The sequence below is a fragment of the Temnothorax americanus genome, unplaced genomic scaffold (genome assembly GCF_048541705.1).
Source record: "Temnothorax americanus isolate GAGA-0224 unplaced genomic scaffold, ASM4854170v1 Scaffold98, whole genome shotgun sequence".
NCBI lineage: Eukaryota > Metazoa > Arthropoda > Insecta > Hymenoptera > Formicidae > Temnothorax > Temnothorax americanus.
The window spans coordinates 44701-116568 of NW_027509821.1; the positions used below are offsets into that span (position 1 = coordinate 44701).

At 37.7% G+C, this 71868-nt stretch overlaps 5 protein-coding genes, 3 long non-coding RNA genes and 1 pseudogene across 29 annotated transcripts in view; 3 read left to right on the top strand and 6 right to left on the bottom strand.

Moving 5' to 3' along the window:
* Window positions 1-2977, bottom strand: part of LOC143908514 (deubiquitinase DESI2) — an 8196-nt gene extending 5219 nt beyond the window's left edge. Inside the window, exons 1-5 of one of the 10 annotated variants that reach the window (XM_077426199.1) lie at window positions 2304-2977; window positions 1770-1878; window positions 1078-1156; window positions 416-636; window positions 243-352 (exon numbers count right to left, since the gene is read on the bottom strand). The gene's annotated coding sequence lies outside the window, so the exon portion shown is untranslated. Of the gene's footprint in view, window positions 1-230; window positions 353-415; window positions 637-1077; window positions 1157-1769; window positions 1879-1962; window positions 2280-2303 lie in introns of those variants that run through there. The other 9 variants (XM_077426205.1, XM_077426200.1, XM_077426201.1 and 6 more) reach the window with 9 other exon arrangements.
* Window positions 2978-13377: 10400 nt separating this feature from the next.
* Nd-23 (NADH dehydrogenase (ubiquinone) 23 kDa subunit) lies at window positions 13378-17336 on the bottom strand. 2 transcript variants are annotated; one of them, XM_077426217.1, is made up of 5 exons: window positions 17128-17336; window positions 16070-16325; window positions 15533-15725; window positions 15260-15434; window positions 13378-14568 (listed from the first exon to the last, which is right to left on the bottom strand). In XM_077426217.1, the coding sequence occupies exons 1-4, from the start codon at window positions 17165-17167 to the stop codon at window positions 15303-15305; spliced, it is 621 nt and encodes a 206-aa protein (XP_077282343.1). In that variant the 5' UTR covers window positions 17168-17336; the 3' UTR covers window positions 13378-14568; window positions 15260-15302. The 2 variants fall into 2 exon arrangements, with proteins under 2 accessions (XP_077282343.1, XP_077282341.1); XM_077426215.1 differs by lacking the exon at window positions 13378-14568 and having other exon boundaries at window positions 15165-15434.
* A 327-nt stretch (window positions 17337-17663) lies between these two features.
* LOC143908520 (uncharacterized) lies at window positions 17664-22276 on the top strand. 2 transcript variants are annotated; one of them, XR_013260170.1, is made up of 6 exons: window positions 17664-18130; window positions 20664-20681; window positions 20825-20861; window positions 20959-21146; window positions 21410-21596; window positions 21826-22276. It is a non-coding gene; the product is annotated as an uncharacterized LOC143908520 (long non-coding RNA). The 2 variants fall into 2 exon arrangements; XR_013260171.1 differs by having other exon boundaries at window positions 17792-18130; window positions 20664-20861.
* A 2954-nt stretch (window positions 22277-25230) lies between these two features.
* On the bottom strand, window positions 25231-27618 carry LOC143908523 (uncharacterized; annotated as a pseudogene).
* Window positions 27619-29890: 2272 nt separating this feature from the next.
* Window positions 29891-32040, top strand: LOC143908524 (uncharacterized). 8 transcript variants are annotated; one of them, XR_013260177.1, is made up of 5 exons: window positions 29892-30186; window positions 30270-30467; window positions 30717-31014; window positions 31080-31185; window positions 31391-32040. It is a non-coding gene; the product is annotated as an uncharacterized LOC143908524 (long non-coding RNA). The 8 variants fall into 8 exon arrangements; XR_013260176.1 differs by having other exon boundaries at window positions 29892-30129; XR_013260180.1 differs by having other exon boundaries at window positions 29904-30467; window positions 31391-31725; window positions 31821-32040.
* Window positions 31398-32814, bottom strand: LOC143908525 (uncharacterized). 4 transcript variants are annotated; one of them, XR_013260182.1, is made up of 3 exons: window positions 32526-32813; window positions 32259-32442; window positions 31398-32122 (listed from the first exon to the last, which is right to left on the bottom strand). It is a non-coding gene; the product is annotated as an uncharacterized LOC143908525 (long non-coding RNA). The 4 variants fall into 4 exon arrangements; XR_013260183.1 differs by having other exon boundaries at window positions 32583-32810; XR_013260184.1 differs by having other exon boundaries at window positions 31398-31778; window positions 31832-32122; window positions 32259-32788.
* Window positions 32815-36797: 3983 nt separating this feature from the next.
* On the top strand, window positions 36798-46095 carry LOC143908537 (uncharacterized). Its single transcript, XM_077426231.1, has 2 exons — window positions 36798-37082; window positions 42772-46095. Exons 1-2 carry the CDS (start codon window positions 37063-37065, stop codon window positions 44462-44464), a joined length of 1713 nt encoding a protein of 570 aa, XP_077282357.1. The 5' UTR covers window positions 36798-37062; the 3' UTR covers window positions 44465-46095.
* A 659-nt stretch (window positions 46096-46754) lies between these two features.
* On the bottom strand, window positions 46755-51350 carry LOC143908538 (uncharacterized). Its single transcript, XM_077426232.1, has 4 exons — window positions 49262-51350; window positions 48740-49102; window positions 48327-48485; window positions 46755-48234 (listed from the first exon to the last, which is right to left on the bottom strand). The coding sequence occupies exons 3-4, from the start codon at window positions 48476-48478 to the stop codon at window positions 47688-47690; spliced, it is 699 nt and encodes a 232-aa protein (XP_077282358.1). The 5' UTR covers window positions 48479-48485; window positions 48740-49102; window positions 49262-51350; the 3' UTR covers window positions 46755-47687.
* A 16692-nt stretch (window positions 51351-68042) lies between these two features.
* Window positions 68043-71868, bottom strand: part of LOC143908521 (uncharacterized) — an 8831-nt gene continuing 5005 nt past the window's right edge. The window contains exons 11-17 of the mRNA XM_077426218.1: window positions 71659-71802; window positions 70418-71573; window positions 69524-69721; window positions 69140-69337; window positions 68756-68953; window positions 68372-68569; window positions 68043-68185 (exon numbers count right to left, since the gene is read on the bottom strand). Coding sequence (XP_077282344.1) covers window positions 71539-71573; window positions 71659-71802 — 179 coding nt within the window. The 3' untranslated portion in view covers window positions 68043-68185; window positions 68372-68569; window positions 68756-68953; ... (1 more) ...; window positions 69524-69721; window positions 70418-71538. The remainder of the gene's footprint in view (window positions 68186-68371; window positions 68570-68755; window positions 68954-69139; window positions 69338-69523; window positions 69722-70417; window positions 71574-71658; window positions 71803-71868) is intronic.

The following is a 71868-nucleotide window of genomic DNA, read 5'->3' on the forward strand; positions in this document are numbered from 1 at the left end:
ATAATGAAGAATCATAAACTTAATTACAACTAAATACAGCAAAAAAACTATACTAATTTTGTTTTTTACATATTGATTGGTTTAAGAATTGAGATAAATAAATATTAATTGAAAGTTGTAAAAAATTGATTTTTAGGCTCTCTAGTTGTGTCTTGAAAATAATGTAGGTATACACACAATATTTTCATAAGTATTAAAAATGTATATAAAGATAATACATGCGCACATACATATATACATACGCATACATAGACTACGTTTACACAGCAGCTTATAATCGAGTTCTATAACTACTGTTTATTATCCGTTCAAAGTTTTTCTTCTTTTTATCAATGATCATCTAAATATGAACCTAAATATAAATTTTATACTGAATCAAACATTTAAATTAAACTCTTTTAATATATATCTGTACCTTAGAAGTAAAGAATTGTATGTCCATTTTTTAACATTTTGAGAAAATAAGGTTTAAAGTTTTAAAAATAAGAAAATAATATAATATATATATAATATATTTTTAGATATCTCTCCATTAACTAGCTCATGTCCGAGATCGAACGTTATCTGCACACAGAGTGTTGTACACCCCACACACTTTGAACGTTGGGTACGGCGAAATGGAGACTCTTCAATAGGCTTGAAAAAAATCAAGTACATACATTAAACAATGGAAAATGATACCCATTAGCCTAAACTATGAAATTTTTAGTTTTTAGGCTTCAAAAAAATTCTGCACTTGGGGTGTTCAGCACCCCAGCAATTCTATACGTCTGATTCGAATTGTGTTTCGAAGAACACTGACGATTTTTGCCAGGTGGAACGTATTGGAATGTGTCATTGTTGACTTTTGGGGTGTTTGACACCCCGCGTGCTAGTTAAGGGATATAAAAGAAAAGTAGCAACTTGATTTATTAAGTTTTTAAAAAAGTAATTTAACCGACATATGTGTTTAATAGTGCAACTCCCAATAATACGCTGTACTTGGTTTAAAAATAAGGCACTATAAAAATTTTTAATACAATTTTTTCTAAACATTGTATCTCAGGAACTAGTAATAATAGACATAAGACACTTTACCATTATATAATTTAACTCCTGTTATATTGAAAACTGTATTAACTCCATTTTGCCAAAAACTGGAGATATGATCCTTTATCTGTAAAGTACAGATAATAAGTGTGATTCAAAAGGTTACTGCCAGACTTAAGGAGCATATAGAGGGGTCAAAATAGAACAACTTTTAATCACGAATCCATGTTCTTTGAAGTAATCCTGAGTCAGTACAGCCCTTTGAATATTTAAAACTATTATAAAATAATACCAATGAAATAATCGCAATTTACTGCTTTTCTGCTAGCTTTATTTTGTTTCTATTAAAGTTTTGTTAAAGATTACGTGAGATAGCTGGGATATTTGAGAGATCGCAAATTCAAACTTTTTGTGAATTCAGTTTGCACTAGTGTAATCCTTAACAAAACCTTAATAAAAACAAAATAAAGCTAGTGGAAAAGTACCAAATTACGATTATTTCATACGGTATATTATCCGAGTTTCATACATTCAAAAGCCTGTACTGACTCAGGATTACTTCAGAGAACATAGGTTCCTGATCGAAAGTTGTGAATTACTATTTTGATCCTTCTGTATGCTCCTTAAGTTTGGCAGTTTTTGAATCACCCTGTATATACAAGATATCCCATTTTAATGTTTCCATGCAATTATCTCCCAAATTATTTGTTGTTTGAAAAAATATTTCAAATAGAACTTACTCTGTTTCGAGGGAAACATCTTATTATGGACATAAATCTTGGTCTCTAAGTGGAGATACCTCCAAGATTTCAAGATAACTTTTGTGTTTTTAAATTGGACCCCCCAAGGCTAGAAATTGTAGTTTAAGTATCAAAAGCTCCTATTTAAGTTGCTTTGATCAAAAAAAGAAAAATTATAGATCGGATAACATACAATTTAACTCTAGCTCGCCACACTCCAGTCCAGTAAATCACCAAACGTTTTCCAGTTTTCTAGTTTTCACATTTCCTTATAATAAGTTCAGTTTAAACTTAAATTATTTTCTTGATGTTATCATAAACATCTTATTCAGACTCTGTATTTTTAATTCCTATATTACAAGCTCAAAAACATTAATTGAAATAAAAATGACAATGCACACAACAAAGTCAAGCGGTCTCACGAACCGGATTGTGGCAAATTAAGGACTTGAAAATAAGTGTGGCTAGTTAAGGTTAATATTTCATTAACAATGATAAGCACATACAGATAAATATTAAGCAAAAGACCAATACCTTTGTGGCGATATAATACAGGTTTGACACAAGCATATGTAATGCTTTGCATTTAGTTGCTGGATACGTACACCTCTTAAGATTACGTTTACTCGTGCGTTTTGATGTTCTGCTCCTATCTTGATTTCTTAATGTCGAACCAATTGGCTTTACGTTGACTGATTAAATATCGCAGCATGCAGCATGTCATTCCCATACAATTGTTTGTAATAACTGGAAGGATTTGTTCATCTTACGTTTACGGAAATCCCTCTTCAAATTACAAAGAACCACCTTTTAAAAATTATTAGATATCAAGCGTTTGTAGCGACCGTCTCTGCTTTAACGTGCTTTTTTAATACAAATCGCACATAAATAAGGAATACAATGTTATTCGCGAAGTGACATCCCGTTAAATTCCTCGAAGTAACGCACAGCACTTCTCAGGTTTGGGAGGCTTGCTACACGAGTAAATAATTTGTCTCTTGGTATGGGATTAATACCAGGCAGAGGCTGCTGGTTAAAAATTTGGCAAACTGTTCTCCAGCGATTATTCCTCTCCGAAATAGATAAGTGTCACTTCTCATTTGTAGTGCTTTTCTTGTGGTCTTTTTTCTTTTCTTGTGGTCTTTCTCATCTCATCTCAATGTGTTCATCACTGCGCGCCATCTATCGACGCGATTATAAAGGCCTAGTTCTTCTTCTTTCTTTCTTTCGTCCCCAATGGAGAGATTTCCGGCTCCTAACTCCTAAAGGCCTAGTTTATACCACCAGAAGCCAATTTCTAACCATGGCTGAGGGTGCCATTACATGGAGCGCGGAAACGCGGAAACGCGGAAGCGCGGAAGACAAAATTTACTAGATTTCCGTCGATCCGTTCCGTCTGTTTTGAATGCCTTAATATTACATGGAGCATATTTTGAGCGGAAAAGCGGAACGGAGAATTATAAAATATTAATTTTTAACGGTATTTATTGATTAAAATGCTTGTATTCAATAGATAAGCTGAAAAGATAAGCATATTAATAAAAATTGCAATGAATTAAGTGAACACAATTTTAAGAAATGAATACAAATGTCTATTTGTCACTATACTGTTCCGCTTTTCCGCGCAAATTGTGCTCCATGTAATATAAGGAGAAACAAACTCGCGGAACGAACGCGTCAAAATCCGTTGTCAACGCGGATACAGTATACTCCATCAAATTTCGGAGCTGTTTAAGGGGGTCATCCCGTGTGATGACCGTTTTTTTTAAGGTTTTTTCGCATTTTTTTGCGGCAAAATGAAAAAATACAGAGCTTCTAAATTTTTACTATATATCTATTACATCTAAAACTATATGTGTAAATTTTTTTATTTGAAAATATAGCGTCGATGGCGAGTTACATCACTGGAATGGCACCCATGTAAAAAAAAAGCAGACAAACGGTGTCCACGATTCCGGCAGACTGGTTTATCTAAAATAAAAAAGCCAAATTGCATTTTAATCTATAGATAAATGGCTATCGCGGGAACTAGGATTATTTGAAAATATTAAAAATTCAATTTTTTGCATGCTTTTAAAAATTATAACTCAAAATAACATGATTTTTTGCGACTATTTTTTTATGCGGACAGAAAACGGTTCAATATTTTTTAAAAATTCTAGTTCCCGCGATAGCCACACATGTGCTGAATCTACCATTCAAATTTTATTTAAATCCATTGAACCGTTTTCGAGAAATCATGGACACCAGTTTAAAAAATACAGTTTTGAGAAAAACGCGTTTGAAAGCGCCGAGCGCTCAACTGCGTGCTTAAACACCTTACCTTCTCACTGCTGTAACTTTTCAATGACTTCGAATTTCGGAAAATTACTTTGCCAGTATATTCTATGCATGCTCTAGATTAGATTTATGCAAAAAAAAAAAATCGATTTTTTGAAGCCGTCACACGGGATGACCCCCTTAATCACATTGAAAAAAAAGCTTTTACACATACTCTTCGATTACTTTATTATTTAATAAAAGTGGCAGTATAATATTATAGATCCAAACATCATGTTGATGGTTATTATGAAGTATATCTTATATGCAAGCCAGGGTACATACATAGGCTGCGTTAAGTACTGGCAGTGAATATCGAAACGCAGCCATATGTACATACATACATACACGATAATAGCGGATTCCGCTTTTCCGTTCAAACGTGCGGGACTCAACTCGCGGAAACGCGGAATCTAGTTACTATTCTGTTCCGCGCTTTCGCGTTTCCGCGTTTCCGCGCTCCATGTAATGGCACCCTGAGTTTCCACTGAGCGCGTCACGCGTCGCGTTGTCCGAGTTGAACCAATCAAAACATCCCATTTCGATCCTGTCACAAGGGGGTCAATTCTGTATCTTGGGACGAGGTAAAAATTACAAAAGTGAGGAAATTCACTAGAGAATCTACAATTTTATTTGTCAAAATCTAGTAAATCTGTTCATTTTTGTAATTTTCGCCTCGTCTCAAAATACAGAATCGACCTGCACAATATAATGAAATTCATCCGTCGTCCGAGTTGAACCAATAAAAACATCCCATTTTATTACATTCTTGTGACGGGATCGAAATAGGATGTTTTGATTGGTTCAACTCGGACAACGCGTCGCGTCATACATCGCAACCAATCAAAACATCTTATTTTATTAAGTCTTTCACACATAAAATCGCGTAAAGGCCTTCACACACAAATTGACGGAAGACGTAAGACGTAAATTGTAAGGAAATCCACCAATCAGAGTCGACTATTCCCCTCTTTAAAAGGGAAGAAGAGGGGAATAGTCGACTCTGATTAGTGGATTTCCTTACGATTTACGTCTTACGTCTTCCATCGATTCGTGTGTCCAGGCCTTAAGGTCTATCCAGACAAACTTGCATAGGTGCATAACCATATGCATAAAGAAACGGATTGGTCTATTTCCTTATGCACATGCATATGGACCAATCAATTCTCTTATGCTTATGTTTATGCGCTATGCAAGTTTGTCTGGATTGACCTTTAAGGATGTAAAACATAAACGTAAGAAAATCGACCAATCATAATCAAGTATTGTGCTGTCCGTAACCGCAAGTAAATATGTTATAAATGTCCATTTCTATCAACGTAGGTTAATTTTAGAGCCAATTTCACCAACCACGGTTAGCTTAACCGACGGTTAAAGTTATATAGCGGTATTGACCAATAGTATTGGTCAATACTGCTAACTTTAACCGTCGGTTAAGCTAAAGCTGTGATCAGACTACGGATTGGGATTGAGATTGAATTGAAATTTAATCAATTAGAATAAAGAAAACTAACTTCAAGTTTAGTGAACTTTGCTCTAATTGGTCAAATTTCAATCCAATCTCAATCCCAATCCGTAGTCTGGGGGTCGATTCTGTGTTTTGAGACGAGGTGAAAATTACAAAAGTGAACAGATTTACTAGATTTCGACAAATGAAATTGTAGATTCTCTAGTAAATTTCCTCACTTTTGTAATTTTTACCTCGTCCCAAGATGGCAATTTCACCAACCACGGTTAGCTTAACCGACGGTTAAAGTTAGCAAGATTGACCAATAGAAATGAATCCACCCTGCTTTCTATTGGTCAATCCTGCTAACTTTAACCGTCGGTTAAGCTAACCGTGGTTGGTGAAATTGAAAGTTAAAATCTACATTGATAGAAATGGGAAAAAAGCATGTTCATGATGTTATTATGCCCGGTGTCCACGATGCAAGAACTTGGTCCAAGTTTTGGTTTAAGCCAATCAACTTGCAGCTCTTACAGAAAAGCAGCAGTTTCATTGGCTTAAACCAAATTCTCGGACTAAGGAAAAGTTACTAAAACCAGCGGCACACGGAGCATGTCAGGTATGTACGTGTTCATGGTGTCGCTCGTCGCTTATATTGACCTAGTTTACATCGTCGAAACGTTGGTATGCGTATTAAATTTGGTGCGCATAAAAGCTTTAGTACGGGCGCGTTTACATCGGATGTACTAAGCATGTATGTACTAAGGGAAAAAAATAATACGAATTTAATTCATGTTGATTGCCTCCTACTGGTGGTATTGAGAATAGCAAATTAAGTTTATTTCGTAAGTGATGTAGCATTTAGTTGAATGAAAACAAGAAAATATGAATAATAATAGTGTGTCGAAGTGTATGGCCAGGTTTTTTATGTTTCAAAATTTACAATATACTCGAAGAAGACGCATGATGCTAATAATAAGAGCAAAACGGCGAGCCTTATTACAACGTCTACTAAGGTTATGTTTGGAACAAAAATTTAATTTAATTTTTATGTGGAAAGTAATAATAAACAATCCGATACCTTCACAACTAATTACACCCATCTCCACACACACTGCAAAGAATGTTACGAAAATATATTTTTAATTTATCTATAAAATAGAATGTCTGTATGTATGTCTGTTCTTTATACACTCTTAAACTATTCGACCAAATTTTTACCAAAAGTATATAAAATAGGGGTAGAATTTTCCGAGGAGTGCTATAGAGTGTATAGTTTTTCGTTACCGATCTTTTTGGGAATTGGTATTCGTACTGATAAAGGAATTTTTTTCGATTAAGGATATTGAAAAACAAATAAAGTCGTTTGAAGAAAAACGACTCCCGGGCGAAGCCCGGGTAACCAGTTAGTAGTTTATAAAATTATTGATTATAATTTTTATTTTTATTTAAATTTTAATTAATATCTAATATTTTTAATTTTAATTTGTAAAATTAATTTTGGTAATTATTTACAAAAAGACCCCACCTGCCGATGACCTTGATCTTGACATATGTTGTCAAGGTCACCCTCCTGAGTGACCTTCAGAAGTTTTTAGCCGGCGGTCGCTATTCGATAAAAAGTTATTAACAAAAAAAGTTTGGAAAATATAACAGCTATTTTGAGTATTGAAAGGCATAAACGACTAATATTACGCTTTTTTTAAAGCAGAGAATACTTTATTTTGCGAGAAAGTCGCTGCTTTACCAAAACACAACATTTAAAGCAGTAAATTGTTGATAAATTGAGGTCTTTTTGTTAAAGCAGAAAATGCTTTATTTTGCAAAAAAATCGCTGCTTTACCAAAACACAACATTTAAAGCAGTAAATCGTACCTATGTAGATTAGTGACGCGCTTTAAAAGTATTTAAGTGTTTAAAGCGCGTCAACTAACCTATATATGCACCTATATATGCTATATTTTCCAAACTTTTTTTGTTAATAACTTTTTAATAAATAGCGAGCGACGGCTAAAACCTTCTGAAGGTCACTCGGGGTCATGACCTTGACAACATATATCAAGGTCATTGAAATCGGTGCGATCGCCAAACTTTTTTTTGTTAATAACTTTTTAATAAAAAGCGACCGCCGGCTAAAAACTTCTGAAGGTCACTCAGAAGGGTGACCTTGACAAATATGTCAAGGTCAAGGTCATTGGCGAGTAGGGTCTTTTTGTAAATAATTACCTTAATTTTTATTTTATTATTAATTTCTTAAATTTTAATTTATTAATTTAATCAAGAAATATATATATTTTTCATATATCGATTGATATCTTTTGAGAGGTCGTATCTTACACAATTCGAGATCGATTTTACACAATTTTCGGTTTTTCTGCTTAAACGCTCAGTCAGGCAACCTCGAAGCTAAGTGTCTACATCCTATCTTGAAATAGATTACCAAAAATAAATTATAGTTGTCGAAATTTTCTCGTATTTTCTCGTATTTGTAGATACGACTTTGCACTTCAAAATTATAATTAAATGAACAAGATACAACATATTTATTTTTAAATAAATGTTATTTAAAATGAACAAGATACGACATATTTATTTTTAAATAAATGTTATTTAAAAATAAATATGTCGTATCTTGTTCATTTGATTACAATTTTGAAATGCGTCGTATCTATAAAAATTGCGTTTTTGCGTTTGTTTCCCACAAATAATATCAAATTAAACAATAAAGCTGTATTTTAATTGCAAATCATTATACTTTTGAACAGTAAAGCAAACTATTTTGTGTGTTGCTTATCAACAAAACAAAAATTTACGAATCCTGTACAGTGACAGTTTTTGAGATACGATCTCCCAAAAGATATCAGTCGATATACGATAGAAACAATAAAAAATATGAACAAGAAAAGATTTTGTCATCGTTGAAATGGAATTCGAACTTGTGAAGATCTATAAACGACAAAACATTTATGTTATTGAGTTATTGGTTATTTTTACTGCCCAATCTATTATTGTAAGTATATGCAAAAGTTAAGTAAAAAAGCAAAACAAATGTAATTCGTTAAACATATTTTAATGTACGTTGCTTTTTAGTATTATATTAAGTGTTATTTGCAATTGGGAACAAAGTTCTTTGGAAGTTTTAAACATTATCGCAGGTGATGACCATTACATGATTTATCGGAAAGATGACCCAAGCAGCAAAATAGGGCGAAATTACGTTTATTCTTTCTTACGTTTCTGATAGGTTTAAAAGTCTGTTCGACCAAGCCCAACTTACGTCGAATCGACGTCGAAAGAAGGTAAGTGGGGAATAAAGTTGAAGTAATTTTACGGTTGAAATTAGGTAATGCAAGGCATTTTGCCTTATAAGTCATAGTCTGATTCGGTGAAATGGACCTATCAGAAGGTCGAATATCGGTAATATTTTGGTAATTTTGACCAATTTGTGCCCTCTCTTCGACCTAACTTTTGTCTTTGAGACATCTAGTAGATGGCAGCGCTGCACATCACGAAAAAATATATATTCCATATTAGTTCTACCAAGACGGGTCTATGCTACAGTCATAGCATATGGTTCAAACCAGCCATGAAAACTCGGAGTAAAATATTAATAGAGTCCACCACTACGTCGGTTTTGAAACTGAATATCGTGTGACATGTAACAGAAATATAAGTGCGAAAGAAAATTTTCTGTACAGAATTTTATTTTACTTCGTCAAAAGCAACGCGATGTCAAAAATAAATAATTTAAGCAATTATTAATTAATCGTTAATTATTTAACAATAATATTTTTTGCATTTAGCACAATAAAAATATTTTAATCTTGCACCTAACGTGAAAAGTATCGCAAAATAGATTTTTTTTCAATTCTTAGTTACTCTGAGAGATATAATATAATTTATTTTATAATGCCTATAATTTTAGAAAGCGTTTTGATGTATCATGGCAGACATACTGGTTCTCATAATAATGGCTGATTTAACGTTTTCGTCTGAATTTCGACCTGTAAGTCGAATTTCCCTACTGTGAAAACCAAATACTAAATTTTGAGGGCAGATTTCCTTAATTAGGGCATTTTTACTTCAAAGTCGTTGACTTTAAAATCGTCTTGTCGATCAATAAGGCATTTTGACTAATAATTCTGATTTCCCTATTTATAAGTTAAATTGACTTCAAAGATCGACTTCGAGATACGGCGTGCTTCGAGATCTGTGGATCGATATATCGAGAAATGCCGGTCGGCTGTGCCGCGAACGTAAACATTGATCATGAGTTCACCGTGTGACGCGGTCGAGTGCGAACGTGTTTTGTTCTGTAACGACTCTTTCTCGCAAATTCGCTGTTGCTCGCGCGAATCGTCTCGATTATTCTATTTATTACAGTATAGAGAGTTTCTTCTGTACTTCGTAACTTCTTGAAAAATCTCATCCCCCCGGGTGACGAGCGCCGAATTAATTCCCGTGTGTTTGCGTTTCCTAGCATAACGATCGCAAGCCTTGTACAATGAGAAAAATACAGTAGGAAGATATTAGTGTGTGTCGGGCGTTAACCTCGATTTATTCATTTATCGATGAGGAACAATTTTATTTTCTTCGATAATGCTTCTTACAAAAGGTCTTACAAAATGGATAATTATTTATCAGCAAACAGGAATCGATACGTGCAATAATTATAGATAGGTTATGGTAACTTTCAATAATTTAAGGTCCAAGACCAATAACTAACTCTCAAGGCAATTTTGCTGGGCATTTCGACCTAAACTCGGACCAATTTCCCTTATAGGTCATTTTCCGTGGTAATCTCAACTTTGTAGTTAACTCGTAGTACGGCCGCCAGGTTTATTTCGCGCCTAAAATATTCCCTATTAGTCAAGTCAAACACACAAGACTTATATATGGTAAAAATTAGGTAATCCTGACCAATTAAGTCATATCGCCTACGAAATTGAAATTAGGTAATACAACCAGGTCACATTTCCTTCAAATGGGGGTCTAATTTTGACTTATAAGTTGAATCGACTTTGAAGGCATACCTTTGATCAAAATTTAGTCATTTACAACCTATTGTATAACTTTAAAGTCATTAAACTTTGAAGGCATTTTGTAGGTTTGAACTACGTAATTTTCAACCTGTACTTAAGACTTCAAACGCTATTTGATTTTTAAGACATTTTTTATGTCGAAAGTTGGTAATTCTTCACTTAATTAGGGCAATCTGATTTTGGTTTGGTTAAGATGCCCTGCTTTGCTGCTTGGGGAGTATAGGAAAATTTTTTAATTTTAAAATGTTTATTGTTATTTTATAATAAAACATTACATTTACATTCTCTCACTTTATGAGATTTTACATTATTTTATATCACGTTTCACTTTATTGATAATTGGATTTGCTACAAAGAACCCTGTCTATTTTAGAATCCTCGCGTCTAACAACGAGACTTTGCTAAAATAAAAAATTATTGTTAGAGGATCAGAATATTTTACAGACATAATCCTCTAAGTCGACATTGTTTAGAGATGATATATACACTCTCTGAAACATTAGAAAAATATATATATAGCATTCTTTCATCGATTTCTCGGCATCTAGGGACATTTCTCCGTGGTGATAGGCATTTGTTAAAATGCGTTCATATGCTTTGCATGAATCTGAATTTAAAAAAAAAAATCAAAAATTAAAAATTTAGGATCATTTTGAAGAAAAAGTTAAAGGTATCGTTTTTTTCAAAATGGTCCTGAATTTTTAATTTTTGATTTTTTTTTTAAATTCAGATTCATGCAAAGCATATGAACGCATTTTAACAAAAAAACTTTGGTTATTTATTTCAGTTAATTAGAGCACCTGAGCGCGTTGCACGACGTAAATCCGAGGAGCCAACTTCAAGCAGCTGCAGCGCCGCCATTTTGATTCGACATAACAAAAATTTTATAATATACCTTAAATCATGAATATTATGATGTACTTTGTTCCGATTTAATAAATCTTTCCATCTGTTTAAAAAAAAATTCGGGAAAAAACGGCCATTTACTTGACCCTCCCCCCTTAAATGCTCTAAAATAACGATAAAATATTGACAGATTATAACACTTATTTAAATATACCACTATATATTGAACACAGTACCGTCGCGGTCGACACAAACACTTAAAAAACTTGCTGCATGAATGTATTCGTTACTAAAATGATCGAAAACATATATTATTAAAATATTCCCAAATCTGAGTTTATTGCTAACTGTAAAAAACAATTACGATAATTAACTTAGACCAGCCATTGGCGCTGAATACTATAAGTTCCGTCACCTGATCGTCTACGAATTAGTTACTCGCATGATTAGTATTAAAATAATTCTCAGACATTGTATTTTAAAAGAATATCACGATTTGAATTTAGTGCTAGCTGCATAGCGTTGAAATTAATTAATTAATCAATGAAGCGCGCGCACATGCAGCGCTCTGTAATTCGTTACAAAATCGTCAAAAAATTAAATGCTCGCGTGATTATGGTGCCAAAATAATCCTAAGAGATTGTACTACACAAGTGTGTCTTTACTCATAAAAAAGCCGTGTAAGAGATTTTATTTTAACGCTGCGCACGCGCTTCATAAGTTAATAAATTAATTTTAACGCTATGCAGCTAGCACTAAATTCAAATCGTGATATTTTCTTAAAGTACAATGCCTCAGGATTATTTTGGGACCAAAAACACGCAAGCAGCTAATTCTTTGACGATGCAGTAACGAACTTTAGAGCGCGGTGCGCGCGCTTCGCGGATAAACTATAATTAATTTCAACGCTAGGCAACGTCAAAGAATTAAGGCCATTGCACGTAACAAAGTTTTAGTTATAATTGTAAAGTCGTAAGAAAATAGACCAATCACACTCGATTAGGTATTCTTCGAGCTCAAAGAGAATAATCGACTGTGATTGGCCTATTTTCTTACGGCCCTACGATTATAATTAAAATTTTATTACGTGCAATGGCCTTTAGGTGCTCGCGTGATTATGATCCCAAATAATCCTGAGACATTGTACTTTAAGAAAATATCACGATCCTAAATTTAGTGCTAGCTGCATCGCAGAATAATAAATTTCTTTCGGCAGTATATAGAATAACAATTAAAGTAATTTAAATCGACCTGACTGGCAATATAACGTCTTTCCGATATCAATATTGAAAAACTGTGAGCCAACTTTTGGTTTATCGGATTCACACAGCACTTTTTTCAGATCAATATCGAGACATCATTAATTTTGACCATGGTTTTGGTCAGTTGATGTAATTTCTAAATTAAATTAGCTAGCTGCATCGCGTTGAAATTAATTAATTAACTCATGGAGCACGCGCGCAGCGCTCTGCTGTGATTCGTTATAGAATCGTCAAAAAATTAGGTGCTTTGCGTGTTTTTGGTCCCAAAATAATCCTGAGGCATTTGTACTTTAAGAAAATATCACGATCCGAATTTAGTGCTAGCTGCATAGCGTTGAAATTAATTTATTAATTTATTAATTTTTTGACACGCAATATGATTAAGGCCGTTTGCTTCACAGCCTTCTAACACAATTTTTCTCGTCAATAAACGAATAATTATTTTTAAAGTTTTAATTGTTAACAACTATCTAATTAAATTTATAGTTTGATCACGCATACATTTCGACTATTTGTTAATCGGTTTTTTGGGCTTTCAACTTGATGTTTCGTGCTTTACAGAGACTTTTTCACTCAATCAAATAAATCTCTCTAATTAACTGTAATACATCATAATAATCCCGTTACATAAAAAATCCGTCGAGAAATGAAATAAATTAAAAGGAAGTTTAACATCATAAGATTAACATTAATTAATAATTATAGCATTTTTATTATGGAATTTATCCTTTCTATTGATTTAAATCATAGCGGTCGTTTTTATACTTTCTTAATATTAATAATTTTAGTATACAAATTACATGGAGTTATTAAGAATAAGCCACGTCCCAGTTATTTTGACGGAATATTAAACTATAATATTTAGAATCCTGTTGTTCGGTTATTGGCTTTTATTTTATCTAAGACATACGAGCTTTATCTACTTATATATTTTTTAATTTATACATATTAAAATTATTGCAACATTAAAAAAACAATTTTTTTACATTATCTCATGACGAAAGAGACCACCACCTTCTCGCGATTTCCGTTGAGCAACAATATGTACGTAATCTATTTGTAAAAGTGAAATACACAGAACTGTTACTACGTTTACGCGAGCGTTACTTCTGTAGTAACTTTTACGATATATCACTCGTTTACGCGTATCGTAAGTTACTACAAAATCCCGTTTACGCGAAGAAATTATCGTAAGTTACTACAGAAGTAACGCTCGCGTAAACGTAGTAATAGTAACTTGTGCCAATGTCAAATAATTAATGAAATAAAATTGCTTAAAGTTTCCGTGTGCGTAATCTATCGAGCCGGTAGAAGCAATTTTCTAATAGTAAACGTGAACGAGCGAGTAAGACGATCGGCTAGAATGCTGAAGGTCTCAAGTTCGAGTCCTGGTTTTTTCTAACTCTTTTTGCATTTTTATTTTTTTAGGCAAATGAGTTGTTATGTAATACATATAAACTAGGAAAATTATATTTGACAATCACATTAAAATTATTCGCATATTTTCTAAGAACTTTAAGAAAGTTAACGATTTGCTCATAAAAAAATAAGAAATTATTTTCAAATTACAAAATAAGTTTTTTTTATTATTATATAATAACAATAGTATTGTTTATTAATCCTCGGTCTCGGCTTCATATACATATATATATATATATATATATATATATATATATATAATCAATAAGTATCACAAGTAAATTAATAAGTACGACAAGACCTATATATGCGCGCGCGCGCGCGCGAGCGCGAGCGCCGAGCAAAGAAGCCTCTAGCACGATTCTCGCCGGCTCGCGGCTGACCGAGCATCGAGCATCTGACATAGCTGCGCTGAAATCTGGCATCACTGCAAATTTAGTCCGGATTCGCACCAGGGGCAAAGTCTGTAAGTAAAATCGGGTATATTTAGTCCGGACTCGCACCAAGGGCAAAGTCTGTAATGTGATTTAGCCCGGACTCAAACCTAGGGGCAAAGTCTGTCGGTAAGGGGCAAAGTGTGTTGGTAATCAAGGCACGGAAGTGCTGGTCTCGACTTTTGAGGGGCCATTGGCCATCTGTCTATTAATCTGTGATAATACGTAGAAAAAATAAAACTGTGTATACTTAGAGTTAATATCAAGAGACACGGTAGTGTTTCGCGCGGAGCGAGATGCACCGTGACTCATTTACGCGAACGCACGAGATGCGAGTACCCGAGATTTTGAAATCTCTTCATATAACAGGAATATTCCTCTATTTATACAGTCTAATATTTATTCTTATTCCTAATATGTGCTGTTATATACAGGATTTTAACTTCCAAAACCAGTGGAGAGACTCATAATAAATCTTCCAGATCTAGATTGACGTTAGGGAGGTTCAGTTTCATTCATCCTTTGAATACTCTATTATCTTAATTAAGTATCCTTTATTATAAAATAAATATTACTATTAAAATGTGTTAAAAAAATAATTATATAATATTAAAAAAGTATCCACATTTAACTATACATCCTTTTATTTAATCTATTTAAATATTTCATATATTATATACATATGTAGCGGTAGGAATCTTTAATATTCACTTCCTCATACCTTTTTACTTGATCATTAATTGCGACTACATTACACACAATGCTTAACGATACAAATGATCAGCATGGATATTACTAGCAATTTCAGATTCCCATTTATCTCCATTATTTAAAAGCTTTTCCTTGTTGTACAGCATCTCCTCGTGAGTTTCAGTTGAAAATTCAAAGTTGGGACCCTGCACGTGTAAAACAATTCATTTTTAATTTTATAAAATTCCCTTCTTGTGTGTCATTCTTCTATCATTTTAACTCTTTATTAACAATAAAATAATACCTCAACAATAGCATCTACCGGACAAGCCTCTTGGCAAAAACCGCAATAAATACATTTAGACATATCAATGTCATATCTTGTAGTCCGTCGAGATCCGTCTGCCCTTTCCTCCGCCTCGATTGTAATAGCTTGCGCAGGACATATCGCCTCACATAATTTACAAGCGATACATCTCTCTTCTCCAGAAGGATACCTGAAACATCCCGCAAAAATCTAATTTATTATATTTCTTTCTTTTCTTCATGTTGTAACGTTAACGCTTGTATCAAAATGTCTTAAAAATTTTGAAATATAAGCTATAATAAATTATATACCATCTTATTAATTATTATGAAAAATATATATTAAGATATTAACACACATTAAAATATCAATTTATCAAATTAATATCAAAATATATGTATCATATATATAATATAATATATATAAAATAATGATACATAAAATATATCATTAACAAAATTACTTACAGTTTTGGCTTACACATACATATATATATATATATATATATATACACACACGCACACACACACATACCTTCTTAGTGCATGCTCTCCCCTAAACCTTGGACTTAGAGGCCCCTTTTCAAAAGGATAATTTATCGTCGCTGGCTCTCTAAACACCTGAGACAAAATGACTCCAAAGCCTCGAAAAATTTCAAGGAAAAACATATGCGTACTTGCAGCATCCATAATATTTGTCCAGTTTTCATCTTTTTCCTCATTTACATAGTAATATTTGCTTCGACTCAAGCATGTGCTTACTCCCTTTGGAACCTTAAAAAATCTTGGAGCTGAAACATTTATAATTATCAAAATTATTATTACAATTCACTAGGGGACATCAAGGAAGTTCTTTTTGTTACTAATCAAGCAATTTTATGAATCAGTAGTATAATTATATGTTAAAGGAAAAAATAAGGTAATAAAAATAGCAGGTAAGGAAGAGTTGTACGTAAATTGTAATCATATATTGGTACATAACACAAGTAATCTTTAAATTTAATAAATAATATCAAAGAATGTCCTTTGTGTACGAGAATCAGCTAATACAACAGTTAAAGTAAAAGTGTAGCACTGCATCCTAATGCCGGGATTACGATGAATTTAACGTAACGGGACGCGACGGACGCGAAGTAACGTAACGTGAACTTAAGAAATTACGATCGCCGAGAATTTAAAGATAACCTTAACCTTAACCTTCTATTCATACCAAGCTGTCAAATCATTTCTGAAATGCACGCTGCTTCACGTTACGGCGATCGTAATTTCTTGTTCACGTTACGTTACTTCGCGTCCGTCACGTCCCGTTACGTTAAGGCTCAGTCACAATGAGAAAAATAAGGAATAAGATAAAGGAATAAGGAATAAAGGAATGTCGCATCTCACTTCAGTACACGTACATTAAAGTAAGATACAACATGCCTTATTCCTTATTCCTTTATATCTTATTCTATATTTTTCTCATTGTGACTGAGCCCTTAAATTCATCGTAATCCCGGCATAATACAGACAAGAGGAAAAAAAAGAGGGAACGGAAGGAGAAGAACACCATCAAGATCAGGTTTTGTTACAGAAATCATATGGATATCTTACCGAATTTCCCGGTTCGCACAAATATCTGTAAGGGGCCCATTATTATCACCCTCCAAATTTTTTAAAAGTCGACAAGCTTGACCATTCACGCTAGCTCGTCAATGTGTTCTCTTTGAGGATACCTGTTAGCGAATATTAACAAAATCAACTAATAAACTACGCACGCTAGCGCGGAACCGTACCATCGCATGCCCATGATGTAACTCTACAGATGTCGCCAGATGTCGCGTGTTCACGATGCACGGAAAGGCATAACCAATCACAGCACGTTGGCAAAAAGGAATTGGATCCGTATGAATCTAGGGTAATTATTCAGTTTACACCCATCACCACCGATTGATGAACTTTATGCTGCGTTCCCACTATACGCGTCGCGCGTCGCGTCACGACGCCGCGTCATGAGTTATCCAATCAAAACGTTTTATTTTATGACGTCATTTCCGACGCAAGATCTTGTCGGAAATGACGTCGTAAAATGAAACGTTTTGATTGGATAACTGTTGACGCGGCGTCGTGACGCGACGCGCGACTAGGCTCAATCGACCTCATAGAAGTTAGCCGGACAATTTCGACTTACGACATTTTTTTTTACGAATCGATTGTTAGTCGTTTGTTATTGATTGGTAGACTAATTAGAACGTTTGTTAGTTAATAGTTTTTACGTAATCACAAAAATAATTTTTAGTGTTAATTTAGCCGGTAAATATAGAATTCTTTACAATTTTCGATTCAAACCGTGGTCAATCGATGCGGAATCGTTTGTTAGTTCCGAATATACTAAGTAAAACGTTTGTTAGATCACGGTTTCGCTAAAAAAAAAAGCGAAAAACTGTATATCGTTTAGCTGCCGGAGAATGGGGGTGAGACGTAGAATATGTGGTGGTTTCGGAACGCATTACGTTATAGTTTATCAACACGGGAAACGTGCTTAACCTATTTTCAATTTATTTGTCAGATTTGTTTATGCCTAATACCTGGCTACATTTCACGTGCAAAAATATAAGTAAGTGTAAAATGCAAATTTAATTCTGAACTTAGTAAAAAGTATCCTTGCAATATGAAAGAGATATAGATTGCAAAAGTAGAGAGGTAACCTACTAAAGTTGTATTTGAACAATTACATCAAATTACAGATTTATGAAATATAGAAATAAACTTATATTGTATGTACAAGTAGATATAAGTAATTTTGTCATCGTACGTGTTTGCACAAGCTCGCACACAAGCCTGAACTCTAGAATTAGATGAGGAAGGAACAAATAATAAGAATCCGTTTATTAAAAGAGAGATTGCGTTTAGTAATTTATGTAATTTGAAATGGCTAGATTGGGCAGAACTATACAAAGAATACCAACATTTGTTGCATAGGAGAAGGGAAACTGCCCGAAAACCTTCCCAGTATTCGTGAACCAATTATTACATCGGTAATATAAAATACTGTAGAAATACAATAAATGTATAAAACACATAAAAGAAACAAATCAATAGTTATTATAGAACAGTCCTTTCTTTAAATATGTATCATAATATACTTGGAGGTTTTACTGAGGTATTTCTTTATCATATAAAATCTTCATTGCAAGAAGAATTGTCATAGTAGGTTCTCGTATAATTTCTCTTGACGTAGTCAAGCTTAGAATTAGTTGTTCTTCTCTAAAGAAAGGATCGTTTGAAACATAAACATAAATCAATTAATACAAGAATATCACTTCAGATAGAATTTATATAATCCGGGAAATAATGCATCAATCTTTTATTTTAAATAACGAATTACTATCATCAGTCTATTCAGCGATGTTATTTGTAATGTTAATACTGATTGAGTATTACCAAATAAGTGTCTAAATCTAGGCAAAGCATTATACTATATCATGAGCGATTACTACAACATAAGCTATATACATGACATGAGCGACAACAGAAACGTATAAGCGCTAAGTTTCTCACAGAATTTACTAGACTAAATCTTGTACTAGACAGTCTTTGATTGACACATTAATTCACCTTAGGATGAACATAACATTCAATAAGTCAGAATTCGCAAAATATTTAGTAGAATAATTATCAAGTTATTGAGAAGTAACTTTTATAGTAACGCACGGAATTAGTCACTAGATAGTTTTATCACAACGTAGGAAACGATTAATATAATCCGCAATGAACGTATTCTCATTTCATATGTAATACAAAGAAAAGTACACATAGTTTGCAAATTAACGTAATGAACTATAAGAGATATTGTCTAATTAATGAGAAAGAAACAATCGCACAAAGAAGAATTAAAGTTTTTTACTTGTCATGAAAATGGTTGCAACCGAACGATTAATTATTTACTTTACTTTAAACTGAGCTCAGTGTTATACAATTGAATCGAAATGAATTGTGCACAAACCTGAAATAAGAAAGGATGTTTTCCTCTCAACACGAGAAACTGATTATATTTCCTCAGACGAACAAGGATAACTTTCCTCAGAATAACAAGGATAACTTTCCTCAGAATAACAAGGATAACTCTCAGATGAGCATAGGATCCTTTGATCAGGATTCCTAACGTGACGCTAGATGAACTTCTAACGTCTCTACTCGCTATTGTGAAATGATTGGTTACCTTGTGAGCAAAACAGATGAATAATTAGAGCTAGTCTTACAGAACACGCCACAGACAAATTTCCTCTTGATGTATAAGTAGCTGCTCGTATTCAGCTTGAACAGGATTCCTCGAACGTTTCAGAAAATGGCTGCCTTCCTCGAACCTTCCACGTGCCGGCATGGCTCGCCAGGATGTATCTCGCTGGCTTCCTCTCAGTGACGATCGCTGTTGTCCTTTTCCGATCCGTATATGTTTCACAATTATCTTATTTATCGCACACGAATAGGCCGATCTCAAATACTTTACGACTTAACTGCGAAAAGATGATGCAATTGTATGCGACTCGAATTTATGTATAACGCACGATGTATCACGCACGATGTCTGGGAGACTTCTTCTTCTTCTTCTTCTGTGATTGGCCTTCAAGCAGTACTGCTCCGAAAACGGCCAGGACGAACCACTTGTCGAATTTGAGCCGTGAGGCGTGTCTATTTTCAATTGCACTGACGCAAGTATGAGCCGTGAGGCGTGTCTTTTTTCAATTGCACTGACGCGAGTATGTGTAGTTGTGTGTGTATGTCCGCGGTGTCGGGAACTCGGGTTAATGCCGTGGGTTTGTTAGGCCCAAGGAACTGCGCGGATCACTTCCCCCTGCGGCCATGTCTGGGAGACGAATGCTCGCTCGGCCGGGCTGCGCGCCCCTCCTAAACTCCTAACATGCTCAAGCATGCGCGGTAAACACGTGCCTCGCTGCCTGGGACGCAACGTTGTCGGCGCCGCTCGCGCGCTTTTTCCATGAACTACGTAGAACGCGCGGCTTGACTTATCATATTACAATCGACACTGATGGCCGCAAAGAAGAATAACACAATCTCTCTCTCTCTTTTTCAACTTCAAACAGTACGGAAACTCGCAGTTTTTAAACTAACTATAAAATTGTTTGCAGATGCTTGATGTCATTAAGGCCGAGTTTCACAAGTGTCGGTTAACTTTTAATCTTAGATTAACTCACTCTTCGTCTCCTTCTAACGTCCCCCTTAGAAAGAGACGAAGAGTGAGTTAATCTAAGATTAAAAGTTAACCGACACTTGTGAAACTGGACCTAAGAGGTAGAAAAGCAGTGGAATACTTCATGCACTTCCAAGTAAGTTAGAAAAGCATTAGCGAAGCTACTTAATCTTGTACAAATCATATTAAAGTAGACATTAAAGAAATATAAATATATTTTGTCATTGTGTAAGGGTTGGAATCTGTCTGGGGACAAACGCAAAAAGAGAAGCCATAAGATGTCAAAGCGCTTAATCGAAACGAAACAGAGCATCAAGAACCTCGTCGTAGAGCGAGAAGCGGTGGCAGTCAAGCTGCATCATCTACGACCGGAATTTCTGAAGATGGCAGTTCAGGCCAACACGCTGATTATTATACAGAAGTAAGTTTCATTTTCAAGTTACAAATTTGATTTTGAACGTTTCAGAACTTTTATAATTTAATAACAGAAAGAGATAGTAGCAATAACTTGAAAAATATGTGTAACGCTAATTGACTATCGTGTTGTGAGGGCGTAATTTTCTTAACGTTGCCGCGCTATGAAAGGTTTAATTTACTGCATGATTTAATTTATCCGTATGATATTGCAGACCGAGGACTGCGAAAGTAAGAAAAGTTTATAAGAATTACATTTGTAATTTATAGGGCGTAAACATAGAAGAGGATACAGAGAGTAGTTCTGATTACATGGGTGAAACAAGTAACGATGAACACAGTGGGTGGTGGTAGCCAATCTGGAGCCAGTATGAAACCAGGCGATGATCTTGCTACAGATAGCACATTAAAACGGATTCTAGAGCAGGATTATGACCTAATGAGTATTAAGAACAAGGTAAGCTAGTAATTAAATTTTAGTTAATATACATATATATTACAGATATAAGCTATAAAGCGTTTGTGCCGGATACATTTTTCAACAACTAAAAACTATTCCTGCTGTTTGCATTTTATTTATTTTTCATATTAAAATTAAAATTATACAAGGATTGTAATTTATGTTAAAAACTAATCTTTCACTGAAAACAAATATCATACAAATATATCATTGATATTTATTTCAGCTTATACTTCCGGCGCAACCTACTGTGATAAATATTCCAGAATCTCTGGCACAGCATTTCACTACGACGCAGTTTACGAATATCCCAGAGAAACCTTAATTCTCATATCGCAGTTTACGAATATCTTAGAGAAACTCTCTGATTGTGTCGATTAATTGTCGAACGGAAAAAGGAAAATACAATATATAGCAATGTTTTTTTTACGTATCAGGATAAGCTGTGATTATATAAAAAAAGAAAGAAAAAAAATAACGGAAAACAGAACCGAGCAGGAACAGGACGCAACAGCTGTATTTCTAGAAAGTCTGATTTTGTAAATTATTCTACGAGGAAAACACTTGTGTATTATATATATATGCGATATACAATTTGATATGATATATGATCTATGACGTTTGTTTATTACTATGTAAAGTGACAGACTTCGAAATTAAACAATAATTACTGTTAATTGTGGCGTTTTGAATTTACTCTTTTTCTTTTCTTTTACCTAAAAAGGATCATGAGAAAGTGAGAAAATTCCAAACGCTGCGAGAGTGCAGACACAATAATGGACATCCGAATTTTACAAAACGTGAAAAAACATTCGTATTTTCTCATCTCTAAACTCCTCAGACCGTGTTAACATTTAAACAAAATAATTTACACGTCACTCAGAGCTAGCGCGATAAAAAAATAAGTTAACATTCTGTTACGTCCAACCCCGGGATTAAGATGTGAAAATCTGGAAAGCAAGGAAAAGGCTAGCCAGAGGGGTCGGGGGAAGGGAGGACGCAGCCAGGTACTTACAAATGTCGCTCGCAGGTACGCGCTCGGAGACGCGTGGCGCGAGCCGAACGCACTTTTATGACTCAGAAAGGGTCAACGTCTGTAAAGACCTTAGGACGCCTTTCATGAGCGGTGCGACCGTCGGTCCTTTTTCGAGTCAGAGAATTTAATCCCTTTAACTCAGGATCGGACCTCGTGCGATTTCGAGAGGTGGAGGAGTAGGGTTAGAGGTTTTTTAGTTATAAATCTCAATGCAGTTTGAAATTAACATTTAACGTAAGCTAAACATTTTATTACAATAATATATTCTATTACAATAATATAAGCTAGGTGAACAATAAATAAGAATTAAGCAGATAAACTGAATATAAGTGTGAATGTCGGATATGTGTGTAGCGTGTGTAGATTCTTCTCGGGTGGTACATAAGTGCGGGGAGGATTTTTAAGGGAAAACCTATTTGGGAATGGCCATTCTGCCCGCCATTATCACAATTATTTAAGAAATAAAGTTACATAAATTTAGCTAAATGTAAGAGTGCGTGTAGTGTGTGTTAAACTAAAATTAAGTCACAATTAAAACAAATATATGAGGTGTTTGCGGGGTGATACAAGAATTTATGAATGGAAAATAAGGATACCGCCATTGAAATAAAATTAAATTAGTTGTAGGGGTGCGGTGTGTGTATTAAAACAAATAATTAGTCAAGAGTAATCATCTCGGGAACGACTACTTCCTCGTGGTCGAGAGTCGAGGCGGTCGAGGAGGTCGGGGACGGACTTCGGGAAGAGGAGGGGGAATCGGGAGGTTCTAGGAAGCGGACTGGATCGGGGTTAACGGGGACCACGCGAGGCAAGACCACGCGAAACGGACCCACACGGCAAATAGGGCGATGTTCGACTAATGGGCGGGAGGGTAGGACGACTGGGCGATAGGGCTGAATGGTAGTGGGACAATCCTGGTTTGAACAGCCAGGTTCTTTCGTAGAAACTACTAGGGGCGGTGGGGTGGCGAGTCGCGGAGGACTGGCGTTGAGCCGCTCCCGGGGGAGTTCGACCTCCCGTCGCGCCCGCTTGTTCTGGCGATTTCGGTGTCGCCTAATTGTGCGGAGATTCGGTCCCAGGGCTTTCGGGTCCACTAAAAATATTTACTTATTTTTAGTCAATCTCTCTCGGACCCGGTCGGAAGCGAACAAAAGGAAATCGTCGAACTTAGGGGGGGGGGAAGGTCAGTGGACAGTCTGGGCCCACGACAACGACGAGACGCCGGGAGCCAAGTCAGGCCTGCCACAACGCCAACGACCGCTGGGAACTCGATGCCTACACTAACCGACCCACGAGCATAAGCTCAGGGAGGTCAGTGGACCAGCTGAGTCCACGACAGCGGCGAGACGCCGGGAGGCAAGTCAGGCCCACGACAACGCCAACGACCGCTGGGAACCTGATGTATACACTGACCGGCCCCGAATATATAATGACCTTCCGAGGGACCGATAATCGATAGACCGTTTAAGAAGGGGGGGGGGCAATAACGCGGAAAAACCAGGATCAAGAAATTTACGGGACTTACTACTTGATGAGTTCAAAACGAATGGGTTTCTTCTGGGTGTCGCTGGTGGATGAGTCGGAGCGACTTGTTTTGCACAGACTCTAAGTGCGAAATCGTGACTCGAAAACGGAAGAGATCACGATTATATTGCCGAAATGCAGATTAAATCTTCAGAGGCTTGAAGAGACTGAGAAGTTTTTGAGCGAGGAGTGTCGCAATCTCGGGGTTTATATAGGAAAATGTAGGGAATGGAAGGGGTGGTTTTCATGTGGGGTGTGTCTGGTTTATTGTTTAAAAAATTTCGGGTTGGCGGGATGTTTCTAATTTTGTTTAACGGATTTTTTTTATTGGTTGAGATGTTCCTCACCCAAGAGGTAGATTCTTAAGTTTTCGCCTATCCTGGGAAGCTAGAGACGGTTATCGATTTTTGCGGTTTTTCATTGGTGAGCCCCCCTCTTGGCCTCCACTGTCTTATTGGAGGTGTAACCCATCGGTTTTTTCCAGTGACGCATTTGTTTTTCGGCTATCTCCGATTTCCTTTTTTATTAGGGTTGCTTACTTATCTCGCGACCCTGTGTCTATGTTGTTCTAAATTTTAAGTGCAGTTTTATTGCAAACAGAAACTTCCGCCACGTGCTCTTAAGATTTCTAAAACCACGTATTAGGTTTTGTTTCTGTTTGTCGGAACATCGCACGGCCAGTTTTGAGTGAGTCGCGAGATATAATACAGATCCCCATCATCCCTCGTCTCAAGTTAAGGCTCCTTCCTGCGCGTTGTATCGCCGGATTTATAGTTATGAGCCAGACGAGGTTGACAAGAATCTGGTCACTATATTCCCCGTCTGTTAGTAATTTATCATCTGAGAGGTTGCTTTTAGTTGCCCAAGCAAATAGGTAGTTTGATCATAAAAAAAAAGGAATGCGAGGAGATCTAACCTCACCCCGATCGATAACCGTCCGTACTTGGCTTGTTTATTCTAATCTTAGGGCTATCTTAGGCGCATAAGGATTCCCGCGAAAAAGGGATATCGTGGAGTCTGCAGGACGTAACACCCCCCGCCTTAGACAAATGTTGGGGGTGTGTAAATTGATTGAGGAACGATTTCCGTTTTTCGCTTCTTGGTCCCCTTTTTTTTCAAAGGGTTCGTTCTTGGTTTCTGTTTAGAGAAGGAGGAAAAAAAAAGGTAACCACCATAGCCCCTTCCTTTATTTTTTCGTCCTTCTGGTTTTGTGCTGTTGCCTGCGTGGGCATGTATTAGATTATTTTAGATCAAGGTTTTTAGAAAATGGTAATTCCGATTTACATGCCCATTCAGACGCACGAGGGATATTTATTATATTCGCATACAAATATATAATTTGATATGTATATATATATATATATATTTTTTTTTTTTTTGAATTTAATAATGTTTTTGTATTATTTGCAACACGCAAGATTTCATTTCATGTGAGGCTGTCTTTCCTTTCTTTAACGGGGCAATAACTGTGCCCTTACTACCTAGAGTGGATTATCCACGTGGCTGTCGCGTCCGTCCCGAGACGTCCCTTTTTTTTTTTTGCAGTTTTCCACAGGTCTTGGCATAATTTTATACCACGAGTCTCCAAGAAGATACATAGGAGGTGCAAGTGAATTGCAATTGATCTGTGTTCCCTGCCGCAATAGTATGTGTGTTTTGGGTGTTAAGAAGTATGTCTCATTGTTAAACATTACTGGTAGTTGTTCATAACATTCTTGAGCGTGAATTATTTTTACTTCTACTGGAACGCATTTTATTATGTGAATTACTTCGCCTGCTAAAAGAGCCATATATCCGGGTCCCTTCATAAAGTGGTAGGCGAAGATATCGGGGGATCGTGTAGCTATAGCTAAAGCGTTATGGATCATTTTTGACTCGAGATCGCATTGTTGTAATAAGATGTTTCTGTATAGTTGATTAACTTGACCACGGATGTGCTTTTCTACGTAGACAAATTTTGAATTCATATAAGTGAAAAGATCGAGATTGGCTACACGGCCGGTACGTTTAGGGATGTCTATTTCGGGTAAGGTCTCCCAAATTACTAATTTCGGATGTTCGGCGTGTATCCACATGCTGAGTATCTACCAGTGCTGGTTAATGCAAAGACAGTGTTTTCAGCCTTTACAGTATAAGCATTTTGAGAGTGTTCATTTGCGTGGTCGATCACCTTTTCTGCATACCCTTTGTACAAGGTGCTATATGAGGTGAATTTACAGGAGTTGTCAGGTATAGGATCCCAAAAGGTGTTTCCTCCTTCTATGTCGGTGCATTTGGTGGTACTAAAATCACAGACCACACCTGATCTGAGATGTATACGGTTAGTGCTCAACTTAACGTTGGCGATGTAATCTTGCAGGGTGATCTTGACAGTCGCTTGTACGAGGACATTCGTCCATGCTCCGTAAAGATCTGTGTAAGATCCTCCGGAACATTTTCCGTCGGCGTCCACAATGCCAGTTAAGGTCGCGGGACGACTGGTGGTTTCATTAGGTTTTAATGCCATTATATAAGTTCCCTTAAATTCGAGTGTTCCATAGGTATGCATTCGTATACACGCTATACCTCGTGTATATACGCATATTTCCCATTGAGAACTTCTGAGTTGTGAGAAAACATTCCACATTTTTTAATTGAGCGATCGATTTCGACCTTGCATTGTATCACCTTTACAGATTCGAATTCATTGAGCTGCATTAGGTGTATGAAGACTTGGCTGGATGTGACCTTCGGTAGCGGAATATCGCATTCTTCAACGTTTACTAGTGATAGAGTAGTAAGATTTGCCGAAGCGGACCCACAATCATATCCTATTATTCCGTGAGTGTGGCGTATCCATATGGTTATTATTAATATTGCGGTTATTCCTTTAATCCGGGTATCCATCTGAAATTTATATGACCTTACTGAGTTGTTTTTGTAGTTTGGAATATTTTCCCCCTCTTTTTTTTTATTATTATTTTCTTTATTTTTTTTTTATTGTTTATTTATTTATTTATTTATTTATTTATTCATTTATTTATTCGTTAACTGGTTTGATATGAGAAATACGCAATCGGTTAGGGTGTACAACTCGACTATTTTTCTTGATTCTGATTTTCACGTTGTTTTTATTTAGTATTTCTAGGACTTCGTGAGGTCCAGTATATTGATCTCCAAATTTACCTGGCTTAGGCCCTTTTAGCAAAAACACGTGGTCTCCGGGTTTAAAGGTTCGAGGGTTAATTTTTTTGTCGTAGTGTCTCTTGGATTTGAACTTAGCTTCGACGACGTTTTCACGAGCGTTCGTCTGTATTGTGTGAAGTTGTGTGACGAGATTTATTAAGTACTCGCTGTAATTAGCTAATTTATCTTCTAGAGCCAGAGGTTCGTTTGATGGAATTCTCGCTATTTTACCGAAAACTAATTCATACGGAGTATGTTTCGTTGCTTCGTGTATACTGGTATTATAATTAAACATTGTTAGGCTAGTTCATCTATCCCACTGTTTTTGTTCGTTTGCGTATTGTTTAAGGTATTTTCCTAATGCATGATGTGATCTTTCTAACGATCCGTTTGATTGAGGGTGAAAGGCCGTCGTGCGAAATTTGCAAATTCTGAATATTTTAGAAATCTTTTTCATTAAATCGCTTATAAAATTTCTTCCTTGGTCAGTTAATATTGCTTTAGGTGCCCCTAATACACAAATAAATCTGTCCACGAAGGCTTCCGCTATTGTTTCAGAAGTTTGATCTGGTAGGGGTACTCCCATGCAAAATTTAGTTAATTAATCTTGTAAAGTTAAAATATATTCATTGCCTCTCTCGGTTTTGGGCAGAGGTCCTACGATGTCCATTGCTACTTTATCGAAAGAAGATCCTGGAGTGTCAGTAATTATCATAGGCTGTTTAGTCTTTACTCGCACCAATTTTTTCAATTGACATTGTAAACATTGTTGTATGTATTGTTGAACGTCGGCTTTTAAGTTTTCCCAGTAATATTTATGCTTAATTCTATGATAGGTTTTTGTAACGCCTCGATGTCCTCCGGTAGGCGAACAGTGGATTTCACCGATTATAATAGAACGGAGATCCTTAGGAGAATATTTAATTAATCCGTTACATATAATTAGTTTGGTTGCCGAATTAGTAAAAGTTAATTGTAAAACGGATTTTATGTTATTCCATGGTACATTATTGACAGTATCTGTCTTTGCAATGCTGAGTGTTTCTAAATTTAGTCTGTCGGCGACTTCTTGTAAGTTTTTTATGACTGCAGTAATCTGCGTTAAGGTCATTGTTGGGCCTTCCCGTTGTCCTTCACTGATGGGTAGTGCTATATGGTAATATTTTTTATACTTTACGGCCTTTGCTTTACCTAAAGTAAGCGGGCTTAATCGTGGGATTTCGTTTCGTTCGAATAGCTTTTGTGCTCCGGAATCTAACGGTTTTCCACTAGTGTCGACAAAGTATGCCAAATTGTCTTTATGTAAAAATAGCAAATCGCGAGTTTCTACTATATTAAGGAGGGTCCACATTATCGAGCCAAACCGCGAACCGAGTCCCGAACCGAATCTCGAGCAGAACTTGCAGACGAACCTCAAATCGAACTCCATCGCGAACCGCGAACATGAGTTAAAATTTTTTCAAGTTAAATCTCGTATTGAAATTTATAATAAAATTTATATAAATTCTTAATACATGTATGCAAAATGCATATTTATATTTACAATCGTATTTTTTAACATTGCAATATATATATTTTAAATTTATTGCGTATTTATCACAGGTTTAGAGTATGTTTATGCAATATTAATTCTAAATTTTGTTTTATGGTTTGAAAAGGAATTAAGTTTTGAATACAGAAAAATAATAAAAGCACATATACATATATTCACTCACCCCTTTTCCTGTTTCCATACTTTTTTTATTTTTGCTTTTTCTCTTTGCAGAGATGCCAATAATGTCGTCATCTTTTTGTCACTATCACATGTCACTATCACATTCGAGTTCTTTACTTATTTCTTCTTATAAAAAAAGTATGAAAACAGGAAAAGACGACTAAATATGTGTATACATATGCGTGCTTTTATTATTTTCTTGTATTCAAAGCTTAATTCCTTTTCAAACCATAAAACTATATATTTAGAGTGGTACCAACTATATTTAATATTGCATAAACACATACTCTAAATCTATGATAAATACGCAATAAATTTATAATATATATTGCAACGTTAAAAATACGATTGTAAATATAAATATGCATTTTTTTAATTGTTATAATGTTCGGGATTTTTAGCGTCCCGTATATAATAATCTTTTCTGCTCATAATCACTAATTAATTTTAAACATTTTTTTATCAGACTATTCCATTTTGTCTATCAGTAGACGTGTAGACTGCACATACGTGGATAGAATCAAATACAGCGACTGGGCAATTACTCACGTTTTCTTTCATCGTTCATTTTTTGTTTTTTGTCATTATTTGTCTAGCTCGAAGCTTAACTACCAGTCTACCACCCGACAAAGCGTATAATCTGATCATAAAAAGCATCTTTTGATGTTTCGTCGAAATACCGACTTTTGGTGGGACATTGCGAGCCAAACCGCGTATCATCAAAATCCTTGCAGATTCGTGGGGTGAGTACGCGATGGTTCGCACTGATGTTCGATTCGAGGTTCGCGAGCCTCGCGCGAGCCCGTCGGCTCGACAATGTGGACGCATGATCGGCTCGCGACGAAGTTCGGCTCGCGGTTCGGTACGGAAACCCCTACGGCTCACCAGCGACTGTGTCGCTAGTAGTGGTTATTCGTGCAACTAGTAGCACGTTTTGCTTCGCGCAGCGCGTGAGTCGGGTGCAAGCAGCAAGTTGTGTCGCTTCGTGCAACTAGTTACATCCACAGTACCCACTCTGAAACATAACCTTACTGTGAATAAGTGATAAAATTGCACAAACTTGAACATTTATATTTTATATTAATATTTTGGTAAATTTGTCACATTCGAAGTTTGACATATTCATGATTGTGTACAACTAACAAAATGTGAAATGTTTTTTGATTTTTTACTGTAGAGGTTTGATTGATTGTGCTATTCATGTATTACATGTTCGAATTTTATGTTTCAGATAATTTTCTAGATTTTATTTTGCTGTCAGAAATAGCTTGTAATTTTGAAGACATGAATCACATTATAGTGAAAGATGAAAATAGTACTGTCAAACTGCCAACACAAAACTGCAGAGTTCGTTTTAAATGTGTAAAAACTTACTTTCCAGAAGCAAGTATCTCACGATCCAGAGGTCCCGAGTTCGAATCCCACCAAGGTAAGTGTGTTTTTCTGAGTTTTTCAAATACGAGAAAATATTTATAATCATAGACTGCATCTTAAGAAACAAATTCAAATTTAGTTATAAATTAGTAATAAAATTTCAATAAAAATAATTTTTTTTTATGCCGGGTAAATATCGGAAATCAGTGTCCTCTAGTATTAAGAGGTTTTTTTTGAGTGAGTAATTCAATACTAACAATAATAAGCACCAGTAATCCAGTAATTTATTACTGTGTATTTTTAGTACTTTTTTCTGTAAGGGACGTGAAACTTTCACGTAAATTCCACGTCGAATCGATGATCTCATCCACGTGGATCCGACTACCGTTTTTAAGCGGATGATCCACTCGATTGTCTACGTGAATTCTACGTCGCTGGTCCACATGAAAGAAACGTGGATTCCACGTTCCTGTTTTACTGGGGTAGTCTTGTCTACTATGATTCGGATAATGAACAATGTGGTCTCAAATTAATTAATGATGAATTTCAATTAATCGCCGGAAAAATTGAGTACATAATTTTTTATGCTAATTTATCAAAACGTGAGTATCCTTATTCTGATAGTTTAATGTAAATTGAATTAAGTTATGTTAATGTAACTTTGCAGATCCGAACTTCAAAAATGAAGGTAAAAAGAAAAGATTTCAGGAAATAATGGCTATTATTGACGGAGAAGGAAACAATTCTTCTGGGACAAATTCTTTTGAAAAAAAGTAAAGGTTTTGGATATTGCATTATTTATTTTTATCAGTTTTTATTTTTAAGACATAGAAAGGTATTCGAAAAATTTATCAATCCTACATTCTGCCTAAATAGAGAATATTTATCGTCACTGATTTCGAAAGGAATTAATGAAGATTTACATTTCAAATGTACACTAGGGAGTTCTTGGAATAACTTTTCCTTTATTCTTTTTAGGTTGGTGTTAATAAAAATGTAAAACAAATTATTCATATCGAATGGAAACACAAGATAGATGAAAGAAGTAAATTCATTCACATAAAGGAGCCAATCGCAGGTGCCAAGACGATAGAATTGGACCAAGCAAAAAAATATCGACTTGCCGAAGTGAAACTGAATATTGTTGATAAGAAATAATGTGCTGTCACTTTTGGGTCATTATTCGTTGTTGCAACTTCTAACCACAGAATCATCCTCGAAAAGCCATCAATACAACCATGTATCGCAAAACCAAACGGTTTTAATTTATCGTAACCATCTGTATGCCACATAAAATTTGGACCTGGACTAAGGTACTCCCTTCTGCGAAGCTTATTAGCAAATCTGTCTGCCAGACCCTCTGGATCTGCAATTTTCAAGATATTATACACTGTATTCCTCTTTACAGTCAGACCATACTTTTTTTTCAATTTCAACCACAATGACGTATATCCTAAATTGTAACCAGCTGAGTGAAGTTCTTCCACAATAGCCCGGCATATTTCTTTAATATCACTTTCTTCAATATTTTTTCTTCATAGGCCAAATGATGAAAGGGTTCTTTTAATAGTACTTAGAGACGTTTTAATACCATGTACTTTTAGCAATAAATCACGTATTTTCTCATATTTGAAATTCTTGTGAAAATATTTTTTTTATCAAAACCTCCATTACATTTTTTAATCAAAACACCTTGTCGTAGGAAATAACCTGAAAATGACAATTCAGTCCTGGGTTTATGATAGGGGTAGAGATTCGTGAATGGGAACATATTCCATCATCACGAAAAAGTGACTTCAATAGAAATAAATACAATAAATGATAAATTTGGAGTCGAAAAAATTACCTCTTTCAATCCTCATTAAATGTTACTTTTTATCTCATTACAAAGTTGCAAGAAAATTGAAAGGTCACATTTTTCATTATCTAAATCATATGTAATATACTATTTTCATCTTTCACTATAATGTGATTCATGTCTTCAATATTACAAGCTATTTCTGACAGCAAAATAAAATCTAGAAAATTATCTGAAACATAAAATTCGAACATGTAATACATGAATAGCACAATCAATCAAACCTCTACAGTAAAAAATCAAAAAACATTTCACATTTTGTTAGTTGTACACAATCATGAATATGTCAAACTTCGAATGTGACAAATTTACCAAAATATTAATATAAAATATAAATGTTCAAGTTTGTGCAATTTTATCACTTATTCACAGTAAGGTTATGTTTCAGAGTGGGTACTGTGGATGTAACTAGTTGCACGAAGCGACACAACTTGCTGCTTGCACCCGACTCACGCGCTGCGCGAAGCAAAACGTGCTACTAGTTGCACAAATAACCACTACTAGCGACACAGTCGCTGGTGAGCCGTAGGGGTTTCCGTAGTTCGGCTCGATAATGTGGACGCATGATCGGTTCGCGGCGAAGTTCGGCTCGCGGTTCTGCTCGATAATGTGGACCCTCCTTTACCTTTGAGTGTTTGATCATCAATAACGGTAGGTTTTATTCGTGGATTTTTATTTTCATTGGCGGGGACGTTAAATTTGCTAGATTCGTTTTCTTTATCGACTATTTCGTTATCTTCAATGTCATTTTCTTTGTCTGGCGGGTCGTTCCTTTCTTCTATTTTTTTGATTTCATCTCCCTGATCTTGTGTTCTTTCTTGCTGGTTATGTATATTTTTTGCTGCCTGGCTTCAAGTTTGTATTCTATTATATTTTAGAGGGTCGTGGATTAATGTCTTTTCTACAATTTTCGGTTTCGGCGGTTCACGCAGTTCTTCCTGCGTAAAAGGTATAGAATCTGTATTCTCATCAGGTGAATCCTCGTTAGTTGGTAATTCTTCCATTTTTTTTATCATCTAAGAGGTATAGATTGAAATCCTCGTCCTCCTCTTCCTCATCAGATTCTTCTAACATTTTAGAAATTGTCTCTGCATCTTTGGGATCGTTCGGATTTAAAAGTTTTTTATGATTAATTACGTTGCAGTCTGCTTCTTCGAAATTTACCGGATTTCTTGACAAAGCGTCAGCGTTAACATTAGTTTTTCCTGCCTTGTATTCTACATCATAATCATATTCCGCTAATTTCAATCTCCAGCGGAGAATTCTCATATTTGCATCTTGGGCATTTTTAAACCAAAGTAAAGGCTTATGATCTGTGACTAATGTAAATTTCCGCCCGTATAAGTATGGTCGGAAGTGTTTAACACAGTATATTATTGCTAATGCTTCTTTCTCGTATGTATCGTATGTTATTTCATTGTCGGTTAAAGTTCGTGATGCGTATGCTATTGGTCGGTCTTTATTTATTTCTCCTTGTGATAAAATGCCTCCTACGGCAATTCCAGAAGCGTCGGTAGTTAAAATGAAAGGTTTTGAAAAATCAGGATATTGTAAAACTGGTTCTTGGCACAATTCCAGTTTTAATATTTTGAAAGATTCTTCTTGAACAGATGTCCAATCAAAAAGCGTATTGTTTTTTAATAGGTTCGTCAAAGGTTTAGCTAATTTTGAAAAGTTCGGTATAAATCTCCTGTAATATCCTGCTAACCCAAGAAATTGTTTAATATTTTTCGGAGTTTTTGGCCTAGGAAATTGTCTCACGGCTTCTAATTTTCTTGGATCGGGTTTAATTCCATCGCTACTTATTATGTGTCCTAAATATGTTACCTCGGTTTTTAAAAATTCGCATTTATCGGGCTGTAATTTTAAATTAGTTTGGCGGAGCCGTTCCATTACTAAATTATACTTTCTTTCGTGTTCTTCTAATGTAGGAGCGGAAATAATAATATCATCCATATAAATGAATACGCCTTCTATTCCTGTTGATATTAGATCCATTAGTCGTTGGAAGGTAGCGGGGGCATTCTTTAACCCGAAAGGCATTCTTTCGAATTCATAGTGACCATTAGGAGTTGTAAATGCGGTTTTATGGCTATCTGCGAGGTCTATTTCTATTTGGTGAAACCCAGAGGCAAGATCACATACTGTGAAATACTTTGCATTGCCTAATTGGTCGATAATTTCGACAATGTTCGGTAATGGGTAGGCATCGCTCATGGTTTTTTCATTTACGCCCCGGAAATCTAGTACCACTCTCCAACGTTTGTTTCCCTTTGAATCTTCTTTTTTTGGCACTATCCAAATGGGTGTATTGTAAGGTGACTGAGAAGGTTTTATGATCCCTGCCTCGAGCAGTTCCTTTACCTGCTTATTTATTTCTTCTTTGTGGATTTGCGGAAATCTATACTGTCGAGTATTTATAGGTCGATCATCTGTTGTCTGTATTTGATGTCGCAGTCCATGAGTTGCTGTTAATTTTTCTCCGGGAATATGAAATCGATCTTGACTATTTCTTATGAGTTTCATAACGCTTTTCCTTTCTTCGTTATTTAAATGCTCTAATCGTAGCAATTTTGTAATTTCCGTAATCCTATTTTCCTTAGGTTCTCCGGATGATACGAAACATTCGCGTGAAATAACGTCATTAGTTGGTGCTTCTAATATTAGCTGATGTTGCTTTGATCTACGTTGGTTCTGGAAATTTTTCATTATTTTCTGGAATCGAGCTTGTGCGCATGCCAAGGCTTTTGAAGACGGTTTACTTTTTCTGTTAAATTCATAAATTCTTTCCATATTAGGATTATATGATTTTACTCTTCTCATAAGTTCTGCAATAGTAACCTGAGAGGTATTGTTTTTATTATTATCACTTTTTATGGGTATTCCAACCCTTGGAAATATTATTTTTTCCACTTGATTTAAGGAGCTCTTACCTTTTGGCTCTCTTAAACAAAATTCTGTCGTATTACGTAGTGAGGTTTGGTTACTTCCCTCCTCGTAATCGACGGGAGTAGAATATACCGGAAAAGTCTGGAAACTTGCCTCTGCAATTCTAGGATTATTTAAATCTTCTGGAGAGGTTTGGTAACTTCCCCCTCCAGAGATTTAAGAATTATTTAATATTTCAGGAGGGGTCTCTGGTAACTTCCTCTTCCAAGATTTTTATCATTTAATAATTCAGGGGGGGTTTGGTTACTTCCCCTTCCATGAATTTCAGAATCATTTATATCAGGAGAGGTTTGGTAACTTCCCCCTCCAAGGATTTCAGAATCATTTATATCAGGAGAGGTTTGGTAACTTCCCCCTCCAAGAATTTCAGAATCATTTATATCAGGAGGGGTTTGGTAACTTCCCCCCTCAAGACGAGCAGATGGCTAACAGATATTTGAGACGTGCTGCGTATGAAAACTACATTAATAATTTGAAGATCTCTGAAAAATGCTCTGTATTTTGTAAATCAATTATTTCTAGAAATAAATATTTTATTAATAATAATGATGTAACGACGGAGAATGGTGCAACATTTTCAGGTGCTCCAAAATTAGTACAAAATGCGGATAAATATTATAGCTTGTTAAAGTGTCATAGTAACTATTATAAGAATTTTATGAATAATAAAGAGGTACATGTATATGAAAGGTGCATATTTAGCGGAATTGTGCTCCACACTGCAGCGTACAGTAAAACTATTAAAACCAACGATTCTGTAGTACAATTAAACAATGATACAATTATCAAAATATTAAGTTTTATTATTGTAAATAAATGTTGCTTTGTCGTTTGTAAAGTACTGACAACCATGCCTGCGGTCTATAATTAATTAAGAATAAATCACATGTTACAAGTTACTAGCGAAGCACAAGATGAAAAAATAATTCCGATTCAGCTGATAAAACGTAAACTTGTGGTCGTCGAAATGAAATGTGACAAATTTCTTTGTACAATGCCGAACCAATTTGAAACATTATAACTATATATTAATATATCACTTTAATTATCAATTAAAAAAACAAAATGTATATTGTTGTGAGCGCACAACGCCCTTGGCAACCGAGTTGCCAAGCGCTAAAGAAACTCGACCCCAGCGACGAAACGTAGAGAGCAAGGTCCATCCACGAGGACCAATATCGCTGACACGAAGGTCAGCGCCGAGCGCTGACCATAGAGGTTAATGCTACCACGGGCGATCCCGAGGTAGCAACCGAAAACCGATATAAGACCGCCGAATCGAACAATCAAGTAGTCGGTCTGAAACCATCAAGCTGTCGCGTCGAGTCACCTGCGAGTTATCTATAAACGAGACGCGAAGTGGAACTTGTAATAAGGACACTCGTGTAAGGCAACTCAATTTATTAAAGTGGTTCAAAAATACAACGCTTTCTTTCATCCTTCCTATCGCGAACGGAGCACGATCCCTTTTAGCCGACAAACGGCTAACAAATTGGTGGCAGCGGTGGGATTTGCCCCATCGATTCGCCAGGAAGGACCGGACTGCCGAAGAACCATCTGAAACAAGGACGAGTTCGATTAACAATCGGTGGCAACATATCCCGGAGAGGAAAAGCCAGCCGAGACCCGAGCGAAAAGACGGTAGCAGCCGCGAGTGCAGAAGTGACACCTGAGACGGCCACGACCTACCGCACGGAATCACCGACTCCGAGCGACGCAGAGACACAGCGAAGCAGCGTAGCAGCGCGGCAGGGACGCAGCGATCACGCAGGGACGCAGCCAAGCAGCGAAGCGGCCCGACGGACCGATCAGGCGGAGCAAGGCGAAGCGGCCAAGCAGCAACATGCGAGTCGCGGCGATACTGTAAGTGCGAAAATTTATGTAACCGCGAGCGTTAAGTAAATGTCGGACGACCCGAACCGACAGCCGCCCGTCCCGCAAGCATCATTTATACATAGCGAGTCCGCGCAACGCGCCGCGCGTAACCTCGAGAATCCCGTGCGCGCGACGCGATCCGCAGGCGAAGGGTTAAACCGGCCCGCCGAAAGCGAAGGGTTAAACCGGCCCGCCGAAAGCGAAGGGTCAGACCGGCCCGCCGACGGACTAGACCAAGTCCGCTTGAATTTAGAGTCACGTTTTGCCGAAGGAGAAGCGCCCGTGCTATCTCCGAACGTCATTGTAGAACGCGAATTTCCGTTCGACGAGGTAGACGCGAGTGTAGTAGGCGAACACGCAAATCGCGATAACGACCAGACAGACTCACTCACAGACGTCTCCGACGACGCGCCAAGCCGCGCGTCACAACGAGGCGAATTTTCTCTCACGTCGTACGACAGCAGTATATTCGTTCCCGACGAGAATTCCGCGGAGGCCGGGATGAGTCATACAGGAAACGCGACTCCTACCCGAGAGAACCGCGAGGAAAATACGGACCCAGCCAGGGTGACCGAACAAGGCAACGCCGAAATGGCGCAAAATAGGCCACTCGTCAGGCGACCGGCGACACACGAGCAAAATCGAGTCCCGGAGCCGACGCAACGAGAATTGAGAGCCCCGGACGCAGTGATAACCGATTTAATAAATTTAATGCGCGACATGCAAGAACGCATGGACCGCGTCGAGGCTGCGGAATTCGACCGATCGGCCGAACTTCTTCGCGCTTTTCGCGAGTTACAGGGCCGCGTAGGCAGGATGGAAACCGCCACGCGCGAATCTTATAGTCGACAGGAGCGGCTATCACTTGATCCCGACACGCGAGACCGCCGCGTGCGTAGTCAGGGCCCTTTAGATGTCACATATGGACGAACACATAGCGACGTCCGGAATCAACCGGGTCTAGTAAACGGGTACCTCAGCCTTAAAGAGGCACGAGCAATGATACCCGAGATTAACGGCGAGTCGCGCGAACGTGTCCGTGAATTCGTGAACGCGAGCACGTATGCAATGAAGAATATCCTGCCGACCGACGAGTCAATGCTACTCGAAGCTATTCTGTGCACGAAATTTAAAGGGAAGGCAATGACGGACTTCGATACACGCGACATACGCGATTTTGACCAATTGAAGCGCGAGCTCGAGTCAGAATATCTAGGGAAACGCTGCATGACGCATCTGCAGCTCGAATTTAATTCGTTAACGCAAAAGCCAGGCGAGAGCGCGCAAGACTTCGGTAGGCGCGTCGAGAAATTAGCCCGCGAGCTTTACGAAGCAATGGAAGAGGGCAAAGGTCATACGCAAGAACAGCAAAAGGCCATACTAGATAATATCAAAATTCAAGCGCTGCATAATTTTCAAATTGGATTACACGATGACATAAAATTGTTAGTGAGAGCGCAGCGATACCAGAGCCTGCAAGAAGCGATAACAGGCGCCAGCGCGGAGGAGAGAGTTAAAGGCCCCTCCCCGCGGAACGCACCGGCAACGGCAAGGAATAAATACCCCGCGATAAATGCGCGAACCGCAGGGAAAACGGTAGAATGCCACAAGTGCGGAAAAAACGGTCATTACGCGCGAGATTGCCGTACGAGCCGTCACGCAAACAGATATGCATTGCCGAAAGCCGAGAAGTCTAGCATTAACACGATAGAGTGCTCGTATTGCAAGAAGGCAGGGCACAAGCGCGACGAGTGCTGGTCGTTAAACGGACGACCGAAAGCCGAGCGACCGCGCCGAACGAAAACGGAAGCAGTTAAGAAAACGCCCGTGAGTACTGTCAGAAAGACAAAGGCGCAGGAATCTAGCGAAGAGGCATCCTCCCGCAGCAGCAGCGAGGAGGATGAGAAGCCCAAGAGAAACAAAGCGCGCGCCGCCGAGACTTATCGAGTTGCACAGATAAGTAAAAAGCATGAGGAAGGACCGCTAGACTTAGTGACACTGCCCGTGCAGGAGGCAGAGAAGGGGGAAATGGACCTGTTACTAGACTCAGGCGCAACCCTAACGTTAATAAAAGTAGGAAATCTAAAAGGAAAAACAATGGTAAAGGAAGAACGGTTAGCATTAGTAGGCGTAACCGGACACCAAATTCATACGATTGGGAAAATAAACGCCACTGTGAACCTCAGAGATAAAAAGATTCGCCATACGATGTATGTGGTGAAAGATGACTTTCCAATCGAATACCAAGGCATCTTAGGAAACGATTTCCTCACCAAGCACAAGGCGGATATCTCAAACTCGAAAAAACGATTAAAAATCGGCTCGACTTCTTTTAAGCTACGACCTTTCCGCAAGGTAAGACTTCCGCCTCACAGTGAAACAATCGTGGAAGCCGTCACTGATCATAATCGTGTCGGCATAGTGAGAAGCGGCGAACCCGCCCCAGGAGTTTTTATCGGGCATTGCCTAGTGCAGCCCGTCGAATTTAAGTGTCCGATTAGCGTGTTGAATGTGACGGACAAGCCGGTGGAGATAATCACTCCGTATGTAACCCTAGAAGACTTGCCGCCGCCCGACACCGCGGACGTTCTCTCATTACGCGCGAGCAACGAGCGCGAGACCGTCGCCGAACGACAAAAGAAAGTACGCGAGCAAGTACAGCTCGACCATTTAAATGCAGAAGAGCGAGCAGCCGTAGAACAAATATGTGATGACTACGTTGACGTATTCTACATAGACGGCGATCATTTAAGCGCGACTACCGCAATAGAGCACGAGATAAATACTCGGCCAGGTAGCGCGCCCGTGAATGTGAGACCTTATCGGTTACCCGAGAAGCATAAGGCCGAGGTAAAAAAACAAATAGAAAAGATGCTCGAGGATGGCATAATCAGCCCAAGCACGAGTAATTGGAACGCGCCGATAATAGTCGTTCCTAAAAAACCGGACGCATCCGGAAAAGTGCAATTTCGCGTGGTTATCGACTTTCGAAAACTAAACGATCTCACCTTGGGAGAATCTTTCCCCATGCCGAACATAACTGATATACTAGACCAGTTAGGTAACGCGAAATATTTCACCGTGCTAGATTTGGCCTCGGGGTATCACCAAATTCCTATGCACAAAAAACATAAAAGTAAAACAGCTTTCTCCACCCCGGATGGGCACTTTGAATTCAATCGCATGCCATTCGGTTTGAAAAACGCACCGGCAGCATTCCAGCGACTAATGTACGCGGTGCTGGCCGGACTACTAGGGCTGAGATGTTTCGCCTATATCGACGACATCGTCATATATGGAGCGACACTAATGGAACACATCAAACGAATAATCGCGGTGCTAATCAGACTTCGAAAATACAACTTAAAGTTGAAACCGAGCAAATGTGCATTTCTACGCAAAGAAGTCGTATATCTGGGTCACGTGATTTCTGAAAAAGGGATCTCGCCGGATCCGTCAAAATTAATAGCCGTCAAAGAATTTCCGACCCCTAAAAGAGTGAAAGATATACAGTCATTTATAGGCTTAGCCGGGTACTATCGAAAATTCATAAAAAATTTTTCGAAGATAGCTAAGCCATTGACCAAGCTCACCAGAAAAGGAGAAAAGTTCACTTGGTCAGTAGAGCAACAGAACGCGTTTGAATTATTAAAGGAAAAATTAACAATCGCGCCAGTGTTGAATTATCCCGACTTTAATAAAGAATTTATAGTGACGACCGACGCGTCCGATTTCGCAATCGGAGCTGTCCTATCACAGGGAACAGTCGGCGAAGACCGACCGATAGCGTACGCCAGCCGAGTACTATGTAAAGCGGAACAGAATTACAACACAACGGAAAAAGAACTGCTAGCCATCGTATGGGCAGTCAAGCATTTTCGACCCTATCTTTATGGCGTCAGATTTAAAATAATAACTGATCATAAGCCATTGATCTGGCTGTTCAATGTCACCGACCCCGGTTCAAGACTAATTAGATGGAGGCTTAAATTAGAAGAGTACGATTATGAAATCATACACAAGTCCGGCAAGAGTAATCTGAACGCCGACGCATTGAGTAGAAACCCGATAACAGAAGCGTCAGCTGTGCATGTGACACAGCAAGAAGAAGAAGATACACCTCGAGAATACTCGGAGGAGGAAAAGAAACAGATATTATATGAGTATCACGACTCGCCTATCGGAGGGCACCAAGGAGTCGTACGAACGTTAGACCGAATCCGACTACAACACGATTGGAAAGGTATAACGAGGGATGTCGAAAATTACATAGGCAGATGCGAACACTGCCAAAAAAACAAGCTAAGTAGAAAAACGAAGATGCCAATGGTAATCACAGACACGCCGGAACGACCGTTCGAAAAATGCGCCCTCGACATCGTCGGTCCGCTTACGGTCACAAATCAAGGAAACAAATATATTCTGACGTTTCAGGATAATTTAACGAAATTTAGTAAGGCGATACCGATCGAAAATCAAGAAGCCAGGACCATCGCCAAAGTATTCGTAACAAAAATCGTGTTAGAACACGGAATTCCAGAAAAGATTCTCACAGATCAGGGCACGAACTTTACAAGCGAAATATTCAAGAACACGTGCAAACTATTGAAAATTGAGAAGATACAAACAACGGCGTATCACCCTGAGAGTAACGGGGCACTGGAAAGATCGCACCGTACTCTAGCCGAATACTTGAGGCATTATATTAACGAAGATCAAACTGATTGGGACGAATGGCTCCCTTACGCGATGTTTACGTATAACACTACGCCACACTCTACTACCGGTTTCACGCCATTCGAATTAGTTTACGGGCACCGACCTGACCTACCAACGGCCCTAACAAAACCGCCGAAACTAACATATTCGTATGACGACTACGCAAAAGAACTACGTGAACGGATCCGCGCAACGAATCAAGTCGCGAGGGAAAATACGAAAGATGAAAAAGCAAAATCGAAATTACATTTCGATAAAAAGATCAATAAAGCAACTTTTAAAGTAGGCGATAAAGTGCTACTTTACGATGAAACAATACGACGAGGACGCTCAAAGAAGCTCGACTCGCAATGGGTAGGACCATATGTTATCTTAGAAAAGCATAACGACGTAAACTACACAATTAAAATCAAGCGAAAGATGCTACGTGTTCACGCGAACCGATTGAAAGCGCTAGTCGAAGAATAAAAGCACACACGGCAAAGCAAAAGCAGGATAAGCAAAAAAAAAAAAAAAAAAGGAGGAGAGACGAAAGTTAACAGTACTCACCTAAGAATTATTCCGCCGCACGAGGGAGACCTCCCTCCGCCCGGTGGCCACGTCCAGGGTTATCCGTAAAGGAAAGATCAGCTGAACCGCGTCCTCGTAAGTCGGAGGCGGCGAATCTGGCGACGCTGGCTCCTCAGTGGCGCGGGGAGCCCGAGCCACACGCAACCAATATGTGCGTAAACAGGCATCGCACGTAGACGGTGCGAAGAAACGATTGCACCTGAAGCACCTCATTTTAGCACTTATAATTTAACTTCACAATATAGGAGCGTTAGATACTGCACGAAGAGTAGCAGTAGACTAACGCAAAAACGCGCTACGTAAAAAAGAAATGACACTTGCTGACAGATAAAGTCAGCATAAAATAAAAGATAAATAGAACACCTCCAGGAACATATTCATATTACAGGCTAGCTATCATCCTACACCTCGCAGAGGAAACGACATCGGAGCAGCCACCGTACGAGATGACAGCGTTCACCGCCGAACCCGGCATATATTATGAGAAAATCGGACAACTACAGCAAACGAAGGCAACATGGAAAATGGCAATACGCATAGACGTAACCGCTTTAAACATAAGATATCAACAATTCCAGGAAAATTTAGCGCGCATCGAAGAAATCTGCAACCATGCCATCAGAAGCGTCAAAAACACATGCCAAATCACTCTCCAGACCATTAAACGAGAGAATAGTAAAACGACACGCAACCTAGAGCAACTACGAACCATTTACCGATCACCAGTAATTAAACGAGGCCTGATCGACGCTGTAGGCCAAATAAGTAAAACATTATTTGGCACTATGGACGCTGAAGACGCGAAAGTAATAAACGAACAAATACAATTACTAAATAATCAACAACAAACGTTGCAGCACGCAGCAAAAAATCAATTAAAAATCATTAATGCTACCATAGGTCATATGGAAAAACTAGAACAAACACTTTCATATAATGAAAATTTAATGGCTAACGTTACGAGAAAACTAGAGGAACAGCTCATATACCGAGAGGGAATAGACGAACAACTACTAGTATTAACTGCTATTTTAAATGACCTCACGACAGACATAAATGACATTACAGATTACCTGACTCACGCAAAACACAATATTTTATTAACGCGTGTACTCCCAACCGAAAAAATAATCGTAGAACTAAGAGAAGCGACCTCACACATAGATAGAAGATTAAACTTCCCATTTAAAATACAAGCCGAAAACTGGAACTCTATCCAAAAATACCTAGATGTAAACGCGTATTATGATAATTCGAACATATACACTATCCTAGCGTTCCCATTAATAGCGTATCCAATGTATGAAATAATAAAGATCACACCTGTACCAGTACACAATAGCCACAACGTTTTCACCTTCCTAGAACCCTCTCACACCCTATTAGGGATAAATCGAGAAAATCACAACTATGTAATATTAAAGGAAAACGATTTAAATAAATGTACACAAGAGAATACTAAGTTCACCTGCGCTCAGAACCTCCCTGTCTATTTTATAACGGCGAATGCACCGACCGAAATACAGCTCTTTGTAAAAACGTCTACACATATAGAAAATCGTAAGCAACGTCACATTATATCAAATGTAACATTCTGGATTGCAGTATCCGAGCCTCAGACATGGTTATTTTCCACCCCAAAGACAATTAACATAGTAATTCAATGTAACGAATTGCCGGAAATTAAAATAAAAATAGAGAAAACCGGAAAAATAACATTACGCGACAGTTGTAAACTAACTACACCAGATATATATTTAGAGACAACAAATCGAGTTTACAATAAATATGTAAAAATGTATTTACCAGAGTTTAATATAACAGACATCATAGAAAAAAGTATAACGGTAAATAATAAAATAGAATCTGATAAAGAAATAAAACTGGAACCAATAATCAAAGATCCAACAGAATTAATGAAAATAAGTTTAAGTTTAGAAGAAATCCAAAAGGAGATGGAAAATAACCAACCCAGCATATTCACGAATAAAAATATTATATATTCCATAGGCTCCACGGTCACAATTGTAATAGTAATAAGTATCATAGCCGTAATCATTTATGTAATAAAAAAAAAATGAAGGGACCATTAAAACTTTGTAACACAAAAAAAAAAATCAAAAAATCATGTAAAAATAGCACATAAGAAAATCAGATTGTAACCTCCCAGGGAAAAAGAAGACGCATAAATAAACGAAAAACTACGTTTTTCTTTTTCCGCGGGGGGAAGGGTGTTGTGAGCGCACAACGCCCTTGGCAACCGAGTTGCCAAGCGCTAAAGAAACTCGACCCCAGCGACGAAACGTAGAGAGCAAGGTCCATCCACGAGGACCAATATCGCTGACGCGAAGGTCAGCGCCGAGCGCTGACCATAGAGGTTAATGCTACCACGGGCGATCCCGAGGTAGCAACCGAAAACCGATATAAGACCGCCGAATCGAACAATCAAGTAGTCGGTCTGAAACCATCAAGCTGTCGCGTCGAGTCACCTGCGAGTTATCTATAAACGAGACGCGAAGTGGAACTTGTAATAAGGACACTCGTGTAAGGCAACTCAATTTATTAAAGTGGTTCAAAAATACAACGCTTTCTTTCATCCTTCCTATCGCGAACGGAGCACGATCCCTTTTAGCCGACAAACGGCTAACAATATGTTCATAATTCTTCATATTTGTACACTTATATAAAATATATTTCTAATAAATTAAGATTAATTACAGACTGGCGTTTAATTTATTATTAAAAGATCCGTGAAAGTTTATCTAACATATAGTTAAAATTATTTTTCATAATTTTCTATAAAAAAGTATCAAAATTGATTCAGCTCTTCTGGCGTAAAAACAGCACGCGTAGAAATTAGTATATTCAACTTAATTTTTCATAAAAATCCATAGCTTTTTATGAAAAAGTATAAAAAATTGTAGTTATTCATAATTTTTCATATATCTGAATTATTAGATGTATGAAAATCGAAAAATTTCTATAAATACCCAGACAGCACGCATGTCCAAAAGCGGGACAGAAGACGTCTAAAAAGCATCTAAAAGACGTGTTATGTCCCGATTTTGGACTTGGTGCGGTCTGGGTAGTCACAAAATATGATTTTCATAGAAATTTTTTCCGTCTGCTGCTTCTAAACAATTCGGTTAATATCGTTGATATACGATAGATAACGATTAGCTGCCGTACAGAAGATGATTGTCAGTCGGAAAATCCTGATAAGAAACGATAGATGTGTCGGTTTGGTTAAGTCGTATAAATATCGACAAGATGTCTATCGTATTAACCTTATAAAAACATATGCAAAGTAGAAGGTTTTCAAACGATTCAATTTATATCATTAATATACGATAGAAAACGAACCGATTTGCTGCCATAAAGAAGATGATAAGTTATATGTCAAAAAATCCTGATAAGAAACGATAGATGTATCGGTTCGGTTAAGTCGTATAAATATCGATAAGATGTCTATCATTTTATTCTTATATATCCGTATTAATGCATACGGTAAAATTATTACCATAAATAACGATACATATTATATCGTGTATATACGATTGATTCAGATGGGCAATATGGGTACATATAGAAAACGATTCATAACTATAAAATTTGTATAGTTATTTTCTTATTCGGACCTAAAATGATAGAAACCGATTCGATTCGATTAATGTTTTATCTGTCTTCTAAATATGCAACGATAGAACCGATAAGATACGATTAAAAACGATACAGATATAGCCGTTTTTAATCGTTTTCTATCGGATATGGTTACCAGGGATGATTTTTGGGATTATAAATATAAGTAGACAATGTAGACATAAATATAAGTGGATCATAAATATAAGTTCCGGACCGAAGTATCGGATCACAGTCTTTTTGAGTTTGTTTCGTGAAGACACATCGCGATTCGTGGTTGTAGTTTATAGTTTTCTCCGTTTCCCATCCGTTGCATTTTTAAACGTTAAAATTCCATTTAACTAGTGTACTCTTTCATTTTGTACGCGACACGTTTTCTTTGGTATCAAACACAGCCTTTCATTTGTATCGGTCGCTTAAAATTACGTTTAAATTACATCACTTACAAACAAAGACTCCTAAACTATATACTGATTCATATAAAGCTGTTAATTATAAAATTTCGCAGCTTACAAAAAAACGAAAACTAAAATTCTCCTTTGCATGTTTGCAATAACATTTTTATATATGAAAATCTATCACTTGTTTAAAAAATATATATATATAAACATCTTTGAAAGCTCGCGAACAACGTAAAAAGGGCAAATTTTACAATGTTCAATATTCGTTAGTAACATGTTTGTCACGTATTTTTAAATCAGAATATAAATCTGTCAGTTTTTGAAGACGATCTGGAGTTAATCCATTTTGGTGCACAACACGTGGCTCCAATGATATTACAGAAGCAGGTACTTCTACAAGTTTTACAGCAATGGCAGCTAAATCACCATGAAATGGCTTGACTGTATCCCAGAATACTCGTGGATCATGACATTCCTTCGATTTTAGTTTCTCGAATATTCCGCTTGAACTTCGATATGCCTCGTAATCAGCTAATCCTTTTGCATTCAAAGCGTCAATAAAAAATTCGGTCATCTTAATCATACGTATCTTGTCATTTCGAAATCGCTCTCCTTGATAGTTTGGATGACAAAAGTTTGCTGCTAATGCAACTGGTGTAATTATTTTATTAATAGTTTCTTGAATTCGATGAGTGAGGTTGTTGTTTAATGATTCTAAAATTAACCAATCTTCAACAGTATCTGCGAATAATGTGCATGAACTTTTGCATTTTACTCGAATTAAACATATTGATTCATACATGTCCAATGAATCTTGTAAGTCTTGTTCAAATGTTTCATCGAAAAGTATATCGACAACAGCTCTTTTCAATTTACATATGCCTTCTCCGATAATTTGTCTCATAGCTGCTAAGTTTTTTTTGCAAGATGCATACATATCGTGCAAATCACTACAAGCAGTGGTATTTGATAGAATGATTATTGCTCCATCACGTTTCAATAAGTCCTCTTGTAAATCAGAAAATTGGACAAGCAGATGATGAACCTTATCTGCAAAGCCTTCGTCTAATAATATGCTTTCTAACAATGACGCAAATGATAAGTTACAATTGAAAATCCACATGTTGCTTTGTTCATTAAGTATTGTCACTGTCAGTGTTTGATAATCTTGATCTGTGCTTATTGAATAAATCGTGATGAAATATTTAGTTTTGGCAATGTGTAGTGCTTCGTTAATTACATCTTCTATATTGAGCGAAATATTCTATGATTTTAAATAGAAGATCTTTCCTTGAACAGTTTTAGCAAAAGTTACAATTTGCTTGGAGTTTTGAAATGATGTTTGTTTAATCATCAAAATCCCATCAGAATTGACTAATGTAGATTCATCCGTTATTAGTTGCTTATGCAAGTTGTGAAGGAAAGAATTTTTCAGCATTTCTTTTGTCGGAGGTTTGTATGCAGGTCTCATGGTTTTCATCAAGTTTAAAAAGTGATCAGATTCAACTGCTTCAAAAGGAACATTGCAGCCACAAAAAAACTTCATGAATGCCTCGTTAATCCTGACTTCATCTTTATCAGAAATCTTGTCTAAAAATGGCCGTATCTGTGTGTTTGATGTTTTATTCTTTTTTTGCTTTTGCTTGAGCTTGAGCAGATTGGCCTTATTGTCACTATTGTCTATCAATGGCTCGGCGACCTCGACGACCTCGACGACCTCGGCGTCCTCAGCGTTTAATTCTGATTCGGAGTTTAATAACATTTCTCCTGACACAACGACAACGCTGTCCGACTTTTCGTGGCAATTTTTTCTGAGAATATGAATGTATATTGCATTAAATTACTTTTTTTAAATTATTTTTGACCAAATATCATTCTTCTTAATATAACTTTCTAGACTTACCTATGCATCTGTAACCTCACTTGTGATGTATTTTTCAAAATATTTTTGCAAAGACAACAATACGCAACTGTTTTTACTTCATCTTGTATTGGTAAAAATTTTTGATCTTCCCAACATTTATGGCGAGGCCTGCCGCCAAAACTTCGTTTCATGGCTTTCCTTTAATTAGATAGTAATAAGATATTAATAGAGATATCTTATTAGATATTAATAAAATATTATATTCATTTTACGCCGATAGCTAATTAAATATTAATTCAGAATTCAAATTAAAAAAGTTAAACACACACTTTTATTTATATAAGTTCCGGAGAACTTAAGAATGCATATCTATTTCCTTTCTCAAGATCTTACAATGTTTGTTGTACATTAAAAATAAATGATGTGTTCCTGTTAATGTGATGATGTGTTACCTGTAATCCTGTAATGCAAAGTGAGACTAGTCTTGTGCGCAAATTGTTGCTTGCAAAGTTCAGTTATATGTTTTCTGACCAGTGTGGGTGGCCTGATGATTAATCAGATTTGCTTTCGTCTTGAAACTGGCGTTACAGGATTTACAAATGTGTGGCCGATTATCCGAGTGCACCAACTGATGTCGCTGGAACAACTGTTTATGCTTGAAGCTTTTATTGCATTTGTTGCAGACGAAACGACGAAACGACGACCGTCGTTATGTTCGGCTTTCTTGTGATACAAGACGGAACTTGGATGGTTAATTTAGGACTTAGGACCTTACCGCAGATTTCGCAAGGGTAGTTTTCCAATCGGGAAGTTTTCTGCAATATTACATATACATTTAACAAGCTCCAGAAATATTATGTGCAATTTTAGCAAAAGGATCGTAAAAATTAAATAAAAATATTTAAGATTTACAATATCTCTTCAGCAATTTTTTAAAATCAATATTATTGTCGGTTTCTCGTTATAACACGAACCTCGTGCGTTGTCATGTGCGTCTTCAAATCCGATTGATGTATGAAACTCTTTTTACAAGTGTTCCCTGGTAACCATATCCGATAGAAAACGATTAAAAACGGCTATATCTGTATCGTTTTTAATCGTATCTTATCGGTTCTATCGTTGCATATTTAGAAGACAGATAAAACATTAATCGAATCAAATCGGTTTCTATCGTTTTAGGTCCGAATAAGAAAATAACTATACAATTTTATAGTTATGAATCGTTTTCTATATGCACAATTATTGCCCATCTGAATCAATCGTATATACATGATATAATATGTATCGTTATTTATGGTAATAATTTTACCGTATGCATTAATACGGATATATAAGAATAAAATGATAGACATCTTATCGATATTTATATGACTTAACCGAACCGATACATCTATCGTTTCTTATCAGGATTTTCTGACATACAACTTATCATTTTCTTTATGGCAGCAAATCGGTTCGTTTTCTATCGTATATTAATGATATAAATTGAATCGTTTGAAAACCTTCTACTTTGTATATGTTTGTATAAAGTTAAAACGATAGACATCTCGTCGATATTTATACGATTTAACCGAACCGATACATCTATCGTTTCTTATCAGGATTTTCCGACATACAACTTATCACTTTCTGTACGGCAGCAAATCGGTTCGTTTTCTATCGTATATTAATGATATAAATTGAATCGTTTGAAAACCTTCTACTTTGCATATGTTTTTATAAGGTTAAAACGATAGACATCTCGTCGATATTTATACGACTTAACCGAACCGACACATCTATCGTTTCTTATCAGGATTTTCCGACATACAACTTATCATCTTCGAAAACAAAGTTCGTCGAAGTATTTTTATGTGTGTGTGTGTGTGTGATTTGTTATTAAGATTAAAATAATAAAATATTTTATTTGTATTTTAGTGCAATTTTAAATAAGACGTTTCTAATGTAAATGTTGTTTTTATTTCTCTAATAACCGTGAAAATTTTGGCCCTTGGCTTTCTGGTGCTGTTGTCGCAAAGGTGGAAGCTTAATTATTTCAAAAAAAAAAAAAAAAATGCAGTTCTTTCTTTATCATAGAAAGATCTCTGATACGGTTTATTTTTCTTTTACACGGTTATAATCCGGTGGCATGCAGAGTAGCAAACATCTAAAGATGTTCTGACTGATATAGCTGAGAAATTTCAAATTTTTCCAATTTTTTTTCTGACAGGGCATCGTAAATAAACGGTTCACTATTAACCATATTAAAAAGACAATTATAGCTACTTTAATACCATTAAAAATTATAGAAACCGATGCACCACTAATAAGAAATTTAGGATGCAAGCCCATGTGTATTGTATCGAGAATTTTTTATAGAGTATTGTGAATAAACGAAACTTCAATTATGTTAAAAACTGATTGAGACCGATATAAAGGTAATAAGAAATTTCCGATAGAATCCCAAGTATTTTGCAACGTGAGTTTCTGATAAAATACCGTAAATAAATGATTCACTAATTATATTAAAAACGATAGAAACTGATATATAGCTGATAAGATATTTACAATTAGGATTCCAAGTATTTTGTAACGTGAGTTTCTGATAGAGTACCGTAAATAAACGATTCACTAACCATATTAAAAACGATAGAAATTGATGTGCAGCTGAGAAGACATTTACGATAAGATTCCAAGTATTTTGTAACGTGAGTTTCTGATAGAATACCGTAAATAAACGATTCACTAACCATATTAAAAACGACAAAAACTGATGTATAGCTGATAAGACATTTACGATAGGATCCCAAGTATTTTGTAACGTGAGTTTCTGATAGAGTACCGTAAATAAACGATTCACTAACCGTATTAAAAACGATAAGAAATTTTTTTATCGTTTTCTATCGGAGATGGTTACCAGGGTTACAAGTGAATTTCTGCTGCTCATGCACCACTCTCATAAGCAATTCGTATTCTGGTTTTAATTGCTTGTTGCATTTTTCGCACGTATAAATCGCTTTTCTGGAATCTTTCGCTATCTCGGGTGTCACTGTGGAGGTTGGAGGCTTTGAGGTGTTCGGCTCTACATCTACAACTACAACTACATCATTGTGCGTCTCATACGACTTCTGTAAACGCTGTTATCTACGGATAACTAGGTACACAACGTTATGTGGAGATGGCGCCACTTGAAGTATAATACGTATAAAACTAAGTAACGTACTATACTGTAGAATAACATGTATAATACATTGTATAATATCTCACGAATAATAAGTGCCCAACCCTGTTTTTATTCATAAACTCGTCCTTATTTAACCTTGCATGATTGTTATTTTTTATTCCTTCTTCACTCGTTCCATGGGACGTTTTGCAAATTTGCGTAATTCCCTCTTGGTTGTTTTGTGCCTCTATATCCGATTCGTGTTCGTCGAATAATTCATTTAGTGGTTGGAGGCGTAGGGTTGGTACCTGAACTTCCACTTCTTCGTCTAAAGTACCGTACTTATGACTTTTACATACGCCTTTCCGGAATTGTTTTTTATTATGAAATCTCCCAGATAAATCCCGTGGGTTATTTTTAATTTCGGCAGATATCCTATTTTTATTTCTGGATTTTCTATCCTTACATAAAATAAAGACTCTGACCGCGGAGATGCCGTAATGGTTTTCGATGAAAAGAAAGGTATATTAAATCCTGATACATTTAGACATCCCTTCGCGTAATCTATCATTGAGGAAGTCTGTTCAAAGAAATCGTTACCTAATATTCCGGCTTGTGAAATTGGCAAATCATTTGATACTACGTTAAAAATTACTGGTTTTTCAAAGAGTGGTATAATAACCTCTCCGAGCGTATAAACTGGGTATTCGTTTATACCGCTTAATTGCAAAAGTTTATTGTGATTGACGATATTGCTATTTGATAAAAATTTTTCTTTAATTAAGTTCGGGCCAGAGCCGGTATCCAGCATAAGGGTGACGTGTAAAATTGGTTCACCGAAATCTACCTGAATGGTCAGCACGCGTCGGTGTTTATCGAGGTTTACGGTTACGGGTCGTATCTTTATTGTTTCTTTGTCTATTGGGTCTTCTGAGATGTCGATGGGTGTGAGATCCGTTCGGACCCTTGCTGCACACCCGACTTCGAGGGGCCATTGGAGTTTCCCTGATTAATAATTGCTTGCCTGCGATTATTGCTCGCGATTCTCAATTCGCAGTTTTCAACGAGATGCCCTTCTCCTTTACAATAGCGACAAAATAATGAATTTTTGGCTGTTACATTTGACTCCATCTTAGCTTGGCAATTTCTAGCAATGTGTCCGAAATTATTGCAAATTTGGCAAACGATTTTTGATTTGTTTTCTGTATCACGTTGTTCATTCTGTTTCTTCCAACAATTGTTAGCTGAATGACCCGGTTTATCGCACCACTGACAAATTATCAAAACCTTATTCTGATTGTTAATATTCTGATTATTGTTTGCTCTGCATGTTTTAGCGTCGTGACCGGATTTAGAACACAATTGACATATAAGATGACTTTCTTGGACTATGTTAACAGGGCGTTGGACTTGAGGGTCGCGGAGCCGACATTTGTCGGCGCTATGTCCACGTTTTTTTGCAAATCTGACATATCAAAATCTCTGTTCCCAAAGCAGTTTTATTATGTAATTGTTGGGGAGGTTGAGTTAGTTTTCTACAATTAGATACTGTGTGTCCCTCTTTAGAACAGATCTGACAGACTCCGAGAGATCGGGTAGCAATTACTGGTTTATTTGATATGCTACTGGGTCCCTGTCGTAAATCTGTCATCTCGTGTAGCTCTCTCTTTATCCGTAATGCGTCGGCCACGGTTCCCTGGACGTCTAAATTTCTCGTTACTCTTTGCTCGATCTCCGGGTTTAATCCTCTAATAAAACATTTGCACATATCTCTTTCTAAAAATGCTTTAATATTTTGACCGGGAAGGGCATTTCCCGAATTTTTATGGGCTTCTAATATTTGCTTGCCTAATAGATTTACTCAATTTGCATATGTAACGACGTCTTCTTCATTTTTTTGATATATGTGGCCTAGTTCTCTTTGCAACTGATAAATATTTTTAGCCGCGCCGTAAACTTGTTCTAAGTACTTTGTTAAAGAAGCTACTGTGTCGAAATCCTGGTCCTGTATTGTACGGCGAGCTTCGCCTATGATTCGGGTTCTGATTATTTTAGTAAATTGGGATTCTGCCCATTGGGCAGCATGGCTTTTGCTTCTTCGCATCCTTCGATAAAGTATGTTAACGGAATATTTTTTCCGTCAAAGAAAGGAACGGCCTCTACCGCGTATTTCAGACTAGCAAAAGGGTTAGCGTGCGCCATTGTTCCTGCGATGCTTATGAAAGAATTATATTCGACTGGCCGTCCAGGTAATATTGTTTTATCCGCGGAATCGTCGGAAACGTGAAGGTTAAAATCGGACGTATTAGTTATATTTTGTTTGTCCTCCGCAATCTCGCCAACGTTTGGGGTAAAAAGTTGTCTAGGTGCTGATTTAATGTTAGGAAAAGGAGTGGATGTGTATGGTGTAGAACTAACGGATGCAATTTTGCCTTGATTCTCTATGGCTTGTTTATACAGTTTATCAACTTCGGCTTTATCAGATTTAGACCTCGTACTCATTACCACTCTCGAAAAATCGCACTTATAATCCCGGACGAGAACCCAATTTTTAAGTTCTGTTATGTCCAACCCCGGGATTAGGATATGAAAATCTGGGAAGCAAGGAAAAGGCTAGCCAGAGGGGTCGGGGGAAGGGAGGGCGCAGCTAGATACTTACAAATGTCGCTCGCAGGTACGCGCTCGGAGACGCGTGGCGCGAGCCGAACGCACTTTTATGACTCAGAAAGGGTCAACGTCTGTAAAGACCTTAGGACGCCTTTCGTGAGCGGTGCGATCGTCGGTCCCTTTTCGAGTCAGAGAATTTAATCCCCTTAACTCAGGATCGGACCTCGTGCAATTTCGAGAAGTGGATGGTAGGATGAGGTCTCAATTTAATGAAAGAAACATTTGAGTTTATCTTAGAAATAAATAGAACATTTATTACAAATTAACATAAAATTTATTAATGACATTGAGTAAAGAAAAAATCAGGCGATAGTACAAATAATAAATAAATCCAGATAAAGGGTAAATGTATTAAATGTAGGTGTAACATGTGTGTGTATTTCTCGCGGGTAATACATAGGTGCGGGGGTGATCGGGCAAGATCTTTAAGGAAAAACCTACTTGATAATGAACATCCTGCCCGCTATTATTACAGTCGGAATCAGTAGTGAGATTACATGCATTTAGTGAAGTGTTGTGTATGTGTGTAAATTAATTCATGTCGGCCTTAAAACTAAAGTGTATTTAAATTATGAAGTTAAAACATATGAAAAAATAAAGGTTAATTTCTATAGTTATTAATCTAATGTTATGGTCTCGGGATCGGCTATGTCCTCGAGATCGAGGGTCGAAGCAGTCGAGGGGGTTGGGGACGGACTTCGGGAAGAGAAGGGGGAATCGGGAGGTTCTGAGAAGCGGGCTGGATCGGGGTTAACGGGGACCACGCGAGGCGGGACCACGCGAAACGGAGCCACGCGGCAAATAGGGCGATGTTCGACAATTGGGCGAGAGGGTAGGACGACTGGGCGATAGGGCAGGATGGTAGCGGGACGATTCTGGTTCGAACAACCGGGTTCTTCCGTAGAAGCTAGTAGGGGCGGTGGGGTGGCGAGTCGCGGAGGACCGGCGTTGAGCTGCTCCCGGGAAAGTTTGACCTCCCGTCGCGCCCGCTTGTTCTGGCAATTTCTATGTCGCCTGATCGTGCGGAGATTCGGTCCTTGAGGGGCTAGGACTTTCAGGTCCACTAAAAATATGTATTTATTTAGCCGATCTCTCTCGGACCCAGTCGGAAGCAAACAAAAGGAAATCGTCGAGCTTAAGGGGGGGGGAGGTCAGTGGACCGTCTGGGCCTACGACAACGACGAGACGCCGGGTGCCAAATCAGACCTGCCACAACGCCAACGACCGCTGGGAACTCGATGCCTACACTACCCGACGAGCATAAGCTCAGGGAGGTCAGTGGACCAGCTGAGTCCACGACAGCGACGAGACGCCGGGAGGCAAGTCAGGCCCACGACAACGCCAACGACCGCTGGGAACCTGATGTCCACACTGACCGACCCCAAATATATAATGAGCTTCCGGGGGTCCGACAATCGATAGACCGTTTAAGAAGGGGGGCAATAACGCGGAAAAAGAAGGATCAAGAAAATTACGGGACTTACTACTTGATGACTTGAGTTCAAACGAGTGGCCTTCTCTCAGAAATAAACGTTGGACTCGTCGGTGGGTGAGTCGGGGCGACTGATGGTCCGTCGGATCTGCTGCACTGACTCTAAACGCGGAGTCGAGACTCGAAACGAATGAGGTTCAGAAATACCGAGCAATGCAGACTCGAACTGAGAAAATTTCTCTGCCCCCTAGTCCTGCGACGTCGCGATTTAAATAGGAAGGTTCGAAGGATGGAAGGGGTGGATTTTGTGTAGGATGTGTCTGGTTTTCGTTTAAAGGATTTCTGGTTGGCGGGATGTTTCTAATTATTATTTAAGGGAATTCTTATTGGGCGAGATGTTTCTTGCCCAAGAGGTAGATTTGAGTTTACGCCTATCTTAGAAAGCTAGAGACGGTTATCGATTTTTCCGGTTTTCCATTGGTGAGCCCCCTCTTAAGGCCCCACTGTCTTATTGGGGGTGTAACCCATCGGTTCTTTCCAGTGACGCATTTGTTTTTCGGCTATCGCCGATTTCTCTTTTATTAGGGTTCCTTACTTATTTCGCGACCCTGTTTCTATGTTGACAGACGATCCATACTTCTCAATTTTAAGTGCAGTTTTATTGCAAACAGAAACTTCCGCCACGTGCTCTTAAGATTTCTAAAACCACGTATTAGGTTTTGTTTCTGCTTGTCGGAACATCGCACGGCCAGTTTTGAGTGAGTCGCGCGATATAATACAGATCCCCATCATCCCTCGTCTGAAGTTAAAGCTCCTTTCTGCGCGTTGTGTCGCCGGATTTATAGTTATGGCCTAGACGAGGTTGACGAGAATCTGGTCACCATATCCCCCGTCTGTTAGTAATTTATCATCTGAGAGGTTGCTTTTAGTTGCCCAAGCAAATAGGTAATTTGATCATAAAAAAAAAAATGCCAGGAGATCTAACCTTGCGACCGCAGGATGTCGCAACGCGCGCAGCGGTAGAAAAGGCGTCGCGAGTCGTGTTGCGCCGCCTTTCAGAGGACGCAATGCGGCGATTAGCACCGCCGGCCGAGAAGAGCGGCGAAACGGCCCGTGAGAAGTCCGAGGAATGGGCGGTGGAGATTGATCCGCCCGGCGTAATCGCGAAGCCGCTACCGGCGATACAGGCGCCGGTAGAGGGGGGTCAGGTTGCGGGGCTCCCGATCCAGATAAATCTGGAAACGGTGCAGGCGATTGCCGCCCTGCTGGCATCGGAGCAGGCCATCCGGCCTGAAGAGCAGGCGACAGTTCCAGCCAGAGAGGGGGGGCCAGAAGCAGCCGCGGAGCGAGACAGCGCCTCCGATGGGAGCGTCCGGTGCCCGGAGGGCAAGCCCGAGGACGAAAGCGTGGACGAGGGAAATTAGATCCCCATACGTATTTAGATATAAGTCTAGCGTTCCGAGGATGGGGACGTAAGTGGACAGACGTCCGTTACTTCTTTTATTTTGACGGCCCAAGGGGTTTAGGGGTTATTGACGAGAACACGCCCCATCCGGCGCCATAGGATATAAGTTTTCATAAGTCGCGCAACTTTTATTTTTATTCATACCGGCTCAAGCCACTATTATTTTATTTTGTTACACCGTTAAGCGCGCAAACGGTTTAGAGCGCGTCAAACCGCAGAACAAGGCTTAAGCCACGCACACTTTCCAGGAAAGGAGAGGCGCCCAAATGGATGCTTCTCCACATTAAGACAAAAGGTGAGCCAAGATGGCGGACCGTCCGCAATTTCGTTTAATTAAAGATTTTCGCATTAGTAAACGGTCCCTGATCGAATCGGGGAGCCCGGGAAGTAACGGTAGCTGGAAAAGATCGCATTTTGACCGCGGGAATAGAAAATGGCGGACCGTCCGTAATCTACGAGAAAGCGATCGGGGCGTGATATCGCGCGGTGCATGACAGAACTACGAGACACAAGAAGGTCACGTAGCCGAAAATTGAAGCGATTCGATAACGGATACGCGAGTTAGGGTACCGTCCGGAAGTTTGCACCAGGTGCGTCATCTCCTGGAACTGCATAGCCCTGACGAGAGGGGAGGGCCTATTTAGGCTCCGTACCGCGCGCCGTCGAAATCCGATGACCGGGAGACAAGTTGGCGTACCGTCCGCAGACTCGCACCAGATGCGTCATCTCCTGGAACTGCATAGCCCTGACGAGAGGGGAGAGCCCAATTAGGCTCCGTACCGCGCGCCGTCGAAATCCGACGACCGGGAGACAAGTTGGCGTACCGTCCGCAGACTCGCACCAGGTGCGTCATCTCCTGGAACTGCATAGCCCTGACAAGAGAGGAGGGCCTAATTAGGCTCCGTACCGCGCGCCGTCGAAATCCGATGACCGGGAGACGAGTTGGCGTACCGTCCGCAGACTCGCACCAGGTGCGTCATCTCCTGGAACTGCATGGCCCTGACGAGAGGGGAAGGCCTAATTAGGCTCCGTACCGCGCGCCGTCGAAATCCGACGACCGGTAAACAAGTTGGCGTACCGTCCGCGAACTCGCACCAGGGGCATCATCTCCGGGAACTGAGTTGCTCTGACGAACGGAGAGGGGCTAAATAAGCGCCGTACCACGCGCCGTCGAATTCCGACGATCGGGTCGCGAGATAGGGTACCGTCCGGTAGATTGCGACACGGACGTCATCGCCGAGGAAAGACCTCGGAAAGCGGGATACCAGGTCCCAAGAACACGTCAGGATAGGTCGCCGACGTCGGCAGACGTGGTGCTCGTCACCCGGACGTCTTCTCCGGGGAAGTCGCCCGGAATCATAAAAGGCGTGCGAATTTAGCATAGGCGCACAGGTCGGCGTCAACCGCGGACGCATATTTGAAATAGTGGAAAACCACTACCCTGGCGTCGGGACGGCAGGGCATCGCGAGCGCAACGCCCATGCAAATTTCCAGATAGACCCGCGTAAACACCGGAGCGGAAAATTACCGAGACAAACTGCGCAGTTAGGAAGCTTCTCGAAGGAGAAAGTCGCAGGGAGCGCCGGAGTGGGGGCGAAATAGCCGATGGTAGGGAGGCCGAGCGAGACGGACCACTCGAAGCAGTCTCTCGGGGATAGTTCACGGAGCAACACGTAATTTCGCATACACTCTCGTTGTCGCGCTTAAGTCCCGCGATCGTAATCCGAGTGCGCGAATCGTAATCTCGTAACTTCCATAACAACCGGGCACGCCCGCGAAACGCGTTAATTATCGCTTTTACAAAAGCGAACGGCGAATTAGTGCCGAAAAATCTTGTGCGTCGTAACGAAAAGGGGCGTGTCAGCCCGAACGTGCGATCGTCCGACAGATTGTGTATCTTCGATATTTGTGAACAACTGTGAATGAAAAGCAGTCAAATAGAATAAATTATACAATCTTTTGTCAAAAAATTCTTGAAAATTATTCGATTGGTCTTACCTTCTGTACCATACCTGATCCATTGGCGTCGATCACTCGAAGTCCCTCGTTGATCCTGGAAGACGGTGGCAGCGGCGATCCTGGACGGCGACGGCGATGATCTTCATGTGGCAGGAACCTGAAAAGAAGAATAATTAGTCTGATTGAAAATTCGATAGATACTTACCTTCTCGGTATATCAGAGGTCAAACCGAGTGGCGACCGTTGAATTCAAGGACACCCCGCGTTGATTCGTGTCTTCCCATGTACCGTCCGGTTACAACCTCACCCCGATCGATAACCGTCCGTACTCGGCTTGTTTATTCTAATCTTAGGGATATCTTAGGCGCATAAGGATTCCCGCGAAAAAGGGATATCGTGGAGTCTGCAGGACGTAACAGCTTTATCTCTTTTTCTTATCTCCCATTTTCCTTCTTCTTTCACTTCTCCCTGCCCTTCCTTCCTCCCATCTCTCCATCTCTTAACTAATATATTTAAATTTATATATTAGTTAACTTCTTTATATACACTACCGCTTATATATATATTTATTTCAATATACCCCTATATTTGTTAATTTCTCTGTAAAGGATGAACATGATACATATATGTTTTGTACAGAAATGAATACATTTGCTGTTATGAACACTTGCATGCATTGCATTTTTATATATTATTTATATAAAAATGCCATGCATGCAAGTTAAATGTTTATAACAGCAAGTGCTTTCATTTCTGTGCAAAATACGTATCATGATGTTCATCCTTTACAGATAAATCAACGAATCTATTGTATATTGAAATTAATGAGCGGTAGTGTATATAAAAAAGTTAACAAATATATAAATTTAAATATATTTGCAATATAATAAATATTTTTATAATATATTATATAATACTTTTCTCGATATTGTTCCTTCAATTCTCCTTCATTCTTCGTTTTCTATCTCTATAGCTTTTTTTTGTCTAAAAATACTTTTTATTTTTTTATAAACAGCTTAAGGTATCGATACAATAAATAATACTATAAAAACTACATTTGGATGGAACGGTAATAATTTACACATCCTATTATACCTCTATAATAATGTTAAAATCATAATAGCGTAATGAAAACGATTTATAGGAATAAATGTGATAGTATTTATGAAATAAAACTAAGTATGAAATATACATTTAAAAAATATTATTTTAATGATTATATTATCTTACGCGTTATTAACATCTGTACAAAATTACCTTTTTAAAAAAAAAATGTAAAGAAAGGCGCCAAATACACGCATAGTAGTGTATATGTTGTTACCTCAAAAAAAAAAAAAAAAAAAAAAAACAGTGGTACTATTATACCTCAAAAAAATCTAAGTAACAAGTGGTAGACGTAATCTTTGTATTTCGAAAAATCTTGAAAAAACCTAAGCAGTAGTATCTTTACCTCGAAAAAACCGAAGTAACAAGTGGTACACGTAATCTTTGTATGTATCTCGAAAAAATTCGAAAAAACCTAAGCAGTAGTATCTTTACCTCGAAAAAACCGAAGTAACAAGTGGTAGACGTAATCTTTGTATCTCGAAAAATCTCGAAAAAAACTAAACAGTAGTATTTTTATTTCCAAATATGTTGTTACCTTAAAAAAAAAAAAAAGTGGTAGACGTGGTAGTATTATACCTAAAAAAAATCTAAGTAACAAGTGGTAGAGGTAATCTTTGTATCTCGAAAAATACACTGAAAAAAAATTGTTAATTCCAAGAAATATTTAGTTCGATACGTTCAACTAAACATTTTAGTTAGATAAGTAAATATTAATTGTTTCAACAATTTATTTCGTTTCTTTAATCAAGAATTAATTAATTCAACTAATGTTTAGTTAACTAACTAAAATGTTTAGCTAAACGTATCGGACTAAATATTTCTTGGGATTGACACATTTTTTTCTCAGTGTATGTTCTCTGTAATTGGCGCTGTAATTTAAAAAGAGATATCATTTCTTTTTTGTAATTGTAATAAAATAATAGATCACTTGAAGCGCGACTCATTTTTGATAAGGTAACGTAATTTTGTGATGTGTATCACTTGAGTAATAATTTTTTGGAAATAAAAATACTACTGTTTAGGTTTTTTCGAGATTTTTCAAGATACAAAGATTACGTCTACCACTTGTTACTTAGATTTTTTTGAGGTATAATACTACCACGTCTACCACTGTTTTTTTTTCAAGGTAACAACATATTTGGAAATAAAAATACTACTGTTTAGTTTTTTTTTTAGATTTTTCGAGATACAAAGATTACGTCTACCACTTGTTACTTCGGTTTTTTCGAGGTAAAGATACTACTGCTTAGGTTTTTTCGAGATTTTTCGAGATACATACAAAGATTACGTCTACCACTTGTTACTTCGGTTTTTTCGAGGTAAAGATACTACTGCTTAGGTTTTTTCAAGATTTTTCGAAATACAAAGATTACGTCTACCACTTGTTACTTAGATTTTTTTGAGGTATAATAGTACCACTGTTTTTTTTTTAGGTAACAACATATACACTACTATGCGTGTACTTGGCGCCTTTCTTTACCTTTTTTTAAAAAAAGGTAATTTTGTACAGATATCACGCCTTTTTGTAATATTACGCATTGTATAAACAGTATGTACAGGGTGTTATTTCGAGGTATAATACTACCACTTTGTTTTTTTCGAGGTAACAACATAATACATATATACTACTATGCGTGTACTTGGCGCATTTTTACCTTTTTCTGAAAAAGGTAATTTTGTACGGATATCACGCCTTTTTGTAGTATTACGCATTGTATAAACAGTATGTACAGGGTGTTATTTCGAGGTATAATACTACCACTTTGTTTTTTTTCAAGGTAACAACATAATACATATGTACTACTACTATGCGTGTACTTGGCGCCTTTTTTTACCTTTTTTTTGAAAAAGGTAATTTTGTACGGATATCACGCTTTTTTGTAGTGTTACGCATCTTAATCTTAACAGAAAAAAATTACACCTTATAAAGAAATGTGTCTGAAGTTGTAAATATATATATATATACACATTGCCGGACATTGCTTTTATGTAAAATATGCATGTATATTACGTTGCTTGTATAAATTATTTCTTACCAACTTTTTCCAAAAATAATATATAAAGACCTTTAGCACCTGTAGGCCATCGTTTATTTTCTATAATTTTTCCATCATCAAATTCAATCCAAAATGTCCTTTCTCTACACATACTTGTATAATGACCATCTTCAATAGATGTACCCTGATGAAATATAGTATTCATTACTTTATACTGCTGTTTAGCTATCGATATCTTAGTTGTTGATATGCCAGTTAAATTAAATGTCTGTGGTATTTTCACTAATTTATTATCCTGTGACGAGAACAAAATTAAATGAATGATAACTATTTCTTTCGTCAACGTTAATTCATTTCTAAATACTAGATTTCCTGCACAAAATTGGCATATTTTTCCATATAACGGACCCCAATTTAAAAATGTATCCCTTAATAAATTATTAAGATTATAACTTTTCTTCTTCAAATTATTAATAGAAATTGGAACAACTATGTTATCAGTAATATTATCTTTTGTCGTATAACCACATAAGTTGCTAATGCACTTAGTAGTACGAGTAACTTGATGCCCGACCAAATTTCTTATGTAATTATATTTTGTGCAAATGGCAATAAGAAATTCAAGAGCGTCTCGTTTTGCTGGTTTTTCATCACCACGACTCGTAAAGCGCTCTCCTAAATCTGTCCGTATCGCATCAGCATTCAAATTAGGTAATCGTTTGTCATATTTATGCGCTAATATACTTAAATCATCTTTATCAACTTTAAGCAACACTTTCCTAATAATACTTGACTGCAAGAAACATTGTATTACTGAATTTGCGTAGCATGAAACTCCATCTTCATTTCGCAAAACAGGTATCGGCTCAACAGTACTTTTTCCAACTTGTTGATCTGACTCTTGACCGGCATTGATTATTTTCGACAATGTCCACTGTTGGCGAAATTCTTGGCCGGGCATAACTCCGGTTCGCCAATTGGAGCAAGGCAGGCCGGGTCGACCCCGACAGGGATCAGGAATGCGGAAAATGATTAGACACTCGATTTTTCCTTCGATGATGCACAGCACAATTTTATTCTCGATATATGCAGTTTGCCGGTGGCCTTTACAATTGGAGGCGCGGCTAGAAGTTGCGCCGGGCACGTGGTTAACGCGTGCGAATACGCACTGTTTCGAGCGCTCGTGAGGCGCAAAGATGTCACGCGGAGACGCGCACATAAGTTAGTGCTCACCTCTCGCTATGCGAGGGCGAAAATGCGGACGCTCAGTGGCGTAAATGTTCGTCGCCACACCGTGATAGCGGGAGCGATTGCGCGCAAACGGCGCGGTTGCGAGTGCCGTCGAACCGTGGCACGATGCATTGGCGGCCTAATAATTGCGGCGCAGACACACGACGGGGCGTAACTCCGCGTGAATTCGAGTAGAGCTTGACTCAGTACAGAGCCACTCAAGCTGGAGTACCGCACGAATTGTTCGAGTAGCTTCTACTGAGGACCGGCGTTCTCGCGGGCTAGTTTCCGGAGCATTCGGTGACGCGACAAATGAATTTGGCCAATCGGCGCGTTTCGCAGGATCACGGGATCCTCGCGTGTCCGGATCGATCGCGCTACGTGAGAGACCGAGCGGTCAGGGATGACGCGGGGGGAGCGGCGCGAAGTCGCCTCGTTCAGGGGGCGGCTCAGGGATGGCGGTACCGGTATCGATCGCGGTTATTGATTGCGGTGCTTGCAATCCTGAACATCCACGGAACATCTTTTACTTTTCGAAAACGTTTTTTCGAAATAGGAATCGTTTGTGCTTGCGGTAGAAATGTTCGTATTAGTCGATTATATTCGCTAATAGCTCTTTCACTTACTTTTACAGCTGAAGGATCAAAGTTAATTAAATGCAATCCATCCAAAGACGGTAGTCGGGATAACGCAACATATGACTGAGCACAACTAAATATAGAATTACCTATATCCATAACAGCGTTTTGCAAGGTTAATCCTTGACTTTTATGAATGGTTATGCCATAACTGAGAGTTATGGGAAATTGTTTTCTGATAACATATGCTTTCTCTATTACTTTAAACTTGACACTTACTCTTTCAATACAATACTCCAAACCAGACAGTAAAAGAAGTTTAATCTTTTCTACACAATCGGTAGATATATCCCGCACAACAGAAATAACTGTAGCAATTGTACCATTTACCAGGCCCAAAGTGACATCAATATTGCGTCTTATCATAACTTTCGCTCCAATTTTAATTGTAATTTGTTTCAAAAGCCCAGCTGTATTGGTATCATCGTCTTCATTATCCGTCAATCGCTTTTGTACCTTTCGTTTAATATAATTATCACAGTCAAGCGTATCTTGAGCAATTAATAATATTTCTTTCGAAGCAATACGACTTAGCATTGCAGTGTTAAGAACATCGCACAAATAACGAGTAAGCAGTAAACAAACAGTGTTAGGCGGCAAATTATCAAGATAATTACACAATTCGTATAATCTTTCATTGAAAGACTGACCTTTCAATGATATTCTTCTTTTCTCGAGAATCTCAGAATCAGAAGTTGTCAATAAACCAATACGAACTCTCGAGAGTAATTCACGATAAGCTGTATCTCCTTGCTGACGCATATTGATCGTCAATTCATCATATTGAAATTTTTGCCACAACCATTCCTCAGGAGTAGTCCCCCCACACTGCCAATATATTTATTAAATTCTGCTTTTGATAGTGGAACAAAGATAAAATTTTCACGTACAGGAGGTAATTGAAGCAGATCTCCAAATAAAAGAACATGCTTTCCACCAAAGAAATCGTCATCCATGGTATCAAATATTTGACATAGTCGTAAATGTATATACATGAAAGTTAAATTAGATATCATTGATATTTCATCAATTATAATAAGACTAACATCTTTAAGATCTGCTCGTAAAACTTTCAAAACGTGATCAGATAATAGTGTATACTAAGGAGACTGATCACCATGTTCAACAGGTAACTGCCATTGCCTGTGATTTGTTAAAGCATCGATATTAAACGCCGCTATACCAGTAGGTGCTGTTACAGCAGTATCTTTGTGGAGATTTTGTTTTATCCAGCATTTAATTGTTTTAATTAAGAAACTTTTACCAGTACCTCCTTCTCCGCTAACGCATAATAGTAATTGTTTAAATTGTTCGTCATCCGGCGATATCTTTACGGCGTTGATGACTCTGTCAAATATTCTTTTTTGATCTGCGTTCAGATTTGAAATCATTTCAGATACATTGATTTCCTGATTTAATTTGTCACCAAGATCCTTAAAATCTTGCATCGCTTCACCAGCCTCAATATTTTGAACACCTATTGGATTATCGGGATCATCTTGAGACTCATGCTGTTTTTCCAAATTATCTAAACATTATTCAACTAATTGCTTCGCAGTTTCAAATGCTTTTTGCACTTTCTCTAATTTTTCATGATATTGCAATGCTTCCGTAAGATATAACTTTTCCTTGTGAAATGCTTCTGTATATGTATCACATCCGTCTTTAAGATCTTCTATTTTCCGCCACGGTTTAAACATGAGCAGTAATGAAAAGAAATAATTTTCCGGCTGCGTATTGACATTATATTTATAGTGATTAATAAGACATCCACGCTGTCGCCGTTTTAGATAATAACCATTCTCCATCGTGTAGTATTCAATATTTTTACCTCGTGGTTTATTTTTCAAAATATCATACCACTGTACAAACTCATATAAAAACATAGATTCCAATTCTTTCGGTCTCCGTAGATAATGTTCATCTATTATAGATGGACAAAATATATTTGTAGAATCTCCGTCAAGAGCTTCAATTTCCTTATAAGTTTTAACTTTTCTACGTCGTATCTGATTAACATCTAACCATTTTATAGTCGTTTTTGAATCAGGCAACGGCTGACGGACATACATATGGATCATTTCCATAGACTTTTACAAAATTGTTCAGATTATAGACCTGTCGGAATACAATTGCCTGATATGATTCAACCTGTATCACAAGATAAAAAACACATTCAAATATTGTGTAGCTCGTCACATTGGGTGTGTTGTTATTATGATACAAAAAATATATTTGTATATGATTCCTCACATAATAAAACATTGTGTAAAGATCATGAGCGATTCTTGGAAAAATTATTTCCAGCACATGACTTTAAAAAACATCCCGTCAAATTTCCTAATGTGCAACGTCAACCGAACTGTAGCGATTGTGGTGTTTTTGCTATAGCTTTTGCTACTTCATTGTTATTCAATATTAAACCTGACAAAGTAAAGTATGAATATAAGTTTATGCGTTCACATTTGGTACAAATTTTGGAAAATAATGTTATGGAACATTTTCCTCAGGATTTGCAAAGTGCTAATCCTCAAACGGTACTTCCATTAGCAGTGATAAGAGATAGAGAGGCTAAAGCGACTGCTCAACGTATGAAAAGACATTTTAAAAGTAATTGCGCTAAAGAATGTCGGGCAGAAAAACAGGATTTAGAAAATCGCGCTACAAAGCAGCAACAATGCAAACAGAATTTACCAAATAATCGTGCTGAAGATTCACAATGTGCTATTTCTCAAAGAGTACTTCCATTAGCGATAATAAAAGCGACAGAAACTGAAGCAATTGCTAAAAGTGCGAAGACACATTCTGAAACTAATTATGCTACAAAATCTCGTGCAGAGCAGCAGGATTTAAACAATCGCGCTATTATAAAGCGATCCAAACAAAATTTAAAAAAGAAAGTAATTTTAAAACGTAAAGAAAAAATATAATTATTCGAGGCAAATGGATTACGGACGCTCATATGGATCATTTCCATACATTTTTGCGAAGTTGTTCAGATTATGAACCTGTCGGAACATGGCGAATTCAATTGCCTCAATTTATTCAACGTATACCAGAAGATAAAAATCATATACAAATATTGCACAGTTTGTCAGTTCCGTTCAATTGTGGAGATCCAAAACTTAGAGATAGAACTGGACATTGGGTATGTAATAATAATAAATATCTTTTCGTTATATATAAAAAATTTAATTCATTTTATATGTATTTAATTCATAAAATTTCTTATACAATTTTATTATTTTACAGTTCGCAGACCAAGAGGCAGAGCCGCGGGGATACGACGCCAAGAAGAAAGGTTCATGGCCTTCTTATATAAATTGTCATCACCCAATTACCATTGGGGTAGACGAGGCAGAGGCAGACGTTGAGAGCAACAGGATTTAATCTTTGTCTCTATATAATCTCTATATATAATAATGTCTCTATATAATCTATATATATATATATATATATATATATATATATATATGTATATTATCAAATCTTCTTGATTCAAAACAATCTTGATTACTTTTATTAATTTGTATGTAGCTGTTTTGAGACAAATTAGTTGTTTCGACGCTCTCAGGTTGTACAGGTAATTTATCCTCGAGAAAGTCGAATAGGGATATTTTTTCGCTGCTTGGTTTACTGTCCTCGGTTTTCTTTTCCCGTTTGCCACGCGACTCTCGTGGTTCGCGAGTAGCGTTACTGCAATAAAATTATAATTCAATTAATAATTACAATAAGTGTATGAAAAAGAAAAATAATAATAAATTCTCTTACTTATATCTGCTGTCGGTCTTTTGCAGGCTTCTCAGTGCTTTATCCACGTTATTTCTATCTCCCAAAATTAAGTCACCATCTAATTCTCTTTCATCAACAGCTACGTCTAAAAATAAAATAATGTATCAATATGATATTATGGCTACGGTCAACGTGACACTACAAATGCTTCGAAGCATTCCTCTTCTCTTTTCTTTCAATGAAGAAAGAAGGAGAAGAAGAACTCTCCAGAGCATTTGTATCACGTTGACCGTAGCCTATATATCAAGATATATATAATAATATCAACAACCTGTTCACCGTTCTCTGGATATAATTGTAACACTGCTCTTGCGCTTCTTGACAGACATGCATACAACGTTGATAAGAAACGATATAAACGTTTTGTAGGATTGTGCAAAGTTTTGCTTGCATAGCACAACCACAAGCGCAGAAATACTGACAGCCCCATCAAACGTACCAGCTTTAAATGGCAATCCTTGACCTATATCTAAAAATAAAATAATGTATCAATATGATATTATGGCTACGGTCAACGTGACACTACAAATGCTTCGAAGCATTCCTCTTCTCTTTTCTTTCAATGAAGAAAGAAGGAGAAGAAGAACTCTCCAGAGCATTTGTATCACGTTGACCGTAGCCTATATATCAAGATATATATAATAATATCAACAACCTGTTCACCGTTCTCTGGATATAATTGTAACACTGCTCTTGCGCTTCTTGACAGACATGCATACAACGTTGATAAGAAACGATATAAACGTTTTGTAGGATTGTGCAAAGTTTTGCTTGCATAGCACAACCACAAGCGCAGAAATACTGACAGCCCCATCAAACGTACCAGCTTTAAATGGCAATCCTTGACCTATATCTAAAAATAAAATAATGTATTAATATGATATTATGGCTACGGTCAACGTGACACTACAAATGCTTCGAAGCATTCCTCTTCTCTTTTCTTTCAATGAAGAAAGAAGGAGAAGAAGAACGCTCCAGAGCATTTGTATCACGTTGACCGTAGCCTATATATCAAGATATATATAATAATATCAACAACCTGTTCACCGTTCTCTGGATATAATTGTAACACTGCTCTTGCGCTTCTTGACAGACATGCATACAACGTTGATAAGAAACGATATAAACGTTTTGTAGGATTGTGCAAAGTTTTGCTTGCATAGCACAACCACAAGCGCAGAAATACTGACAGCCCCATCAAACGTACCAGCTTTAAATGGCAATCCTTGACCTATATCTAAAAATAAAATAATGTATCAATATGATATTATGGCTACGGTCAACGTGACACTACAAATGCTTCGAAGCATTCCTCTTCTCTTTTCTTTCAATGAAGAAAGAAGGAGAAGAAGAACTCTCCAGAGCATTTGTATCACGTTGACCGTAGCCTATATATCAAGATATATATAATAATATCAACAACCTGTTCACCGTTCTCTGGATATAATTGTAACACTGCTCTTGCGCTTCTTGACAGACATGCATACAACGTTGATAAGAAACGATATAAACGTTTTGTAGGATTGTGCAAAGTTTTGCTTGCATAGCACAACCACAAGCGCAGAAATACTGACAGCCCCATCAAACGTACCAGCTTTAAATGGCAATCCTTGACCTATATCTAAAAATAAAATAATGTATCAATATGATATTATGGCTACGGTCAACGTGACACTACAAATGCTTCGAAGCATTCCTCTTCTCTTTTCTTTCAATGAAGAAAGAAGGAGAAGAAGAACTCTCCAGAGCATTTGTATCACGTTGACCGTAGCCTATATATCAAGATATATATAATAATATCAACAACCTGTTCACCGTTCTCTGGATATAATTGTAACACTGCTCTTGCGCTTCTTGACAGACATGCATACAACGTTGATAAGAAACGATATAAACGTTTTGTAGGATTGTGCAAAGTTTTGCTTGCATAGCACAACCACAAGCGCAGAAATACTGACAGCCCCATCAAACGTACCAGCTTTAAATGGCAATCCTTGACCTATATCTAAAAATAAAATAATGTATTAATATGATATTATGGCTACGGTCAACGTGACACTACAAATGCTTCGAAGCATTCCTCTTCTCTTTTCTTTCAATGAAGAAAGAAGGAGAAGAAGAACGCTCCAGAGCATTTGTATCACGTTGACCGTAGCCTATATATCAAGATATATATAATAATATCAACAACCTGTTCACCGTTCTCTGGATATAATTGTAACACTGCTCTTGCGCTTCTTGACAGACATGCATACAACGTTGATAAGAAACGATATAAACGTTTTGTAGGATTGTGCAAAGTTTTGCTTGCATAGCACAACCACAAGCGCAGAAATACTGACAGCCCCATCAAACGTACCAGCTTTAAATGGCAATCTTTGACCTATATCTCCCAAAATTAAGTCACCATCTAATTCTCTTTCATCAACAGCTACGTCTAAAAATAAAATAATGTATTAATATGATATTATGGCTACGGTCAACGTGACACTACAAATGCTTCGAAGCATTCCTCTTCTCTTATCTTTCAATGAAGAAAGAAGGAGAAGAAGAACGCTCCAGAGCATTTGTATCACGTTGACCGCAGCCTATATATCAAGATATATATATCTTTCAGCAACGTGCACAACTTTATTTGAGGTTATAATTGGGTACAACATTCATCGCACAATACTTTTATAATTGCAAATCGGAAACGTACCTCGAGTTGAGCTCTTCTGCGATCAACGAAGTCGGGATCGAACGTGTCAGTCGTCACTTTCTGCCAAGCGTAGAGGACCTTCTTTTCCGGCAGCGATAGTAACACGATGGGTGCGTTCAGCCGATACTCCGCTAGCCTAGCAATCGTGAGCAGTCGCTCGTTTCCTTTCCTTTTAATCCATTGGGTCAAAGGAGAGGAAACGAGCGAAAACGAGCGACTGCTCACGATTGCTAGGCTAGCGGAGTATCGGCTGAACGCACCCAATGTAGGGATACGAAATCTTTAGATAAGCACGAAGCAATTCAATTCAGTATATCGCCGGCACGATTACGGTGTTACTGCCGTTTCGCGTACGCGCGTATGCGCGCGTTGTCGCACCTTACCTCGCGACGCGTAATAAAGAGTCACACGATCGGTCTCGCTCCGCGCGTACTACCGTGTCTCTCGATCGATCGAGATAGGTTAACTGATCAGATGATGAACTGACTGACAGGATAGCGCTCTAAACGAACGCACTGTCTGCACTGCACTGCACTGCGACACTAACGCCGCTAGCCGCCAGTGTCGAAAAAGTGAAAGTGACGTTCTCTGTTTGTTACATGTATGTTATAAAGAAGAGCGGTCGACGTAGACGACGTATCTTAATAAAAAATTTTCACATTTGGACTTTGCGTCGCAATATCTCCGCTCGTAGGGCACGTAGCAGAATATTATAAGAGAAACCCCCCCCCTAATTGGACCCCAAGCTATCGATCAAGCCTACTTAGAACTTGATCCGTTCACTCGTTATCGAGATCTCAACATCTCGGGTACTTGCAACTCGTCGCGTCGCGTAAAAGAGTCACGGTCGGTCTCGCTCCGCGTGTACTTGGCGCGAGACACTACCGTGTCTCTTGATTATATTTGAAAATCGTTTATGTTCGTCAAATAATATTAATAAAAAAATATTAAAAGTAATATAAAACATAATAATGACTTGAAAATATTTTTAAGAAACCATGTATTTCCACAGACTTTGTTTAAAAACTTCATTTTTTTATTTATGGGTTAGAATCTGAGTCCAAATCGGTAGTATTAGAATTTGAGTCCAATTCGTTAGTATTTTCTTTTTCACTTTCTTTCTAATTCTGAGGTACCTGCTCTATATCTCTCAATACTGTAAATATGAAACAAATTGCAATATTAATTTCATGAAATAACGATTTCTTTCTACTTTTTTTTAATAATGTTAATGTATAAACCTTTTTTAATGCCACTTGGGACTCTACATGATCGATTCAGTTCATAGATTTTTTGGCTCACGTAGGTACCAACTCGCGTGAGTTCGAGCTCGATTGCTACTTCATTCAAGTTATATTTCGTTTTTAATACATGACGAAATATGTCTAAAACATAAAATAATTAGGTTATTAAGTAATCCAAAAAAACATTGATGTTTCATAAAATTCATA

Coding starts and splice junctions, on each gene's coding strand:
- LOC143908537 (XM_077426231.1), top strand. CDS start 37,063: ATGCGAGTCGCGGCGATACT. Junction 37,083..42,771: donor ATGCGAGTCGCGGCGATACT/GTAAGTGCGAAA, acceptor TTCATATTACAG/GCTAGCTATCATCCTACACC.
- LOC143908538 (XM_077426232.1), bottom strand. CDS start 48,478: ATGAAACGAAGTTTTGGCGGCAGGCCTCGCCATAAATGTTGGGAAGAT. Junction 48,235..48,326: donor GTGAGGTTACAGATGCATAG/GTAAGTCTAGAA, acceptor TCATATTCTCAG/AAAAAATTGCCACGAAAAGT.
- Nd-23 (XM_077426217.1), bottom strand. CDS start 17,167: ATGGGCCCCTTACAGATATTTGTGCGAACCGGGAAATTCG. Junction 16,326..17,127: donor TGTGCGAACCGGGAAATTCG/GTAAGATATCCA, acceptor TAAATGTTTCAG/CTCCAAGATTTTTTAAGGTT. Junction 15,726..16,069: donor GGAGAGCATGCACTAAGAAG/GTATGTGTGTGT, acceptor GGGATGTTTCAG/GTATCCTTCTGGAGAAGAGA.